At 58.7% G+C, this 69,913-nt stretch overlaps 1 protein-coding gene across 1 annotated transcript; it reads right to left on the bottom strand.

Moving 5' to 3' along the window:
* Positions 1-10,844: 10,844 nt before the first annotated feature.
* UMODL1 (uromodulin like 1) lies at positions 10,845-68,889 on the bottom strand. Its single transcript, XM_038581154.1, has 22 exons — positions 68,804-68,889; positions 67,331-67,677; positions 61,370-61,531; positions 60,207-60,328; positions 57,129-57,315; positions 55,047-55,187; positions 46,108-46,362; positions 43,904-44,016; positions 42,627-42,846; positions 39,098-39,235; positions 38,037-38,609; positions 36,684-36,941; positions 34,846-34,958; positions 32,410-32,623; positions 30,165-30,302; positions 28,439-28,761; positions 23,171-23,316; positions 22,427-22,663; positions 22,070-22,229; positions 20,235-20,319; positions 13,314-13,516; positions 10,845-11,279 (listed from the first exon to the last, which is right to left on the bottom strand). The coding sequence occupies exons 1-21, from the start codon at positions 68,887-68,889 to the stop codon at positions 13,335-13,337; spliced, it is 4,200 nt and encodes a 1,399-aa protein (XP_038437082.1). The 3' UTR covers positions 10,845-11,279; positions 13,314-13,334.
* Between the last annotated feature and the right edge of the window lie 1,024 nt (positions 68,890-69,913).

Below are 69,913 nucleotides of genomic sequence, written 5' to 3'. Positions count from 1 at the left end.
TCTCCTCTGGGTCCCATCTGGTCCCCCCGCCCCGCCACCCACAGCCCCAGCATGACCCCGGGCCGGGCTGCACTGCCTCCCGTGAGCGCCTCCCACCATTTGCCCCGCAGCCCCCTGAGGGTGGCGGACACCTCCACACCTGGGCTGACAGCCAGGGGCGCCCCTGGGAGCTGCGTCCCTAGGAGCTACCTCGCCCTCGTGCCTGTGTATCCTTGAGCACAGCTGGCAGGATCTCAGTGCCCAGGGTCCCCCCGGGGGAGGCAGCTAATCCGCCCTAGGTCCTGGGCACCCTGTCGCCCGCAGAGCCGCATAATGAAACCCCATGTCAGGGACGGCAGGCACTGAAGGAGGTGGCCGGCGTCGTCCCTCCAGACGCCCCCAGCCCCCGCCAGGCCCCCAGAAGACCCGCCTGCTGGGAGCCCAGGCTGTCTTCAGAACTGTGTCTACAGCCTGGTCTTCCCTCCTGTTCCTTCTGTCCCGGGTGAGACAGGACGGCCTCCTGAGCCGGGAACAGGCCCAGCTCCCCACGTGAGGATCTACCGGTTCTGCGCAGTGACTTCTCCTGAGCACCTGCGTGTAGGGCTTGCCCCGGGCTCTGTGCCTAGCAGTGAGGACACGCAACCCCCCGAGGCCAGGACAGCCTCCCGGGGAGCATGGCTCCTGGGCTACGCCCAAGGGACCAGCAGGATCTGCTGGGCGATGCTCTGGCGGGGTGGGGTGGGTCACGCACATGGAACAAACAGCACGTGTTCAAGCAAGGAAGCTTCTGGAAAGCATGAGTGGTTGAGAGGGTGAGCCCACAGCACACAGGTGCTGGGAGGGGAGGCCGAGGGAGGGGAGCAGCAGTGTGCTGGTGAGGGTTTCACAACCAGCCCTCTGCAAAAACAAACAAAAAACCCAACCATCTGTTGGTGTGAAGCGAGGGTAGCACGTGGTTTGCACATAATAATAACATAGACGGTACTTTTTACTGTAAATTCCATGGAGCCAATGAGTTGACATGGAACGCGTTTGATCATTTTGCCAAGTCCTTGCACTGGTAGCCAACCTACGGTTGCGGTTCAATTGCGATTTGGCGATCTTTTGTGCTTTTCGCCCCGCAGCCGCTACACAAGCAAGTCCATCTGCACGATTCATAATTCCTCCGTCGCTTTCTTAAGACTAAAATAGTCAACACAAAACGTCAGGCCGGCCCCGACAGGACGTGTCTCCTCATGTCCGTGGTCCTCATCGTCCAGGTGTGGCCAGCTGCAGGCTGCCGCCGTGACGTCACTAAACACATGATGGGGACAAGACGGGCGGTGAGGCCCGTGTCAGGATTTCTGCCACTGGGGTCCAAGAGTCGCAAATAGCCACAGGACGCAGGTGACGGTAACTAGTAATAAAATAATCACAGAGCGATGAGTTCCGAGCATTGGTTATCTTTGCTTTAATATATTTGATGGGCGGCCCAGGTGGCTCCACGGTTTAGCGCCGCCTTCAGCCCAGGGCGTGATCCTGAGTCCTGGGATCGAGTCCCACGTCCGGCTCCCTGCATGGAGCCTGCTTCTCCCTCGGCCTGTGTCTCTGCTTCTCTCTCTCTCTCTCTGTCTCATGAATAAATAAACAAAATCTTAAAATATATATATATATATATATATATTTGATTGTACATTTGACTAATACCGGCTGACCCTTGGCTCCCAAAGCCAGAATGAGCCAGTGCCGGCGCAGCCCGCAGGGGGACGTGGACCTCGCGGGGCAGGGATGGCCAGGCCAAGGTACATGCAAAGGGCATGCAGAGAGGGCATGGATGCGAATGTGCTCCCCCAACCCGCCGAACGCATTCCCAGGCCCCAATCCCAGACCCTGTGAATGAACGTGTCATCCTATATGGCAAAGGGATTGAGGCAACAGATGGAACTGAGCTGTTAATCGGCTGGCCTTAAAATAGGGAGATTATTCCAGATTATCCAGGGAGGGCCCATCGGAGTCACCAGGACCCTTCGGGGTGGCAGAGGGAGGGAGCTCGGAGCGATGGGAGCACGGAGACGGCCCCACCAATCTGCCTTTGGGGTGGAGGAAGGGCCAGGAGCCAGGAAGCGGGGTGGCCTCCGGAAGCTGGAGGTCTCCCCTAGAGCCTCCGGGGGAGCCGGCCCCCCGCACTGCCGCCGACGCCTCCATTCAGCCCCGTGAGCCCTGTGTCAGCCTTCCAGCCTCCAGAAGCCGAGGTGGTCAGTTCGTGTTGTTGCACAAAGTTCACGGGGAAGCGTCACAGCTGCCGCAGGAGCCGAGTGCACACACCTGCTGTGTTTCCACGCCCTCTCCTTGCACCACCGTGAACGGGCCGTGGGGGGCGACCAGCGGGGGCGGGGGGAGTTTGGGGGGGCCTTGGGCAGTCACCGAGCTTCACTCAAGAGGAAGGAGGGCAGCAGTATTGATCTCATCGGGTCTCTATGAGGATTAATTCGGATCCTGAATGCGAAGGGCTTAGGCCGGTGTCCCCCGCATGACCACCCCTGACCACGGCAGCGACGGGAAGCCGAGGAGGGCCGGGTCCTCATCCGAGCAGCTTCTCTGGGGGGTCCGGGGTTCTCTTTTCCCAGAAGCAGCCACGGGCGGAACGTGAACCCACGTGCTCAGGACAAGGACCGCTGTGCATTGTCCCCCCCAGATGCAGCTGCAGCACATGCTGATTCCCGACGCCGCGTGGCCCCGGGCCAGCACGGCCAGTGGTGCTTTTGTTTGCCTTTGTCCCTTGGTGCCTTGGGAAAGAGCCATCTTCGCGCTGTGTCCTTCAGGCAGATCAGAATATGCCTCTTTTCTCGGGCGCAGCTGGGTTGGGGGAGCGGGCCCCTGGCTCCCCGTCTCCAGAGTGCAGGGGTGTCTCACCTGAGGACAGGGAGGCAGGGAGGCAGGCAGGTGCCGCCAGAAGCCGGGACATGGACGAGCGGGTGGCTTTTTTCCCAAAGCAGCTGCTGGCAGGAGGGGAACGGGTCAGGCTCTGGGACCGCTCCCTGTCGCAGAGGTTCCCCTGGCGCCCCAGGGCTCAGCAGAACTAGGCCTCCACTGTCTCATCCTGGACGAGCCACAGGTCCCTGAGCCCTTCCAGATTTAAGGGTGTTGGTCCCCAAGTCTGGAAAAATCCACAAGATGGACTCGTTGCCTGGGGAGCAGAGCAAGAGCACGGTGAGGAGCGAGGGTGCCATTGGGGTGCCAGCCCCCCCTTTCTGTTGGGGCCCCCAGCCGTCCTCCTCCCTCCGTGGCCTGGGGTCCCCTGCTGCTATCTCTCCCTGTCCCCTCAGCATCCCCGATCGGGGCGAGGGAGGAAAAACCTTGAGACCTGAGGGCCTGAAAAACCTTGAGGGGCTGAGGGCCTGCGCCCAGGGAGGGTTGGGCTGTGTGATGGCTCCCATGGAAGCCAGGCCCTGGTGGCCAAGGACCTGGTGGCGCCACCAGAGGGCTGCACTGTGTGCCACTGAGGTCAGGGTGTGAGGTGCACTCACGGGACCCCACGCAGCGCCCAAGTCCTCCAGGATCACGGCGACACCAGCGGCTGCTCGTGTCTCCAGCCCTGCCGAGGGCACAGGAGCTCAGTGCCAGAGAGAAGAGATGGGGTCCCCGTCGCCCCTCCACGGAGAAGGTGGCGTCCACTGCTGCGGGACCGGAGTCACGGGCAGTGGGGGAGGCCTGAAGCTGCTGCCTCTCAGGGGGCCTTGCGTGCGTGGGGGCCGTGGGGGGAGGCGGTCCAGGGGCTCGAGGGCTCCAGGGTCAGGTGGCCGGGGACGGTCTGGCCAAGCAGAGGGGCAGCTGTCAGGGGAGCCCGGCCTACGGCAGGAGGAGGGCGAGCTGAAGCTTTGTGAAAACAGGCACGAGAGATGAGGCTACCTCCGGGTTACTGAGTCAGAGCCCCCGCCGCGGGGCCTGGGAACCCGCAGGACGGACCCCCACTCCCAGGTGCTGGCGCTTGCAGGACTGTGGGAAAGCCTTCTGGGGTCAGGGTGTGCTCTGAGAGCTCGGAAGTGTGATGGCACATTGCAGCCGCCTTTCAGGGGACCAAGGCTGGCCCCAAGGGGCCCCTGGACACCCGCCCAGACCCAGACCCAGACCCAGACCCAGACCCTGCAAAGTCTTCCTGCCCAGGGCCTGCTGGGCACTGAGGAGCCTGTGAGCAGGCTTCACAGTGGCAGGGGACACCACTGCCCTGGGATTTCTCTCCAGGCCTGTAGCCCTCAGGCCCGCCCTCGTCCCAGCCCCCCGTGACCAGCACAGGGCTGGTCCACCACCAGGAGCACCCACCAGTCTGGCCCCAGTGCATTTGCATCCAGCCTCCGGATGCCTTCACCTCCCATCTCGGTCTCATGTGTCCATCAGAGGCCACAGAACCTTCTGGATTCCAGTGAACGAGGAGGGAAGAGCCACAGGAAGGAAGCTACAGGGTCTTTTCTGAATTTTCTAAATATTCTATTATGGTTTTCACCAAACACTTCCAATGCTGCCCACCCCAGAGGAGCCCACAGCAGCAACGCGTGCACGCAGGGCCCGGAACCCTGGGACCAGCCCCTGGCCGCGCCCTGACCACCTCTCCTCCCAGGATGCGGGATACGAGGTCTCTGGACCGCTAGGGGTCAGGAGGCTCCTCCCAGCCCCCGTCCGGGTGCCTGTCCCATGGCTTCTCTACAGCCCCTTCCCCCCAAGTTGGAAAACTCCAACTTGCCTCTTTTTCCCTCACATCTGATTATAGATACGGCCCCACACTTGGAGTAGCTCCACGGGAGGGTCTCTTGCCCGAACTCTCGTGGATGCCATGAGGCAGGATCTATTCATAACACTCACAGGTGGTTGTAAACACAGCTCCAAACCTGAGATGTGTGTTGTTGGTGGTTTGAGGATCATTTTCTTCTTTTTTAAAAGAATATTTTATTCATTTATTCATGAGAGACACAGAGAGAGAGAGAGGCAGAGACATAGGCAGCGGGAGAAGCAGGCCCCACGCAGGGAAGCCCGACGCGGGACTGGATCCCAGGACTCCAGGATCACGCCCTGGGCCGAAGGCAGGTGCTAAACCGCTGAGCCACCCAGGGATCCCGAGGATCATTTTCCACTAAAAACTCCACAAGCTCATTATGTTTTGTCTCACGTTTGGTTCCTCGGGGTTTTGCTTGGGGTTTTGTTTCTCTCTCTCTCTCTCTCTCTCTCTATCCTTTAATCACAAAATCCACAGAGATAAGCCTGGAGTTCACCGGTGAATTTCGCAATACTCGTGCTTCTTGGCACCAGCTTCGTGAGAAACCCAACCCCGGGTGGGTCCAGGCCACGGGGCGGGGAGCCGGGAGCACTATTTGTGGGGCCCCGGCCCCGTGCCCCGGGTGCAGGTGAAAGCCCGCAAGCCCAGGGCGCCACGTGGGGCATCAGGAGCCAGGCCTGGCCTCCGGCAGCTCCGATGAGCTCCGAAGACTCCGAAAGGGAGACGGACACCCACAGGAAGGGGGGAAAACACTGGGCCCCGGAGACCGAAGGTTTTCAGTGGGGTCGATGCCGCCCTGAATCAAATCACACCGCGCGTGCGGCCGCCCCGCGTCCTTTCTGCCGCTGCGGGAGTCCTCCCATCGCCGTGGTTACCCACAGGTTTATTTTGCTGAGCTGATGGCAACTTGTGCTACTGCCCAGAGAGGATCCATAGACACTTCCGGGGACGTGTAAAGCACGAGGCAGCCAAAACGCCCGAGGGAAGCTCTTCCCGACTCCTCAGCCGGCGCCGGCTATCTTCCGCGGCTGGGCAGGGGTCCCCGGGGCCGAGCCCCACACTCACCCCCGTGGTCCAGCTCTACCCGGGTTTGGGGCGATCCCCCCCCCCCCGACTCTGGTCTCTCCCGGACGCCTCCCTGGGCCTCCTCTTTGCCGATTGCCCTCTGCATCCTTGTGTTATGAGATGTTAAACCTCTTTAGTCTTTCTAATAGCTCACTGAGCCTAAAGATGGTCTTGGGGGCCCCGGCACATCCTCCTCCCCCCAGAAATGTCCCCAACTAGAGCTTCCACTGAAACAGGATTGAGACGATTCCTGCCCTTTATGGGAGAAAGGGATTTGCCTTTCAGCCTTCCCACAACAGGGCCGGGATGGGTGGGAGGGGAATGACCCACAGGGTCCCGTCTCCCTGACCTCCCTGTTGCGGTGCACAGGAGCCCCCCGATGGGGACTGGTCCCTGCAGGCAGGCGCAGACTGGAAAGCCCTGGGAGCTGAGGGCCAAGACGCTGCACAGAGCAGGACAGTGGACATGTCCCGGGACAGTGACCTTCAGCATCACCTCCTTCCAGGCGTGGGGCAGCAAGTGGGGGAGCTCTGTGCAAACCTGAAAAGCTGGGCCACCCCAGCACCCGGGGCTGCCCAGAGAGAGTCCTGGTCCTGCTGCCCCGAGGAGGACACAGAGGGACCAGCTTATGGATCAGCAGCCTCTGTGAAGGGACAGGCTGCTGAGAAGGCTCCTGCAGGGTGTGGGTCCTGCCCTTGAGAGGCTGAGGAATCACACCAGGCTCCCCGGGAAGGACAAAGGGTGCCGGGGGGCTGTCCCCCTGTAAAAAGCAGCCAGGCCCCTGGAGAGGCCAGTTTATGTGGGTCTGAGCATGGGCGGCAGGCGCAGGGACCTACTGGGGACATCAGGTCACCGTGGCCCTGCTCAAGTGCAGGTGGGAGCGTGAGGGAGGCCGCCTTGGGCAAGGAGCTGACGGCTCCGAGTGAGGCCCTCACGCTCGTGGGTGTTGGGTGAGCCAATTCCTCCCCAAGGGGAGGCCGAGCCGGCCAGTCCATGGGGGTGGGAGGCCACACGGGCCACGGGGACACAGCTTCCTGCACGGCGTGAGCAGCGAAGTGCCCCCTTCACCTGTCCCCAGGGCTCCACGGCCAGGTTCCTCGCCGGGCGCCCCCTTCCCAGACCAGGGCTCCCCACCGTGGCCAGGTGACGGGGCAAGGGGGCCAGAAGGATGAAGTCTCATGGGCCCGGCTCAGAGGGAGACCGGGGATTGTTGTTTTGTGGGTCCTGCCCCCCAGTCCCAGCCCCTGTGGGTCATGCCAGGTAGTGAGCCTCCCACTCTCCCCAGGTGCCCCTAAGGGAGGAAGGTTCTGGAACAAAGGGAGGTGTGGGGTGGGGCTGATGTTTATACCCAACCCCTCCTGGGGGGACAGGCTCTTGTGCTCACCCCTGCATCATCTTAAATATTCTCCTCTGCTGGACGGAGAGTGAAGGTCAAGGTCAGGGCCTGGCCAGGGCTGATGGAGACCGCGGCCCCCATGCGCTCAGGCAGCTAAGAGATCCTGCCCCAAACCGGCAGCGTGGCCTCGTGCAGCCAGGCTTCCCGATGTTTATTGGAACATAAACCCTCCTCCCTCCTTCCGAGGGTGCTCCTGGGCGCTGACCCTGGGACCCTGGGTCCTGGGTGGGACCCATGTGTGGCGGTCCACGCTCTGGGAGGTCTGGCCCAGCTCCTGCACCTGCTGCTTGATCGGGGGCAAGTCACCGATGCCTTGGGGCCGCCTCTGTTCTCTTCCTACAGCTTCGGGGTGCTAGCGCTGGCCTCCCAAGTTAGCAGCAGCAAGAAACGGGCCGTGTGTGTGTCCAGCGCCAGCCATCGGTGCCTCTCGGTGAGTGTTCTGGAGTCATCATTGCCCAGAGCCCCTCTTGGCCTGAGTGACTGGCTCAGGGTTGGGGACACGATCCAGGATGTTTCAACCAAGACATAACTTCAGCCCCTTCGATCAGTAGTTGGGGGAGACACCGTCTTTCTTTGGCCACCCGTGAACGAAGGCGCACCTAGTCCTGATCACTTCTCATAGTTATCGGGGGCCTAAGAGGGAACCATTGGTTGAGGTTGAAGCCATGGAAGGAGAGCAAAAAAGGTCTGTCCTTGAGGGCTGCAGGAGCGAACCTCACCTGAAGCCCACCCTGCCCTGGACTTTTAATCTGCAGGAGGCCTTGGATCATCTTTATCATTAAAGCCTGTTGGGTAGAGGTCTCCACTGCCTGTAGCCCAAAGCTCCCTGACCCTTGCTACCACCATCCCCAGTTCTCAGGTGAAGAAGCAGGCTCAGAGAGGTTAGGTGACATGTGGGAGAGTCAGTGCCCGTAGCCCCCACGCCACCCTGACTCCCACAATTCCACGCTACCCTGTGGGGTGCCAATTCTCAGGAACTCCCCCGCTAAGTCCTTACCATCAATTTCTTTCCATCAGAATCACTGTGGCTCCCGGGCCTCAACAAGCAAGACTGTCCAGTCCCTGGTGCCGGGAAAGATCCCTCCCTACGGGGCCGAGACGCAGCGTCCTGAGCGCTGGGACCAGCCCGGGGCGCCCTGGTTTCCCTCCACGCTGGGCACCCCCCTGCCCTGCCTGACCATAACCCACACCCCCCCCCCCCCCAGGGAACTTAAACCCAGAAAGATGCCCACACAGCGTCCAGGCTGGAAGCACTTCTACCCTGTGGCACACACGCTGTCCTCCTCCAGCCCGCCGGCTCTCAGGCTTTGCTGGAGGCCCCAGGTCCCCGGGGCAAGCGGGCATCGGAGGTCCCCCCTGGGGGGTCCCCCTTCAGGGACGCAGGACGCTGGCTCATCCCCAGCGGCACATAGAGACTGTCTCCCGGTGGGGCTGCCCTTCCCGCCCCAGACACGGGGTGAGAGGAAGGGGTGAGGAGGCGTCCCCCTCCCTTGGGCAGTCCTGGCGGGAAGGCAGGGTCCACTCGGGTCACCGCATGGAAATAACTCACTTCTCCAGGCGCCACAGCCACCCTGGAAGACGGGCATCCTTTCCTGAGCTGTTTCCAGGACCCCTAGGGCCGCACCCCAGCAGACTCGTGCCCTAGGACCGCAAAGCCCTGAGGGACGATTCCAGATTCCCCTCGTTTGCAGGCAAATGGCTCAAAGGGAGCAAAAAAAGAACCAACCGGAGAAGCAGGGCTGTGGCTGCTGCGGGAGCGAGGACCTCCAGCCCTGGTCTGCATCGCCATCTACTGGCCGAGCGACCCAGTGCAGTCCGGGGGGAGGGCACACCCGGAGCGGGACGACTCTCGCCTCCTCCTTCACCTCCACTGGACCCTCCAGCTCAGAGGGAATCAGCCCGAAAAATCCTGGGCCAGGAAGGACGCTGGGCTCCCGGTGGCGTCTGGACGTGAGAACCGCTAGCGACCCAGAGCCTCAACCAATCGAAGCCCACCACCTGGCGGAGACCTCCTGGGTGGCCTCTCCACAGCTCCGGGGGACTCTGGGTTCTCCTTAGAGCCCTGGAAGGCTCCCATTCCTCACCAGTGAGCCAATCAGGTCTTCTCCGGAATCGCAGGAAGAGCCTGCACTAGGAGGGACAAGATCCAGGGTGTCCGTGGTGAGCTGCCGACTGCAGTAACTTAGAGTTTTAGCCTCAAGTTTGCTCATCTGTGAAATGGGACCAGTGACTTCTAACTCATAGGGCTGTTGTAACAGTTAGATGAGCACCGGGAGGACGTTCGCGGTCGTGCTCACGTCCCACCCCAGCCTGCTGCGGGAGCACGGACCTTACAACCAGCCAGGCTTGGGTCTAAGTCCAGCTCTGTCCACTGATTCGTTGTCCCCCTGTGGGAACGTTGCACGGTATCTCCATTCCTGCGGCGGTAAAGTGAGAATAATCATGTGGGACCCACACGGTCATGGGTCTTGAAACCTGGATTTGCTGAACATGTTGCCTTCTTTCAAGAAAGGTGAGTGACAGGTACTGAGCCAATTATCAGAACAGATGGATGCAAAACACACACACACACAAAAAATAATAATAATAAAGCAAACAAATAAACAAATGGATGCAGCTCATGAAGAGCCAGAAACACATGTTACCTGCCCTCCGTGGACGCAGGTAAGCATGGGATGTGCCTGAACCAAACAGAGCAGCCAGCCCAGTCACATTTCAGCATCACATGAGATTTATTCTACTTGCCCAAAACCAGTTTAACCACACGCGTTACATATTGTAATTCCTTACTGACTCTGAGAATATCCGCTAAATCAAAATAGTCACATTCTCCAACTGTCCTGTATTCAAGGCAGTTAGTTACATTCAACAAAATTAATCTCATTAATTAAAAGCTATGACCGCGTTCCAATTCTAAGTTCGTCAAGGAAAAACACTATACTCTCAGGCGTTTGCTATCAGATACAATTCAACTTACTTTAAATAAAGTAAAAAGCACTACTTGTCAGTAGGGTGTCATGGAAAACATTTTAAAATAGAAGTTTAGATTCTACACCCGATTCCTCTTTAATTCATTTTGTGACCTTATGCAAGTGACTCACCTATTTCTTCTCTGGTTTCCCATTGTGTAATGGGTAAATAGTACCTTCCCTGGGGTAAAATTGTATTTTTAAATGGCTTTGAAAATACTTGGAAAAATATTAAAATAATGAGTATATATATATATATGTTGTTTCTACTTTTTTCATATTAATAGAGTATCTTTTGAGTCACTGTTGTGTAAAAATGATATCCTGGTAATGCAGGAGAAAAGGTAAAGAGCATATATGCCCGCTAGAAATAATATTAGCAATATATTTATGATGGATCTATTATTAAAAGAACTTCAAGGATATAGTCAAATATATTTATAAATGTGAAATATTAAATATTTAACAGTGTTGGATGAGTGGATAGAAAGATGGATGGATTGGTAGGTAAATGTAAGGATGAATAGAAAGGTGAAGGATGGATGGATGGATGAGTGGACAGTTGGATGGAATGGATGGATTATGGATGGATGGATGGATGGATGGATGGATGGATGGATGGATGGACAAGTGAGTGGATGGTTGGTTGGATGGATGGATGGATGGGTAACAGGATGGATGGATGGATGGATGGATGGATGGATGGATGGATGGATGGATGGACAAGTGAGTGGATGGTTGGTTGGATGGGTGGATGGGTAACAGGTGACAGATGTCAGGTGAGCAAAACCAAAAAGGGCCACTTGGACCAGTTAGGATGGTAAAAAAGAGTCTGGGAACTGGGGGCCTGTGGGAGTGATCTATGTGATGGCAGATCTGCATTCATGCTTGGTTTGAATATCCCCGTGTCTGGGCATCCCCCTCACCCTGCCTCCCTCTCCAACAGCTCCCCTCAGCCTCCTGGAGGGCACTGCTTATCTGGGACCTATACAGATGACGGGTCTCCTGGGTCAGTCAGAGGCTGTGTTTTCACCTCTGGGACTCATCCAAGCTCTGGACGTGGGACAGAGCAGGCTTCCATCAATGCTCGATGAATTAAGAACTGAGTTGGAATCACAGCTACCTGCATGGAGAAGGAGGAGGTCACCAGGGTCAGTGTGTATGCAGGAAAGGAGAGGTTCGTGCAGGAATACTCCCAGAGCGTGGGTAGTGAAGGGGTCCCATCACCCCAAGGACAGGACTTCTATGCTTCCTGGACAGAGAAAGACTGGGCCCAAACAAAAGGGCTCCCAGGAGGCACAGAGGAATAGGAACCACGGTGGCTGAGGCCCGGTCTCCAGTGAATGAAGCTCTAGCTTCCCACCAGCATACAGGTGTGTCTGGCTCGGACACCTGAGCCAGGTGACCACACCCTGGGGGCCTTGGCCTTGTACTATCTGCAGAGAACAGACCGAGACACGGGGCTTGCAGGGCAGCAGGGCTGAGCCGAGTGCCACCCTGGTGGGGATGGTGTGGTGTTTGCCAAAGAACAGATTTTTGCAGGAACTTGAGAACCAGTTGCAGATGTTTTTCACTTTGGAAATGGAAGCCACTGGAGAAGATGAAAAAGATGAGAGGCCAATTTTGCCCCCCCCCCCCCCAGTGTTTTCATTTTCAGGAGGGAGGACACTCAGGGTGACCTTGGCACCAACATACCAGATTTCCTCAGAAAGTTAGCAGGACATGCATTGACATCATCGTTGGGGTTCATGTTGCAAGTATTAAGTAAAATTCACTAAATTCCTCCTTGGAACTCTGTCCAGGGCGGTGACTGGCCTTCAGTGCTGGCCCTCTCCTAGTCTTTTCCATCTGAACTGTGACAGTTCTAAGAACCCAGGGAATGGGTACCTAAGCTATCAGGTGTCCCCGGAGCCAAGGGGGCTGAGACAAAGCAAAGGCATGGCCCCCCGGTGTCTGCAGAACCAGCTCCTGGAGCTTCTCTAATGACGAGAAGTCACGGGGAAAAGGACATCGCCTTGAGGACAAGTGTGCTGATCTGGCCTCTGCTGTGTGACTCGGAGGATTCACTTGAGCTCTCTGGGCCCCATTTCCTCATTTAAGGATGGGACTTATATCGACCACACTTTGCTGGGTTGTTTCGAAGCTCTGTTATCTCAAGAAAATAAAGAGCTGAATGTGGGGAAGGCAGCCTTGACTAGGGGAAGACCCTGAGACGGAGGCCTGTCTACAGGACAGTGTCCCCTCCTGGGCAATAGGATGCAACAGGTCGGTAAATAGGAAGGCCTCCATGACTCAGACCTCATGGGCCCCAAACCAGAGACCAGAAGGCACCACGCTCAGGAGTCTTATTTATAGTTAGTGTTAAGGTGAACGGGAACTTACTGCCAGTCCCCCACCTGTCTGGGGCCCTCAGGCTGGCAGAGAACCCTGAGCAGTGGGAACAGCACCTGCCTCCCCAGGGGCTTCAGGGTCCCAGGAGGGGCCTCACTTCTGACCCAGGAGCTGCTGCCCGCACTGCTGGGTGCCTGTGCCCCACCGAGAGAATTGTGGGTTTCTTAGATCATTGCTAACATGCAACTTCTCCGGGTCTCCAGTGAAAGGAAGAGCCCGGGAGCCTCGTTCTAAATGCCTGCCAGTCAGGCGCACGCTGGTCTAGGGAGGGCCAGCCGGTCGCGTCCAGTCTAAGGCACTGTGGCTCAGCAGCTAGGACAACGGACGCCAGACCTGAATCCCAGCTCTGGCCCTTCCTAGCTGCGTTCCAGGGCACCCCTTCACCTCCCCGCCCCAGGTCCTCATCTGAAGAAGTGGTAGTAACACAACCCCACACGGTTGTGGGGAACCTGGATGAGTTAACCCGTGCACAGTGGATGAGTTAACTCATATGCAGCAGATGAGTTAACTCATGCTCAGTGGGTGAGTTAACCCGTGCACAGTGGATGAGTTAAGCTGTGCACAGTGGATGAGTCACCTCATCGTCCCTAACGACTGATGGTCCATTTCCCCTCCTGCGACTGCTCCTGTGGCTCCCCACTGACGGACGTCAAACCTGACAGCCCCCACCTACCCTCTCCCAAAGCCACCAGGACACACTGTCAGGTCTCCACCAGTGGCGAGGGTAGGACGCGCGCGCGCCGGAGGCATCTTATTCCTCACCCACCTTCGTGCCAGCTGCGACCTCCTACTCAGAGAACACCTGGTAGCTGAAGTCATCCGGGCGGGCTCTGAAGTCGTATTTGCCCGTCATTCTCTGGTACTGCACGATGACAAGCGCAGCTGCCCCTGCCACCGAGGCAAAGACGGCCACCGCGATGAGGACGAGGTAGCCGGCCGCCAGGCCTGCCTGGGCACCTGGATGCTCACCTGCAGGGAATGAGACGGGCACAGGTGGGAGGCCCGCCCGAACCAGGAGGGACACGTCTCCTGTGACCCCAGCACTCCGACCTTGCCGGTGCGGGTGGAGCGAAGGGCTTAGGACGGAAGGGGACCAAGCTGTCCACCGGTGTCCACTGCCTTGTGACATTATTATCTGTATCTGATGGGCCTGGAGTACATGTGGGTTCCCAAAGGTGACCGAGCGGGTGTCCCGACCCCGAGAGAGCAGCGCATCAGCCTGCCCCACGTTCTAGATTATCACTAGCCAGGGGGTCAGGCCGTGTGGGAGCAGCAGGGGCCGCCGGGGCCTCGGCTGGGCTCTGCACGTGGCCACGAGGCCTTCCCCAGACCCAGAGGCCCAGTGACCATCCAGGAAAGCACAGACCCAAACAAGCTGGAAATTGGGACTCGAACACCCAGACGCCCACGTTCATAGTATCCCAACAGCCCAAGTGTTCACCAAAGGATGCTCAGATGGGCAAGTTGTGTTCCGTCCACACAGCGGAATGTCGTCGGGCCGCGAAAAGGAGCAGAGTCCTGCTGCGTGCTACAGCACGGAGGAACCTCCAGAACATCCGGCCCAGTGAGAGCGCCCGGTCTCAAAGGACCACACGCAGTATGACCCTGCTTGTAGAACTATCCAGAACGGGCAAAACCAGAGGCAGAAAGCACACTGGTGTCAGGTTCTGAGGGAAGGGGGCCGGGAGGGACCCCCAACTGGTGCAGAGCCACCTTTGGGGGCGATGAAAACATTTCGTAACCGGGGAGAGGTGGTGGTTGTACGTCGTGGTGAGTGTGTGAAGGGCCCCTTGGGTTGTTGATTGGTTCCCTGTTTGGTGTGTGAATTTCCCCTGGTTTCACGGCAGGAGAAAACCAAAGGGCCAGAGAAGGAAGCAGGCCCCCCACCCCAAGGAGAGAGACCCACCCCCCTGTGAGGAAGTCGGGGTGCCCTGAAGCACAGTGCGAGTGGCTGTGAGCCCTGATGGGGCGTCTGCAGCAGGTGCCAGAGCCACCCCAGCATCACGCTCACCTCCATCCATCCTCCTACATTGTGGGGTGTCCACCCGGGTGACGGGGAGCATACCTGCTCCAAGTAGACCCTGCGCCAGGTCTCCCAGGGCATGGCACAGGTGTGCACAGTCGGCAAAGTGGTCCGACAACAGCACTAGGAACACCACCACCACCATCCCTCCCCTCGGCTGCCTGGAACACTGGTCATCCCCTCCTCCAGAGGGAGGAAAGCCCTGGGGACAGTTGCTCGAGCAGCTAATCCTCCCAAGTCATCCAGACTCTGGGCAGCCTGCTTCCCGCCAACATTGGCATTGCTGGTCCCTAGACCCAGCCTCTGGGGGGTGGGGGTGCAATAATGGGCCGCTGCCCTCCTCCCGGGGCTCAGGTGCAGGCCATCTTGCTAGGACAAGCAGGGTGGACCACCCCGGGGACATAGGGTCCACAGTGGAGCCCAGTGCCAGCCCCATACTGCCAGCTCCGGGGACAAATGAGCTGGTTTTGTTGCTGCCTTCCCCGCTGTGTTTCTGTTACCTGCTGCCAAATGCTCCTAACTGAACCCCTGACCCAGAGCGGCTCCAGGTGGGGTCCACAAGCCCTCACTGTCCACTGGTTTCTGTGGCCCAGGATGGTTACCAGTCCACGTGAGATAGCTAGGAATGGGGAGAATGGGGAGTGAGTGCGTCCTGCAGCATGACCTTCACCATCGGGGAGCGGGGAGGTGACCACCCGTCCAGGTGAGACCAGTCATGTGGCGTGAGCTCCATGAGGGTCACACAGTTGGACCACCTGCCTGTCTTTTAATTAAAAAAACAAAAACTGGTCCTCCACCCGGATAGCTCAAGCAGCCCACACCCGTGTGCAGGACGGTCACCATGGTCACTGGGCGTAGCTCACACAATCAGTCATTTTGCAAAGACACTGAGTTGTCAGAGCTTTGGTAAAGGAGACACACGCCCTGTGACGGATGTGACGGAGAATCTTCTAGCACAGGTACGACCCCCGGGAAACAGCCCCTTCCAAAGGTCTGCGTTCCAGCTCAGCCAATTGGGGACCCCCGTCTCCTCACTTCGGAGTAGCCTCAATGACGGCTCCAGATCCTTCCTGCTGGGACATGTGAGCCTCTGGCAGACATCACCTAAACATTCCCTTCCTCTTGGTACGAAGAAACTCTAGTGAGTGAGAAGTCACGAGTCATCTAGTGAAGCAAATGGCCATGGAAGAGTTCCAAAAATTAAATCAGAAAATTGTGATGCTGATATAAGATATGTTGGCAGCACACATTCAGGGATGATGCCCAAATGGATTCTCCCTTAATATTGCACGACGTGCGGGACGCCCGGGTGGCTCAGCGGTTAAGCATCTGCCTTCAGCTCAGATCGTGATCCTGGAGTCCTGGAATCGAGTCCCACATCAGACTCCCTGCATGGGGCCTGCTTCTCCCTCTGCCTGTGTCTCTACCCCTCTCTGTGTCTCTCATGAAGAGATAAACGAAATCTTTAAATATATATATATATATATATATATATATATATATATATTGCACGACGTGCAACATGCGGTGCTGTGTGTGTCCTCCATAGAGATGTGTTGGGGTCCCAGCCCCTAGTACCACAGCATGTGATGTTATTTGGAGCCAGGGTCACTGCAGATGTAATAGAGTCGGTGCAGGTTCAGATGCGGTCACGCTCAGGAGACGCCCCTGATCCAGTATGGCCCACGCCCTTAGAAGAAGACGGCCGTTTGAAGACACAGAGGACAGGGACAACGCCATGTGAGGACAGAGGCAGAGATCCGGTGATGAGATCCCACAAGGCAAGGGGAGCCAGAGCAGCAAATGCCAGAAGCTGGGAGAGCCTGGAATGATTCTCCTTCACTGCCCTGGTGGGAATCAGCCCGGCTGACACGTTGCTCTTGAATTTCTGGCCTCCTGAATGGTGAGAGAATATTTTCTCCCGTTTTAAGCACCTCCTCAGTCTGTGCAGTTAGTTTCCTGGAGCAACAGCCCCAGAAAACTAACACAGGTGGTGTGAGGGCTGGAGCGCGGGAGGGGAATGTGGAGAAGGAAGCCCCAGGAAAGGAAGGCAAGGGGTCTAGAGAAGCCAGGAACCGCTCTGAGAGGCCTCACCTGTGCAGCTACCAGCCTGTGAGCTTGGCCACATTCCCTGAAATCTCCAAATACTCTCATTCTTCCCAACAGTGGAAGTGATGGTGATTGCAGAGCCAGAGCATGGGCGCGCATTGAGGGGGCAGACTATGGGTGCACGTGGCGGGGGCAGAGCATGGACACACATGGGAGGCAGGGCGTGGGTGAACATGGGAACAGAGTGTGGGTGCAGGGTGGGAGGGGGGCAATCCTGAAGGGATGTGTCTGACAGTCTATCTCACCCCTGCACTCTCCAGCAATATTTCTGTTCACGTACACAATCAAAACATCAAGTTTCCCCCAACTGGGAGATGCCATGTTTCTAAATGCTTTTTCTGCATATCTGTGTGGCACAGTCATGGAGCAAAGAAAAGCTAAGAAAACCCTGAGAAAGAATGATGAACAAAATGAATAATTATAATCCTTGGTTTTGAACCCAACAATTTATACCCTTATTACACTTGGTGTTGTCTGGAATGGTTGTTAGTGTGTGTTCTAGTGATTTCAAATGATGACAACTAACTCTTATTCAGTAATTTCTATGGACTAGGCACTGTATGAACTAGAAGTTATTATTGTTCCCATTTTGTAGATGAAGGAAATGAGACACAGTGTAGTCACCCATGTTGCAGAGATAAAGGAGAGTGCTGGACACTTAGTAGAGATGTAAGTCTACCATGTAGACAGATGAAATAATGAATGAGTGGGTGGGTGAATGGAGAGATGGATGGAAGCTGAGTAGATGGATGGATGGATGGATGGATAGATGGATGGATGAAGGAATGCTGCATCAGTGGATGGATGGATGAAGGTATGATGGATGAGTGATGGATGGATAGATAGATGAATGGATGGGTGGATGGATGGGTGGATGGATAGAGGAATAATGGATGGGTTGGTGGAAAGGTAAGTGGATAGATGGATGGATAGATGAATGGATGGATGGATAGATGGATGGATGGATAAAGGAATGCTGGATGGGTGAATGGATGGGTAGATAGATAAATGATTGGATGGGTGGATGGAGGAATGATGGATGAGTGAATGGATGGATGGATAGATGAATGGATGGGTGGATAGAGGAATGATGCATGGGTGGGTGGAAGGGTAGGTGGATAGATGAATGGATAGATGGATAGAGGAATGATGGATGAGTTGGTGGAAGGGTAACTGGATAGATGGATGGATAAATGAATGGATGGATGGATAGATGGATGGATGGATGGATAAAGGAATGCTGGATGGGTGAATGGATGGGTGGATAGATAGATAAATGATTGGATGGGTGGATGGAGGAATGATGGATGGGTGAATGGAAGGGTAGGTGGATATATAGATGGATAGATGAATGGATGGATGGATGGATGGATGGATGGATGGATGGATAGATGGATAAAGGAATGATGGATGGGTTGGTGGAAGGGTAAGTGGGTGGATGGATGGATAGATGGATGGGTGAATAGATGGATGGATAGACAGATGAATGGATGGGTGGATGGAGGAATGATGCATGGGTGGATGGAAGTGTGTGGATGAATAGATAAATAAGTGAATGGATGGGTGCATGGGTGGATGGATAGAGGAATGATGGAAGGACAGATTGAATCCAGAAGACTCAGCAATTTTCCCAAGACCATGCAACTAGAAGCATGAGAGTCTATATTCAAATTCAGGCCCCCACTTAAAGCCTAGTGCTTTTTCCACTCTAGTAGTTTTGACATTACCTGGAATATCCATAAATAAATATAAGTTCTATTTCTATAAATGAAAATGCATATTAGGGCCCCTGGTCAGCCAGTTCTCCTAAGCAGTCTGAGAAAGTGAAAAAAAGTAGGAGAAGTGGGTGGGTCCTGCAACTGCCTGATGACCAGTGCAGACACCGGAGCCTGGAGCCCAGCTGGGGTGCACCCCCCAAACCTGGAACTTTTTAAACTTCACAAGCACATTGGATGAGAACCAGCAGTTGAGAATCACAGGGCAGGAGGCCCTCCCTCCTCCTCCTGCTCCCTCAGCTTCCTTCCCAAGCCCTGATCAGCACTCAGACCCTGGCTCACACCCCACAACCAAAACCCCAAAGTTCTTGTGCAGGAAGATACAGAGAGGCCAAGAGGGCCCTCAAAGTTGGGGGAAAAAAAACAACAAAAAAGGAAAACTAACTAGGATTACGTTTAGCTACAGAAGGAGAAAAAGCCAAAATAGCAGTGACCAAGAAACGTGGAAGTTTCTTTCTTTCTGGCACAAAACTCAGAGGTCAGAGGCCAAGCCTGGCCTGGCACACTCGCTCCGCGGTGTCCTTGGGAATGGGACTCCCTCCAGCTCCTGTCCTCAAGGCCCGCAGGGTCCACCAGGCAGCTGGCCGCACCCCCCAACCCCACCTGCCAGGCAACCGGAAGAGACATGATCAAGAAGAGAGGGACGCATGATGGGCACCCCTTCGGGAGCTGTCACTCGACCTCCCATTTGCATCTCATTGGCCAGAACTTACTCCTATGGCCACACGTAGCTGCCAGGTCGGCTGGAAATCACAGTTTTTATTCCCAAGAGCCACGTGCCAGCAAAACACTGGGGATTCTACAACTATGAAGGGTAAGAGAACAGCTATTGGGGGACAGCTAGCGATTTCTGTCTTTTCAAATTTATTTATTTTAGAGAGAGAGGGAGAGAGAGCATGAGTGCACGCGAGGGTGGGGAGGGGCAGAGGGAACCTCCAGCAGACTCTCCGCACAGTGTGGAGCCCGACGTGGGGCTCGATCTCCTGACCCCGAGATCATGACCCGAGCCGAGACCACGAGTCAGATGCTCAACCCATGAGCCACCCAGGCGCCCCGAGGTTTCTGTCTTAATACCCAAATCACACAATTTCCCCCAACCAATTTAAAAACAACAACAACAATAATAAAATCGATCTCAAAAGGAATAAAATGTTTTTCTGGAGAAGTGACTGCGGCCTTTGAAATCACATGGAATGTAATCAGCTGGTGGAATATTATACCATGGAGGAAGCCATGCCTTTTTTCTTTTTTTTTTTTTTTTTTTTTTTGTATCTTCTAGTTTAGCCAAGCCCAGAATAAACAGCATTCTCGTGTGTGCACACACGAACACACGCATGCACACATGTGTGCCTACACGGACTCCGACCTGGCGTAGCCTGAGTTCCTCCCTCCCAGCAACCAACCCATGTGGTATATTTATTCCAGGTCAGGAAACTTGACTGGTTTCGGTGACACAGCCCAACATCCTGCTTTATCTAACTAAGCGTGTGCTGACTTCCCGAAGCCCCAGGCTTCTCTTCTGCAGCGTGGGGACGGCAGGGCTCCTACCCCCAGGCCTGCCGGGTAGGGTGGGGGGCAGCCCCACTCTGCACCAGAAGGATTTAACTGCAGGCTGGAATCAGGGGTCTCCACGCTCGCCAGCTGCTGCGTCCCCTGTGGCGAGGCTGCAGGATCGTCCCGGGTCCCCCAGTTCCCGGTAGCAGCACCCTGGTTCACGCACTGGGGAGACGGAACCAGCGGCATCTGTTCCTTAGCTGACTAATCCAAGTCACCAACTCACCTTCAGACCGAATGAGGGGTCCCCAGGACGTCTGGTGTGTCGCAGATGCTTCACCGCTCCTCGGGGACCGGATGCCATCGCAATTCTGTTGTTTTCGGAATGAAAGAAACATTCAGATGAGTTGGACGGAAACTAATCAGAGCCGGGAAGTGGGGTCACTGTCGCCGTGAGACTCTGATCCGTACGTTGCAAACCGGCTGGAGGCAGCCAGTCGCAGGTGGATGAGCTGAGACGGGAGCGGGACGAGGGAATGACCACCTGGGCCTCGGGGCTTTGCCAGGGTGACAGGAGGGAGGGGGAGAAGGGGTTCGAGAGAGGACCTGCTGAGCCGTCTCCAAGCCCTGGCCCCTCGGCCCCTGGGCCCCTCTGTTGGCTCTGAGTCGCCTTGGCGGTTCTCTACGGCCGGCGGCAGCGGCCACTCATTCCTTTCCATGCCTCCGCCTTGCGGAAAGGCTTGGGGACGAGGTGGGAACTGCTCGCTATGTACCTGCCACCAGCTGCATTATTCCCCCTAAGAGATGTTGACACCCTAGCCCCTCAGGGCCTGTGGATGGGACCTTATCTACAGACAGGGTCTTTGCGGATGAAGGTAAGGGGAGGTCACTCAGGTGCATCCTACATGACTGTGTCCTTATGAAAAGGGGACGTTGGACACAGATAGGCACAGGGGAGAGCAGTGAAGACACCGAGAGAAGCCGTGTCTACAGGCCAAGGACAGAGCCTGGATGCGTCTCTCGCACAGCCCCAGGGGGAGCTCAGGGGAGCCCTGAGCGTGGACATCCAGCCTTCAGCCCCTCAGAGGATGCGTGCCTGCTCTCTCGGGTGCCCTGTGGTCCTTACAGCCACAGGACACCAAAACAACACCGGCCCTAAGAGAACCTGGAGAGGAATCTGTAAAGCCATATTATAAAGAATCCGGGAATTGGCAGCTCCTTGCCGAGGTGGTTGGGGCTACAAATACTCTGTATTTCTGAGGGGCTTTTGGAACAGGTGCAGGCGCATGTGCACCCTTAGCTTCCAGTCATCGGGCAGGGGGGTGGAGGGGAGGCTGTGCTCCTCTCAATCCTTTTTTTTTTTCCCCTGGAAGATCTACTGTGTGAGAAAAAGTGCCATCAACAAAATGAGTTCATCTCCTATGCACGTTCTTGGGGGTGCCGGGGGCGGGTCACCCAGGGAGCCCACAGGTCTGTGAGCAGCGCAGAGGAGCGACAAACACGCAGGAGCTGGGCCCGAGGCCAGCAGAGCTCTGTACACCGTCCTCGGCGCAGACAGCGCGTGACAGCTCCCGCACCTGTCTGGTATGAAGAACAGCTTTCAAACCTAGGACTGCAAAGCATATCTCACATTCAAAGGTCTCAGGAAATGAGAATGTAAAATTATTCAAGATCCCAACACGAAGGATGAACATGGGGGGGGGAACCCCGTCTTATTAAATATCACAGTGGTGGGATTCAGGAGCGTTCCATCAATGTTGCTAAAAATAACACGAAATTCAAGTAATGTTTTTACACCTGAATATGCATTAAAGCACCTGGAGGAGCACCGCAGTGTCGCGGCCAGGGATGGGATGCGATGAGACGGCCAGCAGACGGCGCGGCCTCCAGAAGGACGCAGCTTAGCCATCCGACCACAAGGATCGCCCACCCCGTGGGCTGCCACCGTCCACACCTCACGTTGCCCCTTTTTGGGGGCTCAGTGTGTGGGGCCCCGTGTCTCCTCCAGGAGTCGGGCCCCCAGAGCCGCCCAAGCCCTGGGCTTCAGACAACGGAGCAACCCTCCTCAGAGCAATAAGGTGCGCGAGTCCAGACACACGTTCAGAAAAGCGAAACACCTACTATTTTGCACGTGGTTCCGGGGGAGTCCATGCAAATGCGAAGTCTGCAGTGCAGATAGACGATGGAGTTGTTGATGAAAGAGAAGATTTTCAGCTTGAACTGGGCCTTGCTGGAATCCCCGTTCTCGATCACGTTCGTGTGCGTGTTGGGGATGGGGCAGCTGGGAAGGAAGGGACGGTGACTCATTAGTCGGGAGCCCGACGTGCACACACCACGTCCACCTGCTGCCGTGGGACGCTAGGCCCGCCAGCTCTCCCATTCCTCAGAGACTCGGGCGTTTCTGCAAACCCAAGCCCGTAGATCCGTAGCGTCTGGGAACCCAGAGGCCCCGCCGAGCGGGCTACCCGCGAGCCCTACCTGTTGTTGATGAAGCCGAACGTGACCGGGTCCCTGGCGTTGCTGGACGGCGTCGCCCAGCACTCGGTCAGCACCACCTTGAGGTTGCTCTTCTGTTTATAGAGCCCCACTTCAATCTTGACGTCGTCACTGGCAGACACGCTATAATTTCGAGGTATTGGGGAGTCCCCGATAAATAACTGCATTTCGGTGACAAAATTGCCAGCGCCGTGGAGGTCCTCGATGATGGTGTAGACCCTGCAAGAGTGAGTGGTTTCGGGGGCTGCGCTTCTGTGACCCACCCCCTGCCCGTTCCTCCCCGAGAAGCAACTCCAAAGAAGTATAGAAGTAAAGGAAGACCACTCGAAGGAGAAGAGGCAAAGAAAGTCCACCTATTCTGAGCTGGCTGGAGTGGTGTGTTAGCGCCACCACTGGGGTTTGGAGGGGACTCAGGGACAGGCGGGGGCGGGGGTCAGCTTCACAGTGGGACTGGGCGGCCCCAGGCAGCCCCGATGGAGGCCTCGTCATGGGGAAGCCAAGGCATCCTCTGTGGTTGGCTAGGGGTGCATATCTGGCTTTCTTTGGTTGCTCCTATTTTGGAAGGGAAGACAAAAATTAGGGGAGCCGGCAGTTACCAACCAAGCCCTGGCCACTGTGCACCTCACAAAAGGGTCCTCGAGTGGTCGAACCCTCAAGAAATCCAATGTGAAGGCACGAGAGAGGAGAGTGAGCTGGGGAGGGATGGGCAGAGACGGCTCCACTCACCCCCACTCTGGGGTGTAGCCCGACGACGTCAAGAGGTCATTTTGGAAGGCACAGTGGATGGGGCTCAGGATCTTCAGGTGGTGGATGATGCCCTCGGGGGACAGGTCATTCCTCAGCGTGGTCCTCACCACGGTATTTGTCACATTCTGGACACAAACAGGGCGTCAGCGTGCTCCCGGGCCCCTGGACACACGTGCGGACCGTGCTTCTGGGTGCCCGGGGTGGGCTCTTCTCTAAAGCTTGTCCCCCAAATACCAAAACCCTGATGAGCTTTTCCTAACATGAAATGCCAAAGAGAGCGTGAAGTCCTGACCCCTGGTTTATGTAGCCTGTGTTGTCTGCCCATTTTCCTCATTGGAAGAGATCATCGGCTGACACCCCCCAGATAATAGATCAATTCCTCCCCAAATCATCCCCCAGAACGTTTTTGAAAACGAGAGATGACTGGGAAATGAACTAGGGGTGGTGGAAGGGGAGGAAGGCGGGGGTGGGGTGACTGGTGACGGGCATGAGGGGGGCACTTGACAGGATGAGCACTGGGGGTTATTCTGTATGTTGGCAAATTGAACCCCAATAAAAAATAAATTTATTATAAAAAAAAATGAGAGAACGAGAGCACAAGACCCTCCTACAAAGAAATCGAGCTAAAATCAATTGATTGAAGTCTACACTAGACCACCAGCATTCTCTCCAGGCGCCATCGTCTTGGGGGGCAAAGCAGGAGCCCAGGGACCCAGAGGACAACCTCCAGAGAGCGGAGGTCATCGTGACCTTCACCTGAGCCCCCAGGGAACAATGCTGAGCCTGCCCCTGTCATGGAGTGAAGCCCCCTAGACCCAGGGGCAGAGCAGGCTGGTTTGGACCTACAGAAACCATGTTAGAGTCAACCGGGATTGAGGACTGGCTGCTTGCGGTGTGAACGTTTAGCAGAAGGAGAGGCTCTCCAGACAGCTGTGCAGGATGATGCTCCTTCCGAAGCGCACGAAGGTTCTGGAATTTCTCCAGAGCCCACCACGGGGACGGAGAGCCCGAGGTGGGCAGTTGCACGATGTGCTTCAGTGGCGAGCATATAGGAGGAGACGGATATTTCTGTGAAAATCTCCATCGTCATACTGGAGCCGAACCAAGTCTTCTGTTTGACAAGATGCCTGAAGTTTCATTCGTTTGCGGTGCTCGTGGCTTGGAGTCTGATCATCATGGGGGTGGGCTTCCCAAGACCAGCGCCCCTTTACGGACACCTGCTACGCTGTCACCAGAACAGGGCACAGCGCCAGCCAAGGACGCCTGCAGATTGTTGGTGGACGCCTAGTGACGAGCGTGGCAACTCTTCGGCCGAAGTCACGGCCTAACCGGCTTAGGAGTCGACTCGAGGCAGGGGAAACTGTGAGAGGTGGACGACCCAGACCACCGACGAGGAGGAAGCCGGGGCCTGGCTGAAAAGTAAGCCGATGGGGACCCATCGGGAGCGTCCACGGAAACTCAACCACCGAAGCAGGACGTGATGGGCAGCAGGGTGGCGCCCACGACGGCGGCACAGCGGAGGGCCTGGTCGCGGTGAGCCTGCCAGGCAGCGATGGCTGAAACTAGACATCTGGAGACCAGCAGCCCTGATGGCACCCCGAGTCTGATAGAGACGCGGAAGCCAACCAGGTTCTGGCACGAATGGGTCACAGGTGGTGCAACGCTTGCAGGAGCGTGACGGGGAGCGGCTGCTTTTGGACGGTTCTGGACCGAAGAGTCGCCGCGGGGAAGACGTTTTGAATGCTCCTCTGCCTCTCCAGCTCCCACACCTACTCCTTACTGGCCACTCGCTTATGAGAAATTACGACAAGTGTATTTTCTCCCGGTGCGCCCGTGAAACAGACCCGGTAAGCACGGGTGAGTTGACTACATCAGAGAGTCATTAGCTTATATCGGAAGCTACTGGATTTGACCGGGGCGGGCGGGGGGGGGGGGGTCTCTAGGTTTTTATATACATAGTGAAATTCGGATTTTGGAAAACCCGGTTAATTCTTGGAATTCGTTTGCCTTACTAGAGACTGGTGATGCTTTAGTTTCTGGGAACACACCTGCCCAGGTTCCTCACCGAATTATCCGAAAATGGAAGCCCTGAAACACTTCTGAACGTGCACCTGTCTCTGCGTCTGCTTGTATCGGCATCTCCCTACATTGCAATACTTATCTACGTGATGTTTGGGGGTCCGGTGGCTTCTTCCAGCTGAGGAGCAGAGGTTCCCGTACACGTAGGGTCATAACAGACAGGGCGTCAAGTCTCTGATGCCCCCCCCTCCGTCCAGAGCACATGCTCACCATGGTGCACATTCGGTGCCTTTGAAAATCGCTTTGAAAAGTGTCTCAGACAAACTGGACGGACCCCTGCCCCCCCCCACAAGAATTTTGGAAGTGTTTGTGAAGATGATTCCGTACGCTGGCGAATCTCCTGGGGTGTGTGCATCACTTTGGGTTTCTTAGAGCATCCTCTGCACAATCTGTATGCGGCCTATCCGACTTATGGGGGAGCCTTAAAGCCTTAGATTTAACATCTAAAACATTAAGGGGTCAGTAACTCTGAAAGTGCTGAACCAAAAAAGGAAAAAAGAAAGAAAAGAAAAGGAGGAAGCAGATCCTGCTAACTCTATCTATTCCGTTGTATTTGTATAAATAGTCTTTGGGAAATCTTAGGTTTTGGCAAATGTCAAAAAAGATCAAGAACTTCCGGGATGCCTGGGTGGCTCAGGGGCTGAGCATCTGCCTGTGGCTCAGGGCGTGGTCCCAGGGTCCTGGGATCGAGTCCCGCATCGATCTCCCTGCAGGGAGCCTGCTTCTCCCTCTGCCTGTGTTTCTGCCTCTCTCTCTGTCTCTCATGAATAAATAAATAAAATCCTTAAAAAAAGAAACTAAAAAAAAAAAAAAAAAGATGGAGAACTTCTGTGGATTCCAGGGCTGGGATGGCTCGTTAGAGACGCATTTCCCTCTGCTATGAACGGGCTCTGAACCCTACTGAACGTGACAGCTGTACCAGGTGTGTGTGTGGCTCAGGGAAACAAAGGCAGCGAGCCAGTGCGCCGGCTGGCCCTTGGGGCCCCCCCACCCATACGAGGCTCCCCCTGAACAGCTGCCCACATCATCTCCTGCATCGTTCAGTTCGCTTCTGCAAGCCTGCAGGCTGCTACCTTGGACCTGAGACCCTCGGGGGCAGCTCTGCCCGGGCCCACCCTCCAGCCCTGGCCCGTGGGCCCTGGGGCTCAGAACCGCGGCTGCTGAGAAGCTGCTACCACCCCCAACCCACCCACCCACCCCACCCCCAGTCAGTGCGGCCCGCCTCCAGGGAGCCCGAGGAATCCTTAAGAAAGAGAAGCAAGCCCCCAGGGTCATGTTTAAGCTGTGCTGGTTGGACGGTGGGAGGGGGGCTGATGAAGGCTCTGGGTCCCTGGGGACATCCTGGTGGCTCCCCCCACCCACAGCCCCAGAGGAGGCTGGAGTCACACTGGAGAGAGGCAAGCAGGCCGACTGTGCAAGTGCACTGCTCGGCCATGGTCCCCTGCACGCCCACGTGCACGCGCAGACCCCGCAGCGGCCTGCCCCCCCACGTCCTCTTGCACCTGACCCTGCAGCGCAGCGCCTGGCCCCCAGCACGCCTGCACCTGAGGGCCATCTTTGCCCCCACGTCCCATCTCTCCTCTTCCCCAGAAGCCTCCCACCAAGTCCCTCGCCAGCCTTTGGAGCCCCTGCCTCCTCTTGGCGGGGCTGCTCCCTGCGTGGGCTCACTGTCCACGTCCAGGCCTCCTGCTCGGGGCGCCCACCCAACTCTGCTCCTCTCAACCCCTGATCTTTCCTCCCTGTGCCTGTGGCCCCTGCATCACCTGTTGGCTGAGCCCAGGCCGTGCCCGGGGCCCATGCGTCCCCACTGGGGAGCACGGACTGGCCCCAATCAGAAGCCTCTGAGTACGAGGCCTTTGCCCCCCTTGTACCTCTGAGGCCCCTGGAAAGGCAGTCACAGGGGCCTTAGGGCTGGTCCTTGCAGGCAGGGCAACCTTGCCCCATTGACCGCCAGGTCGCACTGAAACCTAGACACGGGGACCTAACCATCACCATGCAGGTAGGGCACCCAGCCCGCGGCCCCATGGGCCACCCTTCCCCACCCTGTTCTGGGAAACAAGGCCTCGGATTGCCCTCAGGAGGTTCTTAGCGGCAGAAGTCCAGGCCCCTGGGCCCCTGCCATGTGGACCAACCTCCCGACTGAGGACAACCTCCCCGTCTCCACTGCCACGCGGCCCCCGGCTGAGACCATCTCCTGGGCACGGCCACCACCAGACCTTCCATGCACACCCTCAACCCAGGGCCCAGCTGCCCTGCCTCCCAGACGCGCTCCTTCCAGCACCTTCCACCTGGTCACTCCCGCCCACCACCCCCTGCTCTCCACCCCCCTCACCCAGCCTCTGCCACATGTCCCCTGGCTGCACACACAGGCCTCCCCGCACGCATCTGGGGACCGTGTCAGTGTCCACAGGTCCTGTCCCAGGGTAGCACATTTCCCTGTCCCCCTGTGGCCAGTGAGGGGGGCCTCACGGAGGACGCTGGTGGCCTCGAGACTGCTCAGTGTGGGGAGGAGGGAGGCAAGAGGAACACGGGAGCCTTAACTGTGACCCAGAGCCAACCCGGGAAGAACCAGGGCCGGAGTCGGTCAGCCCGGCACCCGGGGTGCAGGGGTGCTGCCCCCAGAGGAGCTCCCGTGGGCCGGGCTCCCGTCTGTGCCACCCGTCACCCTGTCAGCGACTCTGCAGTGATGCAGACCTCAGTCCCTCTGGCCGGGTCCTTGTGATCACACCAGCCCCTTGCCCAGCGTGCACAAACGTGTGCACACTCACGCAGTCACACACGTCTACAATCACACAAACTCACCTACACGCATGCATGTTCTCACACGTGTGCACGTCTGGACGCTCACGGTAACACACCGAGCTCTCCTCCCTGTTTCCTCGCTAGCCGCCGCCCATCCTGCCTATGCTTCAGAATCCCTGGAAGTATCTTTAAACCCCGAGGCGACCCCAGGCCCTTTGCACAGGATCCCACAGGGCAGAGCCTGAAACTCCCTCCTGAATCTAGGACGCAGTCTGGTCCCTGGTGAGAACCTGCCCTAACGTGTCCCCCTTTCTTGGGTCCCCCACTTCAAGTCGGAGACCTTGGGGTGCAGTCTTCCCCAGTCCCCCTCCGCACCCCACCCCTCCCTCCCTGTGTGCCTCCCGCGTCTGGCCCCCCAGCCCTTACACTTTGCACGACGGTTCCGCACTCGCTCCACCCGGCCACCAGGAGAACGTGGGTGCTGTTGTGGTAGCTCACGTTGCAGGAGGGCTGTCCCAGGTACAGGGAAGACTCGGGGATGGACTCCTGCCGCAGGAAGCGCCTCTGGATGGCGATGGCCACCTTCTCGATCTCGCAGAGCACCCTGACCGCCTCGGTCAGGCTCAGCCGCGGGGGCGGGTCCTGGGGCCCCTGGCTGGCCGCTGGCACCGAGGCAGCCCTGGTTCCTGCAGGGGTGGGGAGGCCCCCAGGGGCCCCGGGAGCCTGGGCCGCGTGGCCAGGAGGGTCACCTGCAAGGCACAAGGAGATGAAACCAAGACTGGGTCTGTGTTTCGGGAGGGTCCCCTGAGCCTGGCCTGCGAGACCGCGTGGAGGGGGCAGGGGCTGAGTTCCGGCACACACCCGGGCTGCACATTCTGGCCACGACCACACACACGCACCTGTTGCATGTTCCTGCCCAACGGCGGGGCCTGGCCTGGTGGGCCGGGGGCTCCCGTGGGCCAGGGGACCATGGTGCCCTCTGCCCCCCACCCCCCAGACTCTCCCGGGCTGACGCTGGGTGCGGGCTGAGCCCAAGGGCTGGCTGTGACACCCCCCTAATCTCTAAGGTGGGCTGCGCTAAGGTGGGTGTTTAGTCTCAGCATCCTGAGTCCCCAGCTCCTCCCCCCGCTTCCCGCTTCCCCCAAAGCACGGCCTCAACCTCCACGGGGACACGGAGGCTCTGCAGAGACGTCCAGGTCCCCCCAGGGCTCCAGGCCTCGTCTGCGCCAACCCGACCCAGGACACGTGTCAGCCCGCTCCCTGGGCCCGGCTCCATCACCCGCCACCCCAGCACCCGTCTTCTCTTCTGTCAGGGTGGGGCTCGCCCGCCGCTCCGACCCCTCACCTAGCTCCCAAGATGCAGCCCAAACCCCGCTCGTGGCGCTCACCGCCTTCTCCACTGGCCTCCCCCGCTCGCTCCCGCCCCCCTCCACATCTCAGCCGGGCCCAACTGCACAGGCACCGTGCGCCCGTCAGGAGCTCTGTGCTCACTGCTGCACCGACCCGGGGCACCTGCTCCACTGGAGCCCCTCTGCCCAGTGCTGTCCTAGCGGGCCTTTAAGACCTCCTCTTCCAGGAAGCCCTCCTTGACCCCGCTCCTGGGGCTGCCACAGCCTAGCCCCTCTGAGCCTCCTGCTTCTACTGCAAGAACACACTCCATACTCCCGGTGACAAGTGTTTACTTGCATAAGTGTCCGTCTCACTCCACCTGACCACAGATCCCTGCATGGCAGGGGTCACCTCAGGGCCAACGCTGAATCCCCTGAGGCCCCATTTAATGGTTAAAGTATGGGGTGGAAGGAGGGGCCGAGCAGAAACATCTCCCGCGTGCTGCTTGTCACACGGGCTGTAGGCTCCGGAGGTCACTTCTAGAATCCGAGAGGACGCCGCAGACCTTACGTGCGTAGTCTCTCATTGGGGGCACTTGGAGACGCGAAGTGCCCCCAGGAGGCTGGAGATGCATGGCACAGTGTGAAGGGGCACGTACGTGTGCACAGACACGCACACACACGTGCACACACACGTAGGAAAACGCGTCCAGGACATAAAAATATGCTGACCCCGTTTGGAAAAGAAGGACTTTGTGAACGGACGTCCTTAAAAGAACAGATGACCTGATGGTATCTCAGAGAAGGGATTAGGGAAATCTCACCTTCACAGGGTCTTCCAGAATATTCCAGAGGGACGTGGGGGGCGCCGCCCACGCAGCTGCAGGTGAAGGAGCCCAGGGTGTTGCGGCAGGATGCGCCCGGCTCGCAGTCGTGCTCCTGGCTCTCACACTCGTCGTAATCTGCGCGACATCGGAAACAAGACGGGACACGGTCACGGTCACCGGGCCCCCGAGGGCTGCGGGCGAGAGGCGCTCCCACGCCGGCTGTTCACACGGCCTTGTGGGGCGGGGCGGGGGTGGGCAGGCGTGCGTCTCAGGCCGCGGAGTTGAATACGGAGGGACGACAAAACTGGCCAGTTCTGGGGAGTTGAGGGGACAGGGAGGCACCTGCTTCTCGGCCGGGATGGGGGCAAGAGCTGGTGTCCGGACGTCTGCGGGGGCTGCTAGGGGGGAGGGCTCCTGGTCCCGGGGGCGCTGGGGGGGAGCAGCTCATCGGGGCGCCAACAGGACCCCGGCCCCGGCCCTTGGCCTCAGGCCTATGCACCCCACAAGCCTGTCCCCGTAGAAGGTCCTCGGCGCACTTGCCTGCCTTGGTCTCTGCGCCCAGTCACTAACTCACAGGAAGGGGGTTTACTGCAGGAAATGGGTAAAAATCAGGCCATCTGAGCAGAGAGCATGTCCACACCTAAGGCCGCCTCCCGCATAGCACAGTTTGCTCAGTGACATGTCCCCCTGGTCCTTTCAAACACGGATGGCGGGACGCCTGGGGGTGGCTCCATCCGTTGGGCGTCTGCCTTTGGCTCAGGTCATGATCCCGGGGTCCTGGGATCGAGTCCCGCATCGGGCTCCCCGCTCAGTGAGAAGCCTGCTTCTCCCTCTGCCTCTGCCTGCCGCTCCCCCCGCTTGTACTCACTCTCTCTCTCTCACTCTCTCCCTCTCAAATAAATAAATAAAACCTTTTTTTAAAAGATGATTGAAACTATGTTTTGGGGTGTTGCCTTCTTCAGCAGGGTGCCTTTATTTTGTTTAATATAAAAAAGCTTACACTTTTATAGAGTCAAATACTTCAGCCTTTGCCTCTGGGGGCTCCTTTGACTTCAATTTTAAAGTTAGAAAAGCCTCCTCTTTCCAAAAACCGGAAAAATGCTTGTATGGCCTCTGAGTGACGTCATACATGAAATTTTTGCATCATTTATTTTCAAGTACGACATACGCTGTGAACCGAAATGTGCCCCCAAAATACATACGTTGAAGCCCCAACCCCTTGTGGGACTGTGTTTGCAGAGGGGGCGTTTAGGAGGTAATTAAGGCTAATGGAGCCCATAAAGGTGGGACTGTCACCCAAGAGGGTTGGCGTCCTTATAAGAAGTGGCGCCAGAGCTCGGCACACACACGGGGAAAGAAAGGCCTTGGAAGCTCTGTCCACACGGCGGGGAGAGGGTCCGCCCCAGAAAACGAACCAGCGGGCCCCCGGATCTGGGCCGTCCAGCCTCCAGAACTGTGAGAACGTGCAGTTGTGTTGTGAAGCCGCCCCGTCCGTGGTATTTGGTTACGACAGCTCGCGAAGACAAATGGGACTTGAAAGAGGAATCTAAATGGCTTTGTCTCCCTGCTTTTCTTTTCAATTATTTTTACCAGGATCTCCCTGGAAACCATGCTTGGGAGGAAGCGTGGGCTGCAGAGAGGGGCAGGTGCACCCCCGGCCCGGTTCCGTGGGTGGCAGAGGAGGCCCAGGGCGGGACGTGGACCCCGGAAAGGGAGCAGCATCTCTGGGCATCTGCGCAGCTTCACACCAGGATGGTTCTGGCCCCTAAACCTTCAGAAACCAACACAGTAGCAATAAGAGAGATGGGGCGCCGGCGGGCGGAGGGGGGGCTCAGTCGGTGAAGCGTCTGCCTTCGGCTCAGGTCATGATCCCAGGGTCCTGGGATCGAGTCCCGCATCGGGCTCCCCGCTCAGCGAGGAGTCTGCTTCTCCCTCTCCCTCTGCCCCTGCTTGTGTTCTCTCTCATGTTCTCTCTCTCTCTCTTTCAAATAAATAAATAAAATCTTTTTAAAAAAAAAAAGAAAGAAAAAGAAATAAATTAAATTAAAAAAATAATGATAAAATAAAAAATAAAAAAAGATGAGGGTCCTATCTGTTCCCCATGTTGACCTCCTGCCTGGGAGCCCCTAGGAGGAGACACATGGGGTGACGTCTTCCAAACAAGGGCAGAAGCTGGGGTCTCCCCACCTCTCTTGCAGACACAGTGAGCCTCTGGGGGGCGGGGGGGCCGGCCTCCACCTACCCTGGATGACGGTGTCCTCTCCGACCACCTCCAGCAGAGACGCATTCTGAAAGGCCACGAGGAACGCAGCGGACACCTCGTGGACACCCACATCTGCGGTGATCAGCAGGTTAAACTCCACCACGACGCTGCCGTTGGCGATGCGGGTCACCTCCACCTGGACCCCACCGGAGTCCACGAGCCGAAGCATGGAGGCTGGCAAGGAACCCCGCACCTTTGGAGAGATGGCACGTGAAAAGAACGAGAGGAAGCAGGGTATCCGACCAAGGGGGCACCTCCTGGGATTCGGGCCAGCAGCAAAAAGGACAAGGTCCCGTGTGCCGTGTCCCAACCCCAAGTCCCAGGAAGAGCCCTGTTCCCCCAGAGCACGTCCGCGGGCCGGTGTGGGTGACATGCAAGGGCCCTGCCTGGGCGGGGGGGGGGGGGGGGACACATCACCCAAAGGGGCACACGTGATGGCATTTAGAACCTACTGCTCTCGGCGCAGAGCTGTGGAGGGTGGGGGCTGGATGGGTGGACATGGGGGGGTCATCTCTCTCTCATTGTGCATTTTCTAGAACACTCCCTCTACTGCTGCTGCAGACCAGCTCCCCTGCCATTCTTCCCGCCTTCCCCAAAACCGCTTCCCTCCAAGCCTTCCCACCAGGACACGCAGCTCCTGCCTCGCTTTTCCCTCTACCACCTTGGAGGGAATCCTTCCCCGCAGGCCATCCTCGCGCCTCACAGCCAAAACGCCACTGGGTAGTGGCTCTAAGCGGTCCATACAGCACTAGACTTCTATGGGAACGTGTGCTTCTGGGGTCTGGCCTCCCAGAAAACCTCGTCTTCATCTGGACCCCGTGAAGGGTGGTGGCTCAAGGCACAGGCTCATGGATTCACTTCTCAGCGTTGGGACATCCAAGGTGACAAATCTGCTGTCACCTCCGGTCACCGGGCCACCATCACTACCACTGGAAGAGCTAGCTCTTGTCTCTTTCTCTCTCTCTCTCATCTGGGACTTCCAGAGATGCGGTTGGATTAAAGGCCCTCGGGGCTGCCTTTCAAATCCGTCTCAAAGCAAAGTTCCAGCCTCCACGCTAGGGAGTGACGGGAACAAGGTGCCACGTTAACCCACAACCTCCCAAAAGCTGTCCTACATGAGTGACAAGCTGCACAATCATCTGCTATCCTGAAACTCTAGACAAATCAACAACGGTGCCCAGAAAGAGGCGAGCGAAGACATGGTTGGGGGAGGAAGGATGCGTGCAGACATGTGTGCGGATCTGGGGCTGCCGCACGTGGCCGCCGGGGCCCTGTGGCCCGATGGTCAGCGCTGCTGCTTAGTATTACGTGCAAACATCACGGAACCTACAGGAGACCATTGACAACTCTTGAATCCACGCACAGGGGCACTGGGCCGGGTGCTGGGGACCCAGGACAAATAAGGCAGGATCCCAGATCCCCGAGGAGCCCCAGCGGGACCCATTTCCTCCACCCTGGAGGGGAGAACAGAACCAAGTCATCGGGCTACGGGGCGAGCACCCTCCGCCTCGAGGTGGCGCTTCCAAACCCTCTCTCCTGGGTCTTAAACCCGGCGGGGAGGGAAAGCTAACGGGGACCCGGACGTGCACTGCGTCCAGGAGACCGCGGGATCGGGACCAGCGCATCCTCTCTTCGTCAAAGGGGAATCAAGCCGCAGCAAATCCCGGCCACCACTGTCCCTGGGAGTGTGAATGGGGCGGCGGGGGAGGTGCCGGCGAGATTAGGAAAAAGGAGCAGCAGCTTCATTCACGCTCGCCAGAAAGTGCAAGCACCGCCACGCGCATCAGCGGATGAAGGGGTGCACGGACCGTGGTCTCTCCGTGTGGCCGCCCGGGGCTCCGGGGAGCAAGCCAGACGCCGCAGGCCACGCGTGTAATGATTCTGTGCACGCGCGACACCCGGGGCAGGCAGACGGCAGGTTAGTGGGTGGCAGGGGTGGCAGGGCCGGGGCGCGGGGGGAGTCACTGCAAATGGGCACAGGTGTGGCCTCTTTCGGGGTGATGACGGGAATGTTCTGGAACTGGCGGTGACTGTTGCGCAGTTTCGCAGAAAAAGCCCAGAGCGCTGCACGGAGCCCTTGTAAAGTATGGATTTTAGGGACCGTGAAATTAGATCTCAATTTCTTATAAAAGGTTTTCTTCGCCGGGCTTCCTGCTCCACGGGGTCCCACCGCCGTAAAGGAGCTGGCCCAACAGCGAACAGCGCCGAGCGAGGATGCAGCAGGGGCCCAGGTGTGTCCCCCACCTGCCGATGGGTCTAGCGGCGGGGACGCCGGGCACCACGCCGGACGGAGCTTCCCTCGGAGGTGGGGGGTCCCGGCACCTACACGTCCGCGTCCCGCGTGGCTGTGCCTGGGCTTCTGTCCGCACCCCCGTGCACGTCCCGAAAAGGAAGGGACGGTCCCCCCCAACTCACCATCGTAAGGAACCGCTCCCGGAGGTCCTGATACTCCTCGCTGCTCGCATTGCCGAAGGACTCTACGTACCTGACATTGGCTATTCTGACTTTGCCTCTGAGTTTCTGGGCCGCTGTGGACAGAGAACAAACCCGTCTGGAGCATTGGGAACGGTGACAGCGGCAGCTCGGTGGCTTCACGTCGGCCAGAAAGAACGGCACCGGAGGCTGGTGGTGCCCCGCACGCGCACGCACAGCCCAGCCACCCCAGAGGACGCCGGCATGCAGCCGGGGCACAGACGGAGAAGCTTCTGGGCCCCCTGCCCCCCTCTTCCCCGCCCCCATGTGGCTCTCCACGCACACGCTGCCCAGGTGGTTTACCAGCAGGGACAACTTCGAGAAGGAAAGGAGGCTCTCTCATGCCCAGGCCGCAGGGGCCCACCTGGATGTCCTGGGCAAATCAAGTCGTGGGGCGGCCTTGCCCCGCCCCTGCCAGAGCCCGCAGCCCACGGCACAGCGCCCAGGGGTCTTGACCCTCTTCTCCCTCCCCCTAGAGCACCGTCTCTCCGTGGCTTAAGGGTGGTCCCTGCTTTTGCATCAGGTCTGTTCCATGGGAATCTGTTCCGTCCACGTGGGGCTTCCAGGAGGCCTTGGTACAAAAATGCGGTCCAGCAACATCGCCTGGCCACACCATGGTGTCTGGCAGGTGGCATCCAGCACGGCAGCCACCTCGTTTGGTCCTTCACCAGACATCTGTGATGCACCTGCCAGGTGCCTGCTGTTCCGGGCGCTGGAGGCAAGGCCAAGTTTCTCCCGGCGGGGCTGAGAGTGCTGCCCCCACAGCTTACTGCCCAGGCCTAGCACAAACCACAAAGCCATCCCAGGACGCATGGCCTGATGACCCCACACCCATGTCCTTGGGGTCATGGCTATCGCTGCACCGGAGGACCACGGGTCCAGACGCCACAAGTGGGGTGTGCAGCTTGATCTAAAAGCCTCAGGAGCAGGACAGGTGCACAGGTGAGAAGGGACAGGGACCCGCCCCGACACAGGTCACATGCCCGTGGTGGGGGCTCCTCCTTCCAGCAGGTGAGGCCTTCCGGCAGTGACCGCCCCTCCTCCAGCCCACCATGAACCTGCCGGAGGACGCCCTCACACACCGACTTCCCTCTGATTTCCCGGTCCACAGCTCATCGGTACCCTAAAGGACGCACACAGAAGCTGAAAGCTCCTCTTACTGGCACCCCCAAGGGCTGTGCACCCCACCTTGGAGCACTCTGCGTCAGCCCTTACACAGCTGCCCAAGACCTGAGGACCCATCTGCAACGTCAGCCAGCCCTTGGCTGTTTGAGCAACTTAGGCATTCAGGGAAGTATCTGGACGATGGGTGCAAAGGGGGAGAAACAAGATTTGTCCGAACACATAACTATCACCAGCACCAACGCCACCTCACCAGGCCCCGGCCGGGAGGGGACAGACAAGCTGTCCAACTGTCTCATGTCCCCTGTCTATCCGTCCTTCTTAGAAGCCAAGTCCAGGTCCGCCGAGAGCGGGAGCAATCAGAGGGAGGGCGTGACGCTCAGCACACCAGCACCACGCGTGTTTTCCTGCCACGTACCCTCGAGGACACGGGGCAGCCAGCGGCCACCACCTCCGCGGGCAGAGTCCTGAGCACTTTGCGCCTCCGCGTGGCCCGCGGTCTGCCCCCTGCTGCATTCCTTGGCCCCGGAGAGGCAGAAACCCAGCCGCTCGCAAATGACTGGCTCTTTTGAACCTGAACGCGCTGAAAATCTCTCACGTACTTGTTCCCTCCCTTTGAGAACAAGTGGCCACGAGCGTCCCTGAAGCCCATTCATTACCTGTCCTCACTCTGAGGCGGGCCCTGGCACCTCCTTCCCCGCACGCTCCGGCCACTATCTCCACCAGGTGCAGGACGCCGGGCTCCAGGCCCGACAGCGTCAGGCTCGCGTTCCGGGTCTCCAGGTGCACCGCGGGGCTCCGCGTGGAGGTGACGGTGAGCTGGAAGGTGGGGTGCCGGGCGAGGTCCGCCGCCCACGCCACATGGAAGCTGGTGCTGGTCACATTGGAGATGGTGACCCTCTCGATGGGGACGGGATCTGGCAAGTGGACATAAGCATCGAGCAAATGAAAAGCAATCCAATGATTGAAGGAGAGAGGACCGGAGAAGCCTCACCAAACCCTAAAATCGAATACACGGCTTGGGGACAGGAGAGGGCATCGGCAGACACCAGCCCAAGGAAGTCATATGAACCCGCCGCTAGCCCTGCATGTGGTACAGTGTCCCTGGATGGCCCCCTGAGCCCCAGGCTCCCTCGGACAGCCCTCCCGCCCCTTCCGGTTTGGTTTTCTCTCTGCCACTGAGGTCCCTGGTCTTCCCCAAAGCAAACCTCTTGAGCAGATGCTGGGTGGCTCTTCCAGAGGGGGTACCCCACCACCCCTGAGCAGACTCATAGAGGGGCCAGCACAGGTGGCCATGGCTGGCTTCGGAGCCATTCCCGCAGGGTGATCCCGGGGGGGCTCGACGGTACTGACTTACGGGGCCTGCCGTGTAGTCTTGGAACGTGCAACACTCAGCAGAGGAGATGCACCGATGGAGCTACGTTTAGGTTCTATTTGGCGGCAAGCCGGGGTCGGGCTAGCACCGTGAGCTCACAGGGATGCCGCGTGGGAGCTTCACGGCCGGGGCTGCCGCCCATCTACGGTGCTGCCCCAGGACCTTGGCAATGGCCAAGCCCTCTGTGTGCTGTCAGTAGAACTGCCAGGGGGTCTGCACGGTGCAGGGGACTGCGCTAGGGCTCAGGGCTTCTGCACTGCTGGGGAGGCGTGGAAATGCTCCTGGGTGGGGGGGGCTCTGCAGTGCTTAAGGGGACACATGCACCCCACAGGCTCCTCCTGGGCCCGACCTCCTGCTCCTGATGGGCGACCAGAAGGCTTGGGGACAGGCAGGGGAGGACTGGAGAAAGCACAGGGACCAGGTTTCAGTCCTAACAAGACAGAGGCCACCCCCAGGGACAGGGCTGTGCTGTGCCCCACTTGGCGCAGCCATACGATGAGCAAGACACCTGACTTTTCTCAAAGGTCTTTGATTCAATGACCGTGTGAGCCTTTACCAACTGGAACGCAAGGGTTCCCCGGTGTGCCCGGGGTCTCGGGGCACAGGCCCCCTAGCACACGCCATCCGAGGCACTCACCACAGGACGGAAGCTTCAGAGACTCAGGGGTGAGGGCTGAAGGCAGGTCCGGGGAGCTGGAGGGCCCAGGGTGCATGTTCTGTGGCCCTGTGGGGTCCAGGGGCGCTGGTGGTGTTCTCCAAGTGGGGAGACCGGCGTGCCACTCGATGTGGTCTGCGGGGCCCTCAGTAGGTGTGGGCCAGACGGGTGGCTCTGTGCTGGAGTTTCTTGACAACCATCCAGGGGTGTCCAGCAAGACATTCATGGCCCCAGGAGGGGAGCCATGGGAGTTCCCGGGAGCCCCGCTGGCTGTCGGTGGGCCTGTCACCAAGCCTGGGGCCATGCTGGGCACCTCCTCCTCCATGCCCTGGCCTGTGCCATTCCCGTCCTGCTTCACCACGTCGCTGCCCCCTCTCCTGGGTGGCAGGCCTGGGGTCTGGGCCTGGCCTGCTGCGGGTGTGCCCCCTGGGTACCCAGGGCTGGGCCACAAGGCGGGAGTCTCCCGGTCAAGGGCTGTTGTTTCTGTGCCGAGAACTGGGGCTGTTACTCCTGTTGCCGGAGCCAGGACACCTCCCGTGGGGCTCACCGTGTCACCTACTGAGACACACATCCACTCTCAGAGGGGACACCTGGTCCAAAGACGCTAAGCAAAACCTACCAGATGCCACCCATGAGCGAGAGCCTCCCGGGGGGGCCCCAAAAGTGGGGACAAAGGCTGTCTCATTGGGGGTGATGGGATCACGAATGTCTAGTGGGGCTCGTGTCTGCAGCTCTCCGAGGGGGCGGCAGGGCCTCTCCACTGGATAAATGGGAGCTCTCAGGTGCCACGAGCGGGACTCCAGCTGGGGGGCTGCAGAGCCAGGACATAAGCACGGGGCCCCGTTCTTGCAGCTGAATCCACCCGGCCCTTGAGGAAATGGGGCAACTTCTCTAGATCTGGGCTCAGCGCAGGGCTCGGTGCAGATGACCGGCATCGGTGTGCCCTACGTTACACGAATAAGGGAAGGATGCGGGACAGTGGCCCGTGGGTGCTAGAGAGGCTATGGGATAGGAGGTCCCGGGGGTGGGGGTGGGGGGCGCACCCTCACAGGCCCGGCCCGCTCGGGCGGGGTTGGTGTCCCTGGCCGTCCGGCACCGACAGGTGTAGGAGCCCTCGAGGTTGATGCACTGGGCAGCGGGGGAGCAGTCGTGCCCCAGACTGTCTGCACACTCGTCCCAGTCTGCGGGGCGGGAGAGAAACGGGACGAGCTGCTGAGTAACGGCCGGAGGCTGCTCACAAGGCAAAACAGCAACGGAGCTGAGTTCTCCGCAAGCACCTCCGCAGCCAGCAGTCGAGGGGCAAAGGCCGGGGTCGGTGGTGGGCTCCCCGCCCCCCGGAAGCCTGTCTGTGACCTAGACCGCAGGCCCCGCATCTCCCTGCGACAACCTTCACCGCCGGCTGGCTGCTTTGGGGGCAAAGATTAGCGACTGTCCATTCCCTTTGGAGCCCTTGGCACCCACTGGTGTGAATATATTCTTCTCCTGTGTATTCTGTTTCCAGACCCCAAAACCAGGATGCTTCCCCTCTTCACCAATGGGCCAACATCCCCCTAATATTTAGCTCTTCAGCAAAGAAAACTAGCCAAGCCTGGAGGCATCTGGGTAAATCTAACCGGAACTCTTAGAGACGCACGGAGGAACGGTCCTGAACACTAAGAAGCCCAAAGAGCCCATGTCACTGGGAAGCGCTGACCCTTGTGGGCCGAAGGAAGAGCGTCAGGTAAGGGGCCCCCAGCACCTGCTCACCCACCACACCCAACACAGCCGGCACTTTCCAGCCAGCGGCAGCCTGGACCCGCACTAGCCAACCCGTGAAGCAAGGCTCCTGGGGCCCCCTCTGCTCTCCAACCCCCTCTTCCCGCCCCCCCGGGGGAACTGCCACCCCCACTCTCGCAGGGAAACATCTGATGGTCTCGTGCACTTTGACATGTGACTGATAAAGTGCTACATGTGACACGCATGATAAACCTGAAGGAGTAAATATCTCAAGCTGCATCCCAGGCGAGGAGGAGCCGGGCTAGGGGAGGGGGACAGCTTTCCCCACACCCCGAATCCATCTTTCAGATCACTGCCTGCCTGTCCCTCCCGCCCCAGGGGAGAAGGTGGCTCAGAACGGAGTGGCCTCTGCTGGGGGACCGAGCCGGGGGCCCACCTGGGGGTGCTGGGCTGGGCTGGGCTTGGCGACACCCTGTGCCCCGGCCCGTCACAGGCTCCCCTGGCTCCACCATGCTCGCTGGGCCAGAGGAGCCCAGACTCGCCCATATTTAAGTCATGACACAGGACGCACACTCGGTTTTATGCGGAGAAAACTCTGCAGCCAAGGGCTGTTCTCGTCCTGTGGTTTTCAATTTTGCTTCATGTGATCTTCACGGAAGCTCATGGAACAGCTCCCTGAGACCCGAGGGCTCATCAGCTGATGCAACAGTCACCTCCCACCGCCCCCTCTCCTCCCCGCCCCCCCAGACAGGGCCCTGTGTCCCCGCCCCCGGGCCTTCCTGGAGCCCTGCCCCACTTCCTCCACAGCCTGCAGGCAGCTCCAGGGGTTTTGGGGGGTGGAGGGGGCTGGGACCTGGGATGAGCGAGCAGAGCCCCGCAGTCCAGAACGGGCTCCCACCCCTGAACACCTGGCGGCTATTTTTAGCCACGGTGATTCACCGGCCTCCCCGCCGGAGCAGCTGGCCAGCAAGCCCGAGTGAGGCAGGACGCTTTGTCTCGTCTTGCGTTAGAGCCCCAGGCCAGGTGGTTCTCCAGTCCAGAGGGAGGAGGCAGGTCTGGAGTGAGAGTGCCCAGGGGGCCTCGGCACCTTCTGGATCCACCAGACGCCTCGGGGTGCAGGGGGAGGGCTCGCTCCTGGGGGCCCTGCAGCTGCGGGAGGGCGAGCGGCCCCGGAGGGCGCGGCTCGGAGCAACAGGGTGCTGCTCAGCGGGGGGCACGCCCTCCTGGAGGCAGACCAAGGACACGTGGCCAGCCACTGACCCCCCCACGACAGATGGGCCTCAGGGGGAAGCTGAGGTCATGACAACGTGACCCCCCGCGCTGCTGGGACATGTTGACTCACGGAGGCGAGAGCCCCCGAGCCACCCAGGAATGCTCCGAGGGCGCCAACAATAGCATTTCTGTGCAGCCGCGAGCAGAGCAGCCCTCCGTGCTGCGGTTTGTTGGCGTTCCGCAGGACGGCCACGCGTGCGCTTCTCGGTGCCCCGCCCGGGGCCTGGGCTGCCTGCCCGAGGGGGGCTGGGCCCGGGGCTCTGGTGACACAAGCAGCAGTCGCTGGGTCACAAGACCCTGCACGGGGCCGGGCGCCCCCACCCCAGTCACCAGGCAGGAAGGGGGTGCCAGCACCGGGAGGCCTCCAGGAGCCTGCAGGGCGACCTCATGGGACCTCATGGGGACGCTTGACGGGACCTGCTGACACCCTGAGAACATGAGCGACGAAGGCGCCTCTTCTTCCTCTGCCTCTTCTTCCCCTCCCAGATCCTCACGAGCCCCCAAGCTGGCTCGAAACAACAGGGTTCATTCTCACACTTGCACAGGCCGAAGTCCAGGATCCAGGGGCGGCGGGGCCCCATCTGGGGCTCGGGGCAGAAGGGGGAGCATCCTCCCTGCCTCCTCCGGCCTCTGGGGCTCCCGGTGTTCCTGGGCTCGTGGCCCCCAGCCTCGGCCTCGGTCTCCCTGCGGCCGTCCTCCCTGTGTCTGGGTCTCTCCTCCTCTGCATCTTCTCCTGTAGGGCGCTCCCCCGATCCTGGGCGATCTCCGATCCTGACCTTAATTTTGTCTACAAAGACGCTTCCTCCAAACTAAATCTGCAGTTCTAGGTGGACATTTCTTGGGGGGGTGCGGGGAGGCCACCCCTTCAACCCGCGGGCAAGGAGCAAGAGTAACCCAACGCCTGGTGCACAGGGCCGGGCCGGGAAGCAGCACTCGGGGCTGCTGGCTCCCCTGAGGGATGCTCGGGTCTGGCCTTGGGTGGAACTGAGGGAGCAACTGAGGACCCCCCGCTGGGGAACGTCATCCCTGCCTCACACATCAGCCTGTTCTCTGCTCTCTCCCTATCTCTGTCTCTGTCTATCTCTGTCTCTCCCTACGTCTGTATCCCCGTTTCTGTATCTCTGTGTCTCTGTCTCTCTCTTCTCTACCCCTACATCTGACTGTCTCTCTCCTCTCCGTCTCCCCACCACCCTCCTCTGTCTGTCCCAAGGTGTCTCCCCCTCCCCTGATCTAAGACTTCCTGCCTCAAGGCAACATGAAGTGAAATTACATAACATTCAGGCCAAGGAACTAGAGGCCGGTTGGCAGGTGGCGCAGGGGACGGCGGCCCCCAAGGCCCTTCCCCTCCCGGGTCCTCCAGCTCCGTCCCACCTCGTGTTCTGGGCCCCAGGCTCTGGGGTCCCTCTCCCACCGGAGCAAGAAGCGTGGGATGCAGGTGGGCCCCCACGCAGGAACACAGAATAAGGATTCGAATTTCATGCACTTGATCGATCTTTCACGATAAATACGCATGGACCTGAAATCGCGTGGCCGGGCCTCTGAGGGGCCTGGCGGCAGTGGGCTCGGGTATAGAGGAGAACCGACCTTGCACGCGTGTGCCCCGCGGGTCGATCTGGAACACCCGGCTCGCCCACAGAGGCGGGAGCATGGGCGCCAGCGTGGAGAGTCCCACTGGGAACTCAGGGTCCTGAAGCAGCAGCCTGAGCGTCACCACCACGCTTCCGGCCTGGAGAGACACGATGCGCACCTTCAGCTTGCCTCTCCTGTACAGGTCGGACAGCGCTGGCGGGAAGGCGTTTGCAACCTAGTGGAGAAGAGGCAACAGCCACTCAGAGCAGATGCTTCCACCAGCGTCTCCAAAACCATTGGGCAGGGCCCGTGTGACCCCCCAAAATGGTGCACAGAATGTGTCCCCTTGGTGACCAAGAGGAGGTGTCCGGTGACCAGCCTCTAGGGGCCAAGAAGAGACAGGAGCACCTGGCCCCCCGCACCTCCCCCAGGGCCTCCCCAGGGACAGCCGCGGTCCCCACTACGATTGTGAGAATCCCAGTCACCACGACAGTTGGGCTTCCTGTCACGGAGCACAAGACGCACAAACCACTGTGCGCCCTGGAAATCGGTGTGCAGGCGACGTGTGTGTGAGACAGATGGAGAGATGTAGTGGCTACTTGCAGCTGCGCCCCTCATGGGCTGTATCCCCCCCAGAAACACCGGGGCCACCAGTGTGCGGGGCCAGCATGCCGAGCGAGGGAGGCCAGCCTTGCCCCCCACACACACCATGCCCCGCACACACGCGAGACACTCCCACTGACAGGAACAGGCTAACTTATCAGTTTGAGGGCAGGATAAAATCTTAGGCCATTCATGGTTCTCGGTGGTTTAGCAAGTCACTTGGGTCCCAGGTTCATCTGTCACCCAAGGGGAGACAGCCCTGGCCGCTGGCCTGGTTCCCCTGGGCTGCATACTGCTGCCCCCTCATTAGCCACGGGGAGGGTGGATGCCGTGACCCCTGGTAAACGCCCCCCCCCCCCCAGTGAAGCCCCAGCACTAAAGCAGGGAGACAGATGCCCCGGGCTACCTGGATGGAAGGTTCCGCAGAAAACCCAGCTGCACCATCGGGGGCGCACTTGAACCAGAGCTTTTCACAGACCGTTTGGCCCCGTATCCAGATTTAAGGGGAGCCCCCCTAAGGGGCAGCACTTGGGTAATCAGTGCCCAGGATCTGGGCTGGGGTGACGCGTGCTCGTGCGCAGTCACAGAGAAGGGGCTGGCACAGCACGCACGGTTGTCTGGCTCAGTCGCCCCTCCACCCCCCACCCCCACCCCCCACCCCCAGCACCGTGTCTGCACTTTGGCTTTACCTCATGGAGCAGCAGTCGGGAAAAGTCCCGGTACTCGGGGCTGCCGGGGTTGAGCAGCTCCTCCGTCACGTTGTGGTCCAGGACCCTGACGGTGACTCGGAACACGCGGGCGTCTGCAACAGCGACAACGCAAATTGGCCAAAATCGGTGATGAACCGTCACACACGCCTTGCTGTCACTGTTCCCCAGAAAGTCTCCTCTTCTGAGGGGACATTTGTTTGCTGATAGATGGAGGGAGGAGTCCTGGATCAGCTGGCACACGTACGGTCCGCAGGCCCCTCTTGCCATCCTCACCCCGCGTGGCTGCGGCTTTCCCGCGTCGTCCACGCACACAGCCGGCCGGGTCCTCATGCCGGATGCCACCAGGCCCCGGTACCCAATGCATCCTGTCCACCCAGGACTTTCCAAGCGTGTGCACCCAGAGTCCCATCCCAGGAACCGACTGTCCCCGGCAAACCGGGGTGGGGGGGTCGCCCGGCAAGGGAGGCACCCCTTCTCTTTGGCCATAAGCAAAGCCGGGAGAAGTAGGATGGGACGGGGAGCGCGTGTCTCTTTCATCGCCGAGAGTAAAACCAACATCCAAGCAGGTCCTGCTGCATCTCCGTGTGCTTCTCTGACGACCTAACGGCCGTGGGCCGGATGCGCCCTTTATCCCTGCTGGGTGCACGCGCCACGAGGGCCGCGGAACTGTCACCGGGTTGTACCCCGTGCGTTTCTAGATCAGGGCCTCTCTGGCCCTTCTCCCGTCCTCGGGGCACCAAGTGTCCCTGTGATGTCAGCCTCGACCCTGCCCACAACGAGAGCCTCCTGGGAAAGGGGGGGTCAGTGTCCACCTGAGCCCCCGAAATCCAGACTCTCTGTGAGGCTCTGCAGCCACTGTGACCGGAACGCCCACCGCCTCCTAACGCCGAATTACCTCGATAGAGCCTTTAACGTGAACCAAGCTCCTTAAGAGAGCAGCGTGCACGCAACAGACATTTTTACAACACGGAGAAGGAGAGAAGAGGCTGGCGGTTCAGGAGTCTTCTGGAACTTTCCTGAGGGCACGGGTTGCTGAGCCCCCCCCCCCCCTGCACATCTAGACATGCTCAGAATGTCCCATGGGAGAGGAGTTGGGGAGGGAGCAGAGGGAGGGTCAGCAGAAGCAGGGGATGGGGAGAGCTGGGGTCTGCCCTCACTCCCCGACGACCTAGGGAACCGAGTGCTCCCTCATTTACTCCCGGCAGTACTTGGACCCTAGACTGAGAAGATGACGTGGGTCCTGCTCTGAAGTCGGAAGCCTCGTGTGCCAAGGTGTGCCCATTTCGTGGCTGGGGCTCTGGGGGTGGGGGGGCCGCTGCGTGCCCATTCTATGTGTTGTGACAATTCAGCAAGGGCCGGCCCCAAATCGGCTCCCAAAGGCTGCAGGACGGTGTCCTCAAAGGCCTGCTCATTCCATCCCTCATTCGTCCCTGGACAAGGCCTCCCACGCAGAGATTTCTGTGCTCTGTCCCCAGACCGGCCTGGGAGCTCCTCTGTCCCCGCCCAGGTACGCCCAGGCCAGGCAGGGAGGAGATGCAGTCATGGGGAGGGGCGGTGAGGTCAGCCACCTGCGGAGCCCTATCCCCATCCCCCCCACCGCCCGGGCCACACCAGCCACCCTCTCCAGAGCTGAATCCCTGGTTCACACCTACAACCTGTTTGGGTGAAAGAAAGTATCTTCACGGGCCGATCTAGGGGGCACCGTGTTAGCTTTTTAAGGGCCTCATGCGGGAAATGAAGCAGGTCCGGGAGGATGCCCCGTGATGCTCGGCTCCGGTTCCGGGAACGCATAGACGCAGCCCTGTGAAGTCGGTGCTGCAAAAAGGCCTTTCAGGGCGCCCATCGCTGCCGTTTTTGCTTAATCACACTGTTTGCTCCGCCCTCTCGGACTGCGAAGGCCTTCAAACCGGGAAGGTGGGCTCCTCACCTCATCACCTCAGGTGTGAGCATGGGCCCCCGCACCACCCGCGGAACAGGACGAGATGTAGCGGCGTGAGAGGAGCCGTGGAGACCACAGACGGCCACCGTGGCACCGCTCAAAGGACACGGAGCCCCCACAGCCCCTCCGGGAAGGACTGCCCCTGCCCTGAGAAGATGACGAAAGAGGATGGGAATCTTGGGGCCAACAGAGGTGGAGCCGCAGACCCTCAGGTAAGACGCAGGGCGCGTGTGGGTGCCCTTACCTGTTCTGACGGTCAACGTGGCGGTGACATTGCCCCCGCACGCCTGGTAGCTGGTCTTCACCCCATACAGCTCTCCGGCCTCCAGCCCCGCCACCTCCAGGGTCCTCCCCGCGGTGCTGGCGCTCTGCAGGAGCTCCTCCCCCTTGTAGACCTGCACGTGGAAAGTGCGGTGCAGGGAAGAATTCAAACGCCAGGACACCTGAAAGCTGCTGCTGGTGACGTTGAGGGTCACGTAGTCCCGGATGGGAGGGCAGTCTGTGGAGGCAGAGGGTGAATGAGGTCGGAGACACCAGAGACAACCAAAGCAACATCCCTCTGTGGGCCCACAGCAAACTCAAACAAAAACACTTCGGCGTCGAGGGAAACCATCTGCGAAAGGAAAGGACAAGCTGCAGAACGGGAGAAAATAGTCACAAATCAAATACCTGGTAAGGGGCTAATATCCAAGATGTGTAAAGAGCTCATCCGACTCCATAGCGATCACACGCGTGCACACACACACTCGATCCAATTAGAATATGGGCAAAGGATCTGAACAGACATTTCTCTGAAGAAGACATCCAGGTGGCCAGCAGACACACGAAAAGGCGCTCGCCGTCACTGGTCATCAGGGAGGTGCCCCGCACACCTGTCGGAACGGCTGACATCAACACCACGGGAGATAACGCGCTGGTGGGAATGTGGAGCAGCCGCTCTCGAAACAGCGTGGAGGCTCCTCCAAATGTTAAAACTAGGGTGACCGTCGCATCCAGCAATCCCACCACTGGATGTGTATCCACGGGAATCGAGACCACACCGTCAAGGATGCGCCTGCGCGACACGGATTCCCCCGGGACCTCCGGAGGGACACCTGCCGCCGCCTCCGTGGGCCCGGGACCCCTCACTCCGGATGTGTGCCCTGCAGAGCTGTGACAGGGTCAGGTGCTGTGCTTCTCGGCACCTGGTCTGCGCTCCGGGAACTGGGCCCTTCTCCAACTAGTTTTCGGGGCAGCTACTTGCGGGACGGTGCCGCCTGTCGCGAGGTCTTTCCGATGCTGCCCGTCAGCCGCCCTCTAACGTTCGAAGGCAGATCCACCTCTGCGGGACAGGCCTGGAGATGTTTTCAATGCAAATCGTCCTTCTACTCCTTCCCTCTGTCCTCCTGTGACACGGATTTGCGTCCTCCAGGTGCAGGATGCCTTCTCGTTGCCCGCTAGGACACTCCTCTTAAAATGTGGTCCCGGAAAAGAATGTTCAGGATGCAGGATGCCTGCATGATCTGAGGGCACCTGAGGCCTTCCCCCATCCTGCAGCCGTGAACCAGATCCAGGACCTGACATTGGTCTGGGTGACACACATCACATTCCCTGCGTCCACGGGTCTGGGCCCTCGTTTGCTCCGGGCAACCCTGACCCGTCGCTGGCAAAGCAGTTCGGGTGCTCCTGGGGGGTCCTGCCTCTCCCATGATCTCTCAGCTCAGCCTCTGCTCCGGACCCGTCAGCGTGGCACCTGAACCTTATAAAGGTAGAGATGCCGGGGACTCCCGCCATCGATCCGGAGCACCCCGTGTTCAGAAGCCTGACGGCGGGTGAGGAGCACCAGCACGGGCGAAGCTGCACGGCCGCGTCTCACCAGCCCCGACCACCCCGACCGCCCACGGCCCTGCCCTCGCCCACCCCCAGGTTCGGGAGACGAGGCCAGTGGCTATTAGGTCCCAGCTGGGAGGGAGACCGCGTCGGAGGGAGAGAGGGCGACCTCGAATACAGTTCCACCTGATGCTAAAAGCAGACCGTGTTCCTGGAAGAGCAAGCGGGAACCGTGAGGTATTTCTGACGGCTTTTGTTTTGTGCAAGAATCCAGCTGCCCTGCATGTCGCTAAGCGGATGACTAATTTCACAAGAAAAGCATCTGAAACTTGCGCTGTATTTTCCACGGGGTCTGTACCTCTCAACCATTCCAGCAGATTGCTCATGTACATTAGCCTCTAAATGTAAAACACATGCTGCTCCCCTTAGCGCTGCGCTGCTGGGATTCACTCTGACATTCTGATCTGGAAAATTCCCTGGTCTTTTCTGCCTAAGAGAAGTGAGGGCGGCGGGGGGGAGGGGAGGGGACAGGGTGCAGCTTTTCCTAGTGATGTTTCGCCCTCGAGAGACCCTTTATCTTGAAGGAAACTTGCAACTCGTGACTTCGAGTAGCATGGCGCAGTGTGGCTGGCAACGTCCCTAACTGTAAATAGAGCCTGATCGCCTATCAGATTGCTCGCCAGAGTATTCTCAAGTACTGTATTCCCACCTTCCACGCTCGCTGATGGGACAGGACTCTCCCCCGGAGGCCACGGGACAGGAGAGGTAGGATGGTTGGCGGGGGGTTCTCTGCGAAGCCCTGTGGGCACATTTGTGCGTGGAGGGTGGTGCTGGTGTCTGGTCCGACTCCAGTGTCATGAAGCACAGCAGAGGAGTGTTTTGTTGCCAGAAGTGGGGCTGGCAGGTGCATTTCTTCAACATCCAGGGACCCTCAAACATGCCTTTTCATGCATTGACAATAAATACCGTTTTGAGTGCCTGCTGTTTGCCAAGTACAGAGACTCATTGGCAGAGACCGGGAGACAAGACTCCTCCCTCCAAGGAGCTTCATCTGCTGTGAGATGGAAGATTCCAGTGGGAGAGGACGGACCCTGGACACCTCCCATTCCTCGAGGGACGCTGGGGACCAGCCCGCAGGTCCCAGCATCAGCTCACAGCCTCCACCCCATCAGCGGGAAGAGGCAGCGAATAAGAACCTGATATCGTCACCCCCGTCACGCTCTGCACCAGCAAAGAAAAGGCCCCACTGCTCCAGAGCGCTGGTCAACCCCCAGCCCGGCACTCGGATATGGGAAAGAAGGGGCATGGCCATGGGGGAGTCCCCGCAGGAGGCCTCGCGCCGGCTCTGGATCAGGAACAGATAATCCAGAATCGGAGGCGCCCTCCAGCCAGAGGAGGCTGGGAAAGGTCGCCTCCGGTGATGGACAGGGACCGGGCTGTCTCATAGAATCAGCTTGGGGACCTCGTACCGACCGGTGACCTTCCTTTACCTGGACTTCCTCTTTTGAAAATGAGTACAGTAAGGGCAGATGCCTCCTGGGGGCGTTTGTTTTTTGTTTTTTTGTTTTTTTCTTTTTTTGAGATTTTGATATTTTATTTATTATTCACAGGCAGAGACACAGGCCGAGGGAGAAGCAAGCTCCCTGCGGGGAGCCCGATGCGGGTGGGACCCTGGGATCACGACCTGAGCCGAAGGCAGACGCTCAGCCACTGAGCCCCCCAGGGGCTCCCCGTTCTGGGGGTGTTCTAAGGGTTAAATAAGGTAAGACTGTAAACTGCTCATTCAAAGCCCAGGAGAGTTAAGTGCTGAGCGGCTCTTGGCTGTGTTATTGTTATGAACAAAGGGAGGGTCCTCGCCCTTCTGTCCCCTTATAAACATCTAGTTCGCACTCAGTGATAACTATAAGCTCTATAGGGATCCCTGGGTGGCTCAGCGGTTTAGCGCCTGCCTTTGGCCCAGGGCGTGATCCTGGAGACCCGGAATCGCATCCCACGTCAGGCTCCCGGCATGGAGCCTGCTTCTCCCTCCTCCTGTGTCTCTGCCTCTCTCTCTCTCTCTGTGTCTATCATGAATAAATTTTTTAAAAAATTAAAAAAAAACAATAAGCTCTATAACCACTTCACAATGTTAGTGAAAGTTCTAGTTTTCATGGCAAAATGTTGGGAGCAAGCTAACTGCCCCCATCCCTTGAGAAAAGTACCTAAGAGCATCGTATCATTGCCATAGCTGGTCATGACAGAGGTCGCCCTTACCCGTGGGGGGATACATCGCAAGGCCCCCAGCAGATGCCCGAGCCACGGAGAGCACCGCACCCTCATACATCATGTGTTTCCCCACATAGATTCCTAAGATAAAAATTTAACTTCTAAACCAGGCACAGTAAGAGATTAGCAACGGCCACTGATAATAAAAGAACAATTCTAACAATATACTGTAATGCAAGTTACGTGAATGTGGTCTCTCTCTCTCTCCCTCTCTCTCTCTCTCAAAATATCTTATTGCGCTGTCCTCACCCTTCTTATGATGACAGGAGATAACAAAAATACCGATGTGACAAGGTGAGGCGCCGCTGTGACACAGCGTTAGGCTACTGTCGACATCCGGACCGCACATCAGAAGCAGGATCATCTGCTTCCAGGACGCGGTTGACCGCAGGTGAGTGACCCCACGGAAAGCAAGCCTGCCTCTGAGGGGGACCACTCTATGACTTAACCATCGGAAATCCTTATCATGAAGCCCAATTCGCTCCCACGGAAAACTTTATGTGACATAATGGCGAGTAAAGAAAGCAGGATGCAAAGTTGTATCGGTAGCAGGATTTAAATAACATTTAAAAACCTAGCATAAATAAATAAATAAATAAATAAATAAATAAATAAATAGATAGATAGATAGATAGATAGATAAATAAATAATATAAAAAATAAATAGCAAAAATAAAAATAATAAAAATAAAATAATAAATATAAATAAAATAATAAATATAAATAATAAAAATAAAAACAGTCTTCTGGGGGCACCAGGACGGGCATTCACCTTCCTCTGTCGGTAGAAGTTGTTAGAGTAATAAACCAGGTTCCAGAATGACGAGACCAAGTTTTCGTGGCCACAAGGAGTGGGCTGTCTCTGATCTCGGCCGGGCCATTGGAGAGCAGGTGCCGAGGCCACCCACGCCTCCTCTCCTGCCCAACCTGTTCATGCCCTGCTGTCCTGCCGGTGCCTGTCCCCACCACGCCCACTGTCCCATCACCAGCCACTGCTCCGGGCACCCTGCCTGAACTGTTGCATCCCTGCTTTGTGCCCTGCCCCAACTCAGAGTGGGATCGGCTGCTGCACATGGAGCAGGCCGGACCCCACAGGTGAACCCCTCACGTGGAGAACGTCTATGGCACCCGGGGCCCAGCTCCTTCTCTGCTCTGTCTTTGCTCCTCCATCCCTAGGGTCTAACCTCAAGGCCACCATGGGGCTCAGATGGTGATCGGGGCCTTGGCCATCGTAGCGCCGTGCCCACCCTGATCTCAGCAGGGCCAGCACCCTCACGCAGTCTTCTCACCTCCCATGGAAGCGTCCACTATATCTCACCAGCTAAGGTGAGTCCTACCTGCAAAGAGGGAGAGAAACATAACCTTTGCAGCTGGGCTCATCTTCACAGAAAACTCCACATTCCATCACCAAGGAAGGAGAGATGGGATTTGGTCCTCTGGTCCCTTCTCCACCCAGCAGCAGAGCGCACCTGAGCACAGGTGCGTCGGGTCATCCTGTGTGCTCTCCAGAGCCCTGTCTTACTCAGAGGGCAGTCCCAGCAAAGCCCTGCTTGCTCATCTCCTGCCACGAAGGCCGCAGGAGCAGAGACAACACCGTATTGTGGAAAAATAGGACGTGCAACCTATGGCGTATGAAGGAGCCTTGCCAAAAAAAGGCCAAATCTGAATCTGAATCTGAATCTGAATCTGAAGGTGCCTCTACGTTAGGGGTTATTAACCTGGATGGAGACCAGAGGCAGACGTCAGGGGTCCACGCATATAGATGAGAAGAAGAATCTTTATTTTCATGCGCATCTAATATAATGTAACCTTTGCTTCATTCGTGACCCGGGTACCGGCGGAAACCACAGAAGTCCCATATCACAGGACGATGTGGCACCCCTCTGAGCATCATCTGTGCTCACCACTGCTGAACTGCATGATTTAATCAATGCGTGAAGATGTGCATGGTGTACAAACTCAGGTTGGGCTCTCCAGAAACAGGCCCTGAGACGAGGACTTGCAAGCAGGTACTCTGGGAAATTGGGGCCATTAAGGGGAGGCGCACAGGGAAAGGAAGGTGACAGGGAAAGGCCTCTATGAAGATGATGCCAGAGTAGGCAACTGGACCCGGTTGCAGCAGGAGTCTCTGGGACATGATGCCACCTGCATGCCCTTCTCTGAAGGCTTCTGACAGGCAGACAGAGCAGCCACGTCAGCAATGGACAGTTGACCGAAGGGATGGAAGGGGACAGTGTGGCTTTGGACAGTTGTGTCACCATTTGGGGCCGTGAGATTTTGATAACTGTGTCTTGATATGGTCAAATTGCTCTGTCGTCCCATATGCTTGATGCACTTGGGAACATTTTGTGAAGGGATCCATTGGCTTCATCAGATGCGTAGGATCCAGCACCATTAAAGGAAGAGCTAACTGTGGGTTAGAAAATCCAGAGAATGGGGACAGGTATTAGGGCCCCTGGATGCAGGTATTAGGGCCCCTGGATGCCCATCGGCAGATCCCAGCTTATGGGAAACCCCACTGGGTGAAGGGGCACCGACTCCTCCAGCCATTACAAGGAGAACCAGAGAGGTGTAGGGAAACCCCAGATTTCAACTCAAACAAACTGTCAAAAACTTAGGATGATGATGGGAAATGAGAGATTTCAACAGACTGGATGTTTGATGAGTTTAAGGAACTGTGGTTTGGGGTTTTTAAGGGATGATATGATCTGATACTTGGGTTTTTTAAAATCTCTCTCTCTCATCTCCTAGAGTCACATCCTGGAGTGTGACAGACGGGGTGATACATTGAAGGGGGTTCAGAAGGATGGGGCAGGGGGCAGGCAGCAGATGGGGACAGAGATGGAGCAAAAGGGGTCCCCAGGGGGTCAGCGGACCTTCATCACACTCCTCTCTAGGCTTCGATCTGTCTACAAGTTTCCAGAATAAAGACTTAAGAATCCCCGTGGCCTTATCACCTCTGTGCGGGTGGGTTGTGCCTGGCCCTGCCCCCTGTCCCCAACCCCCAACCCCCTCCTCGCCACGCTGTCCCCACCGCCTCCTGGCTTCTGGACTCCATCACGCACGCACCTCTGCTGGGGCCTGACCTCATTCTGTGTGGGAGTTTTCCGAAGTTTCTGTAACCAATGACCCCAAAATAAGAGAAATTCACTCTTAGGGCTCTGGACGTGAGAGGTTGAAGACGCAGGTGTGGGAAGGCCTGTGCTCCTTCTGGAGACTTCTGGGGAGAATTCAGGCCCTGCCCTGCACAGTCTCCGTGGCCGGTGGTCCCTTCACCATCAAAGCCCCGCCCAGAGCCTGTGCCCCCTCTGCTCCCCTCAAATAAGCCACCACTGTACCCCCAGCTCAAGCCCCTTGGCTAATCCCATCCGCAAAGTGCCTTCTGCCTCGTGAGGGACAACCACAGGCCCTGGGTTAGCAGGTGGGCCGCTGCGGGGCGTGTTATTCAGACCAGACTGTACTCTGGTCTCCACCCAAAGGTCACCATGTCCCAGGGCCTCCCCTAGTCACCACCTCTGAGGCCACACCCCCAGCCCCCAGACCCAGCCCATCACTCTCCTTTGTCTTGCACCTGAACCGCTGCCCCACATTTGGTGTTCGCCCACATGTGCGTCCTCTTCCTCACTGAAATGGGAACCAAGGGAGCAAGGGCTCCTGGACGCCGAGGAACATAGCAGATACTCATTAAAGTGTGTTGTATATGGGAATGGATGCACGAATGAATGAATGAATGAAGGCTAACCTGACCCTCACTGCTCCCTCCATCAACTGCTCGTCTTCCACTCAGCATCCCAGCTGCACCCGCGGCCCGGCTGCCTACAGACAGGTAGCCCTGCAGGCTGAGCTGTTCACCCCAACAACTGCAGGTGACCGTCATCCCCAGCTGGGGTGGGGGGACGTGGGGAGGCGGAGAAGACTTTCCAAGGGCAGCCTCTCGGAGGACCGCCAGCACACAAATGTGCTTTGGCAACTCCCGTCTTTGCAAAAGGCCCTCCCGGGGGTCCAGGCCTCCTGGGGCTCAGCCTCATTCCCCTGAGCCTCCTTGGGGTTCGCGTCTGAGAAGGATGGTTCCTCCTTGACCACTGGATGCTCTTTCCTGCCATGCTTCCTGCCTCCCCCGGCAATTTGTCAGCACCCCAACCTGCACGGAGTCCCAGCCAAGGCCCCCTCCCTTCTCCCAGTCATGCCCGTAGTCCAAGTGCGACCCCGGGATGCAGACACCCCCCGAGTTAGGCGTGTAGCGCAGCCCTCTCGGGGCTCCAGCACCAAATGTCCAACTTGGTCTGCACCTGGCACGGACCCTCAATTCCACCTCCATCTCAGTTTAAACTATCATCCAAGACGAGGCTAACAACCCTCGCCAGCCCCGACTCACCCGCGAATCACCACGTATTCGCGGTTCAACCAGGACGGGGTGAGCTGCCCCTTCCCCCTCTTCCTCTCCTGCATCGAATTGATCAGTAAGTCCCCAGGGCTCTCATCTCCAACGGATGCCTTGATTCCACCCCTCCACACCACCCTCCGGCCCCCAGACTCCAGCCCCCCGCGGACCCACGCTGCAGCACTTTCACAACGCAGCCACTGCTCAGTAGAAGCCCATCACACGCACACCCCACACCTGGTATACACCTGTCACCTCCCCTGACCCACCTGGGCCAGAGCCAGGCACTTGCTCGTCGGTGTCGTCTAGGTTGACTGCGGGATCACAGGGACAGACCAGGTCACTACTGTGGTCCCGGTGTAAGTATTGATCACATCCCCTTCACTCTCGGAAGGGTCCAGACGCAAGCAGTGAGCTATACAGGCATCTTCCTTGCACGTCACGCCTGGCAAGCGTCTGTTGTGTTCTCTACTGAGTTTCCCAAGAGCAAAAGTTGCAACCTATTTGCACGTGTTTCTATTACCAGCATCCAGCACGGTGGACGGCACATAAACATTCACTAACCCCAAGGACGAACCCACTAGGGGATCCAGGATGCTGGAAGTGACTCTCCTCTGAACATGAGCCAGTCACACCCTCTTTGCAAGACACGATGGCCTGTGGACCATTTAGGCTGAGAAGGTTCCCTCAGCCATGCCTCCCCCACCAGGGGGGCCCCGATCACTCACCTCCACACATGCGGTTCAGCCTCTGGGGAGCTGAGGCCAGGGGATCAGGGTGGCAGGTGCACTGGGATGAGCCCTCCATGTGCAAACACTGCTCCCCTCCGGAGCAGGCACTGAGATCATCGAGGAAGCATTCGCCAACATCTATTGACAAGAGGAGTGGGTGAGACACTCGTCACAGCCCTAAGCACCTGGTCATTCCCATTAACCTCCAGGCTGGTGTCCCAAGGGCTGAAGAAGTGGCTTGGGCAGTGATCCCAGGGTAACTTCTGTCTCAGAGAGCCCCTGGGCCGGCCGGGCGCCTTCATCCACGCGGATGGCCCATGTCCCAGACACGCGGCGCGCTCACCTTGCAGCGCCATGGGCACCCGGCGGCAGTGGCAGGGGTTGGCTGCTGCCACCAGCAAGAACTGCTTAGGGGCTGTGTCGAGTCTGAAGGGTCATGAAATGAGGAGGTCCGAAGCTCCTGCCTAAGAATAGAGCCTGTGGACGGGCAGTCTTCTGGACCAGAAAGAGAATGGAGCTGCCCCTTGGCGTTCAGAAGAGACCTGTCCCTCTCCCGCCAGCCGGACGGCCTAGCAGAACCCCAGCCCAGACAAGGCTGCTCCGCAACCGGGATGAAGGGGGACAAAGCAAGGCCACGTCACAAACCTATCCAGGCCAGGCAGGAAACACAGACACCGGGTCACCTGCAAAGCAGCACCCCCCGTCCTGGCTGAAATGAGAGACTTAGCTCTTCACCAGCTATGGCTTCTCGTCGTGCTAGCCTCCCCCTCCTTCTAGACGAGATTACCGAGACACCCAGTCTCAGCATTGCACATGCTCACTGGGGTGTCTAACCTGGAATAGAGATAGAGGCCCCCTTCCTTAGACTCTCCCCATACGGTCCTGCAGTAAGACTCTCCAACACCCCCCACCAGATGGCCCGGGCTCCCCTGCTGGTCCATTCTCTCTCTCTCTCTCTCTCTCACGACCTTGAGTCATAAACTGGACTTGCTCACTACTGGTGCATTCTCATGGTCTCTGACCGGGGTGGCGGGGGTGGGGAGCCTCATCAGAACAGACAGGACAGCCCCTTCGGCACGGCTCAGTCTGGTCTTCAGGAACAGCTGCGGATTTGAAGGCAGTGGCATGCAATCCCCGGAGCTTTCGCTGGTCTCCAGACCCTGGCACATCCTTTTTTATGCATGACCTTTGGGGTCACAGACTCTCCAGCAGCAAGAGAGACCGACTGTCCCTCAGCCCAGGAGGCAACAGGTGCCTCCCGCCATGAGCAAGAACGTTCCACGGATGGAGCCCAGCCTTCCGCTTCCTGCTCTCAGGCCACAAGGGCACAGCCGAGCTGTTGAGACAGAGGCCGTGCAGCCCGCAGCCAAAAATATTTACTGTGTGGCCCATTTCAGAAAACGTTTGCTGACCCCTGGCAAAGACCCCCCCACTCCCACCCCAAAGAAGAAGACCAGGTGATTTCTTCCAGAAACAAGACTACTTCTGTGTGTTTAGCACAATTTTGTGGCTGTGCTACTAACCGGGCCTCCTAGGGCCAAGGGTGTCCTTGGCAAAGGTGGGAAATGGCAAGAGGGAAGGTTAGGGAGCCAAGAACTGAAGAAACAGGCTGCGGTTCAGTTGTTCTGGGACCTGCTCACCAGCACTTGGGTGGAAGGGGAATCCGGGGTGGAAGGGTGTGGAGGAGACACGAGGGGGCCAGCGAAGGGAAGGGCGATGTCGGTGCAAACCCTTCTGGGGGCGCCTGGGGTCACGTAAGCATCCGACTCTTGGTTTCAGCTCAGGTCATGATCTTGGGGTCGTGAGATCGAGCCCCAGGTCAGGCTGCACGCTCAGCGGGGAGTCGGCCTAAAGAATCTCTCCTCTGCCCTTCCCCCCACTTGTGCACCTGCTTGCTTTAAGATAAATAGATAAATCTCTTTAAAAAAAAATCCTTCACCTTGGAGCTCAGAGTTTAAACTTGGTTTGGGCCAGAAAGAGCTAAAGACAGGTCAGGCCTCCCCTCACCCGCTGGACCGTCCATCCTGCAGCCCCCCCCATGCCCCCCACCCAGGGGAGGACGGAGGGAAGGAGCAGTACCTTGCACCTGGATGTTGATCACTTCATAGACGCGCTTCACGACCTCGTCCAGCATGACGGAGACGGTGGCCACGGGCACCGGCCGCGGCAGGCCCAGCAGCAGCCATGACACGGTGGTGGCGGCGTCCCCGCTGGCTGACTGCACGGGGTGGACGGCGGGGCGCAGCGGCTGCAAGGCGCTGGTGACCTGCGAAGCCAGAGTCAGAGCGTCCCTCGGTGGACGGGCACCCGTCACACGGACGGGGAGACTGCAGTCCAGAGAAGTAAAGACTGTGCGCACACGCGCGTGCACACACACACCGCCCCGCCCCGCTCCGCAGAAAAGACCTTCTGCAATGGTTCTCTATCTGTCATCATCCCAGTAAGAGCCCTGCCAACCAGATCCTAAATACTTTTGCAGACAGGTGTCGGGTGTTAAACGAGGGTCCCTCCAAAAAAAAAACCCGTGTCGAAGTCCTAATCCCCAGAACGCCGGAATGTGACCTTTTTTGGACATAGGGTCGTTGTAGACGTCGTTAGTTATGATACGGTCATTGGGGTGGGCCCGGGACCGGGACGACCGGTGTCCTTCCACAAAGAACTCTGGACACACAGACACGACAGGCCCGAGACAGGGGCCTGGGACGGACCCTTCCCTTGCGGCCGTCGGCTGGGGTGGCCCTGCCCGCACCTCGCGTCCAGACTCGCGGCCTCCAGAAGGGGCGGTGCGAGCCTCCCGCCTGCGGGGCTGCGTCAGGGCCGCCCCAGGACCCCGGGTCCCCCTCCCCCGGAGGTAGACGTAGATGGGGTCAGGCACCGTCTCCTATTGGGTATGCCCGGGTTTGCTTCCCATTGTGCTTTTGAGGCTTAAAGATCCCTTTTCTCATTTCCTGCACATTTGCTTTCCCGGTCCTCTGGCCTCCAGACCCCGGGACCACGTTGGTCGCACGATCGCCGGGAAGATGGGCGGCACGGGGGCAGGCCCTGCCAGCCAAGCCTCCCTGGGGGCGCCCCAGCAGCCCCGACACGCCCTCACGGGGGACACAGGGCTCATCAGGCGGGAGCCAGAACAGGGCACTGCATGGGGATCCCTGAGTCACCCATGGGAGACAGGGCCCCTGTGGGTGGTAACAGTCTGCCTGGAGCACCCAACGGGGAAAGGGGTGACCCGGGACAGTAATATTTAAAACACCAACGACCGCCTCTGGGAACCTGCATTGTCAGCACGGCCGTAAGCTCGCGACGTGAACTGCCGAGCCCTCAAAGCCCTGTCCCAGGTGGGAGGTAACTGAGGCACAGAGAGGTAACTCGCCCAAGGTCACACGGGGATGAGTGGCAGTGTCGGGATTTGCCAGGCAACCTGGCTTCCCCTGGCCAACTGGGCCGCTCCAGCCCCCCAAGAAGCCACAAAGAGACAAAAATCACTTGCAGTTGGGACAGTTAAGGAGGCTTCCTGGTGGAGGTGACGCCTTGGAATAGCTGTCTAGGTGGGTGGTGACGCCTTGGAATAGCTGTCTAGGTAGGTGGCTTCCTGGTGGAGGTGACGCCTTGGAATAGCTGTCTAGGTGGGTGGTGACGCCTTGGAATAGCTGTCTAGGTAGGTGGGTGCTCTGCAGCCCAGAGCAAGGTGAGTGGGAGTGCCATCCGTCCTGGGGCTGCCCCTGCCGGCTGGTCCAAACGCCAGCAAGGGACCCCATTCGGTGACCGACACCGTGAGCCCCAGCTACAGATGGGGCATGTCGATGGGCCCTAAAGGTCAGGTGGGACCGGCCATGTCATGGGCCTGGCTCCATGCGGAAGGGAGACGTGGGGCCCCTTGTTCAAAAATTATTGCAGGTTTCAAGAGGCAGCAGCTGAGCATTAAGCCGAGGGTGAGGCCCTTGTATCCATGGGGCGGCTGCACGGGTCGCTCGCCCAGGAAGTGACCCTGACCTGGGACTGTCACCCTGGGAAAGCCGCCCTGCGGTGACCAGGAGCCATGCCCGGGCCATCCCAAGGCTCCCAGGACGGTGGTGCCAGCAGCTGCGGGCAAGGACTCCCGGTGAGGAGGCTCCGCAGGTGGCAGCAAGGACGAGCTGTGCCCCCCACGGGGGCCTCTTCACCAGGACCCGAGTCGCCCCTCAGGGTACGCGCGGCCACATCTAGACACATTTTTGGTTATCACAGCGGGGAGTGTTCCTGGCTTCGTGTGCGTGGAAGGCAGGACCCTGGGGGAACCCTGTGATGACACGTGAATCTTGCGGAGGCCGAGGACCCTCATCGACGCGTCCCCGCCCAGCGCTTACCAGGATGCCTGCAGAGCGAGGACCTCAGCCACCTTGAGTGAGGTTAGTGAGGGCACAGCTCTGGAGCTGAGGCGTCTACACTGGGGCACGCTTTGATTTAAGCTAAAAGATCGAGGGTTCCGTGCTCTAAGCGGTGAGGGGGTAGCTGACATCGCTTCTGCCTCAGAACAGCTGCATACTGCCGGGTGTGCGTTTTATTGCACATAAATCACACCTCTTTAGAGCTGTCTTTTTTTTTTTAATTAAGAATTCACATTTGGGGGACACCAGTGGCTTGGTGGTTGAGTGTCTGACTTTGGCTCAGTCTGTGACCCCGGGATCCTGGGATCGAGTCCCACATCGGGCTCCCTGCATGGAGCCTGCTTCTCCCTCTGCCTGTGTCTCTGCCTCTCTCTGTGTCTCTCATGAATAAATAAAAATCATTAAAAAAAAAAAAAAAGGGGATCCCTGGGTGGCATAGCGGTTTAGCGCCTGCCTTTGGCCCAGGGTGCGATCCTGAGGACCCGGGATCGAATCACACGTCAGGCTCCTGGTGCATGGAGCCTGCTTCTCCCTCTGCCTGTGTCTCTGCCTCTCTCTCTCTGTGACTATCATAAAAAAAAAAAAAAAAAGTAAAGAAAAAGAAAAAGAAAAAAAATAAAAAAAAAAAAGAATTCACATTTGGTTCAGAGTCAGGCATTTTGGGGTCACTCGTGGAACTTCCCCCACCCTGGATCCCCACCCAGGGTCTGCACCTGTACCAGCCCTGGGGGACCTGCCCTGGAAAGGAGGCTGGACCAGGCTCCCCACATCCTCCACCCCCCGCCTCACCTACCATGGAGTGCAGAAGCCGCATGTGATCCAGGAGTCGGGGGTCCACTTCCTTGAGCAACTTGAAGTCCATTTTCACCAGGACAGTCACATTGTACCAGAAGGTCACCGGGTTCCTCTCTGGAGCTGCACGAGGGCACATCCTGATGAGCTACAGGCCCGGGACAGGCTGGGGCCCACGGAAGCCCACATAAATCTGCCACCAGGGACAGCGTGGGACACCCCTCACTTCTCTTACACCCCGAAGTATATAACCCTACACACACTGTAGAGCATATTACCGTGTATAATGTCCCTAGATAATACTGGATACGTCATAAATAACTTAGACGATAATGTATATAGTGTAGGAGTATAATTGATTCATGTTATACATAATGTGATATTTTGCACCGTGTATCCTGTTACTTCATCCTGTATTAATACCATATATACTATACGGATGCTGTAACATTGTGACATAGATCCCATATGATATATATACATTATTTATCATAATTTCCCTACTTCTGAACCTTGACCGACCCGTTCTCCTGGGGGCAGCCCACGGTCAAGACAGAACTTTTCAGGGGCACCCGGTGGTTCAGTGGTTGAGCATCTGCCTTTGGCCCAGGGTGTGACCCCGGGGTCCCGGGACGGAGTCCCACATCGGCTCCCTGCATGGAGCCTGCTTCTCCCTCTGCCTGGGTCTCTGCCTCTCTCTCTGTCTCTCATGAATAAATAAATAAAATCTTTAAAAAAAAAAAAAGAGCAGAACTTTTCAGACCTATCAGGTATGTCGTGAGGGCCAGGCCACAGACCTGCCAAACCTGTGCCCTGAGAATGGCCTTGGTCCCTGTGGTCCTGCAGGGCCACCAGTCACCAACTTCACATCTCCCTGCTGTGACGCAGTTCAGCTTCCAACCAGCACCAGCCGGAGCCCCCGGGCTTCCCCGGGCACACTTGGGAGGTTGGAGTCCCTGCTCTTCCAAGACTCTCTTCCTTCCTCGGGGCACCTGGGAGCTCTCCGCCCCCCTGAGATTTCAGGGGCCAGATTCGGACAAAGACATTGCCCAGGAGTGGAACGCGCCCATGCACACGGCTGCAGGCTCTGTGAGACGGAGCTGCTGCTGCTTCTGGAAACCCACTCCACCCCAACCTTCACTCAGACCGAGGCTTCAACCCTACCTCGGGGAGCAGGAGCCACGCAGTGGTGGCCCCGGGATGAGGGGCAGCACTTCCGAAGCCCGGGGCAGTCGGTGTCCAGCATGCATGGTGACACAGGTGCTTCTGACCCCACCTCCGGGCAGACCCCAGGTCTCGAGGCAAACTCCCTGGACCGATTCAGGGCTGGGGGGAAAGGGATCAGCGGTCAGTGATGCCAGCCACAAGCACTGCTTCGGGCACTCCCGACGCTGGATGCCATCTGTGGTTCCTGGAGACACGCAGCATGACCTGCCCAAGGGCCGTGTCCGGGCTGGGCATCGCCTCACCACGTCCTGCAGAGCAACCATCCAGAGCCATTTGCTCTGACTTTAATATAATATAGTCTGACCATCTTTCCTGGGAGGAGACAGTGTGAGCTGGGGGGCTGGGTGTCCCCTCTTTCTAGGCCAGGTGCAGGGGCTTCACCCCCCAGAGACCCCCTTGCTGCTCCGTGTCCCACTCATTCACTCACTCACTCATTCAATATTTACAGAGAACCTACTATGCATCAGGCATGTGCCAGGCGCCCAGGATTCAGCGGCAGGCCAGAGGCAAAGTCCCTGCCTTCAGGACACTTAGATTCCAGGGGCAGAGCCAGTATGCACATAGACCTAAGAACTAGCCCCAGGAGTGGGAGAGACATGGGGGGCTTTTGAAGAAAAGGGCTTTTGGAGACTGAGATGCAGCAAAGCTACCAGAAGAATCCATGCCCTCAAGGGGACCTGGCCAGGAGTCTCGGTGCTGGCGCTTAGGGTGATGGAAAGCTCGAAAGCAGGGAGAACTTGACCCTGGGGAGGCCAGGATGCCGCCCTCAAGGCGGGGGCGCTCTGCTGGGGGTGCTTCTGTGGCAGGACCTGCGGCAGCCTGAGCGGTTGCACGCCCAGAGGTGCAGCTGGGCTCAGGGCAGCCGGGGACGAAGGGACCCTGGCAGCTGAGAGCTCGAGGCAGCTGGGGGGCAGCAGGGAGGGGCCCAAGGAAGGTGAGGCCCCAGCGCAGGCGTCCGAGGAAGGGCCTGTGCCATCCCCAGCCTTCCTGTCACCCACCCTGGAGACGAGCACTCCAGCTACCTTGGGTGTCAGGCAAGCCCGGGCGCAGCTCCGTCTAGATTCATCTAAAGCCCCACACCCCCCGGGACCTCTGGAAGTGCAGTTCCGGGCCCTCCAGACTCCAGGGAACGCAGAAGAGGCCAGCAGGTGACCACCCTCTGCAAACGTCCCTCGAGGGTGGGGAGGGAGATGCGTGGCGTCCCATGTGGAAGGGAAGTGGAGGGGCTGCAGTCCTGGGGACAGTCTGGGTCCCCCCACGGTCTCCACAGAATGCTCCACAGACAGAAAGAAGGGGGGGGGAGGTCCTTGTGCGGGAGCACATCACCCAGGGTAGCTGTGCCAGCCAAGGAGGGGAAGAGAAAGCCGGAAGTGCCCTGAGGGAGAAAGTCTGCATCGCTCTTCTGGGGGAGCCAGGCCACCAACGGCTCGCTGCCTGACCCACGCTGCTGAGCGAGGGCCTGAAAGTCCCCCTGGGTACCGCTGTCCTTTCCACGCTGTCTGTGGTTCCCCCGCCACGTCCCAGACATGCAGGTGCCCATTCTGGAGTCTGAGGTCCCAGGGACGTTGCCACGCTGGGCCTGGCTCTGGGGACATGGAGCATGGGCCTGTGGTGCAGCCTGAGACTGTCGCTGGGGTGCAGACACCAGCATCCCTGCAGGGCCACCGCTCAACGACCTCCGGCTCGCTGCCTTCCCTCCCATCCTAAAAACCAACGGTCCCGAGGCTAAGGAGACATGAGACCAGATGTCACCTGGGCTCCCAGGACGGAACAAAATGACACTTGGGGGGAAAAAAATAGTGAACTCTAAATGAAGCGTGAAGTCGGTTCCTCCGTGGGGACCAAGGCGCCAGGGTAACCGAAGGCGCTCCCCTCGGGGGAGCCGGGGAGGGAGAATGGGAACCACCTCTCTACAAATCTACAGCCAGGCCAAACCCAGAGGTTCACTTAGATGCGAAGCAAAACCAGGCCACGGAGAAAAAGCGGCTCCTCGAGAAACGATTGCTCGATTGCTCGATTGCAACGGGTCACGTTTCAAGGTCACGTTCACCTGAGTGCGGCTGCTGCCCGCGCTCCTCCTCCGTCCTCACCCCGCTACCTACTCTCTGAGGGCCCAGGGGAGCAGTCAACAGTTCCAACCGGGTGGAAAGTCAAAAAGCCGCTTCTCCTTCCACGAACTCGGCACCGACAGTGCAACAGGCCTGCCCAGTGCCTGGCAACCCACGATTGGTCACAGGCCAACCAGACAGCAGGGAGGTTTCCATCGCGACAGTGGCACCGAAGTGTCCCCGGGGCTGGGAATCTGACGGGGGCCCTGGAATAATCGTTTCCACCCTGCATCCTTCCCCCCATAGGGGTCCTGGTCATCCGTAGGGGGGGAGGGGGGAGGGGGGAGCCTCCCGGCCCCGTGGGGTCTCGTGCTCGCCCAGAATGATGAGCCCGCAGAAACCAGGGGTGTCACCCCTGCGGGTGGGCATCGGCCAAGACTCTCCCCACCCAGAGAATCCATCGCCAGTGAATCATCCAACCATGCACAGCCGTGTTTGTGCCACCCGAGACGTCGGGAGCAACTAGATGCACGGGGCGGGGGTGAGGTGGGGGGGGGGCTTGCTTCATGAATGCCGCTACCTCCATGCCCACGACACGGCGCCACGTGGCCGCTAAGTCACATCTATTGACGGGAAGGATGTTCCAGGGGAATTGCTAAGTGGTAAGAGAATTGCTAAGTGGTAAGAGGGTACAAAGAATCCCAGCCGGGGCGACCGGGCTTTTCTAGAATGCCTGCCCTGAGCAGGGGCCACGGGAAAATATGGACCACGGGTATACGCGGGCAGCGGGCGACCGGCTAATTTCTCTTCGTTCTCTTCTAGGTTTCCAGCTGTTCGGCAAGGCTCGCGCGTTCACTTCTGTGATTGTGTTGAAGACACATTTAAATAAAGTCGTGGGTGATTTATCATTGTTTCCCCAACGCTGGACTTGAAAAAAAATAAATGGAAAAAGTCATCTAGAGCGCAGAGGACATCACATGGGTACCCATAACTGCCTTCCCTTTTTCAGAAGGCCCGTTGCTGCGTGGGCGGGGACAGAAGCCAGCCCGTCTGAGGGGTTCGCGGTGGCCCCGGCCCAGAAAACCCGTCGCCGAGATGCAGGTCACCCCACACTCGGAGGGAAGGGAATCTGCTGCCCTCCTGCCGCCCCCCCCACATTCCTAGGCTTGTCCCCGCCGCTACTGCAGGGTCCCAGCCCTGCCTCGTTCTGCGCAAATCGACCCGCGGGTGTCGCGGGGCACCCCAGAGACTTCCCACTTCCCTTCCAGCCTGTCACCAGGCACCTCTGAACGGGTCTGATCATTCGCTCGAGCTTTGATCAAAGGAGGCGAGCAAGCGTGAAGAGGGCGGTGCTGCCATCCGCTCGGCCCGGTGGCAGCTGCATGTCACCCCTGCCCTGGCATCGGGCAGGGGCCCTCCTGGGGAAGAGGCCCAGGCTCTGTGCCCCTGTCGCTACACCGCTGCTCCTCCCCCCCGCCCCCATCCCCTTCCTCAGATGCCACAAACTGAATCCGGCCGGGGGCGGCAGAGACGCGGCCCAAGTCGGTGCCACGTTGGTCGAGGCACCTGACACCCCTGCCCCCCACTCCGCGCCGCCGTCTGTGACCCCATCTGCATTAGGGCGATGCTCCGGGCCGGCCGGCGGCGACCAGGCACCTACCCAGCTGGCCTGTCATAAAGGACACGGGCAATGAAGACCCACTGCCTCCTCTTCTCCTTCCTGCCGGGCTCCCACACAGCTGCTAGAACGACCCCCCAAGACCCAGGGGGAACCCCTGCCCTGCTCAGCCGCCTCGGAGGGGCCTCTGATGAGAGCTCCAGGGGACTCCTCCCTTTCTCGCTCCCAGTGTGTCCCCCTTCCACAGCCTCACCATTCCCTGTGGGTCCCCCAGAGAGCCCTGCCCATGGGACTCTCGGATCTAGAACATTCTGGGCCTCCCCACACCTGCTGAGTCCCTAATTAAAGGTGCCAACGCTTCAGAAGTGGGGCTGAGGTCCCACAGGAGGCACTTCCTGGGAGCTGGCTTGTGGAGGGCAAGAAAGATGAGGAGCGGGTGACAAGGAGGGGACGCCACGCCAGCCCTCCGTCTCCCGGGAGAATTAGCTTGTTGAGCCCCGCAGGGCAGCCGCCCGACAGAAAAGCACCAGTCAGCGCCGGTGGGGCTGGCGGGGCTCAGACCCTGTGGGGGGGCTCCTCGGACGCTCTGGACAGATGGCCTCCCTGGTCAAGTGATGTCACAGCAGCAGCGAGCAGGTGGGAAGAGAGGATGGATGGGACAGGGTGGCGCCCACCTCTGCCACCAAATCCTGAACCCCCAGACCGAGGTGCTACGGCCTGAGGCCTCCCTGACACGGGGACCCCCACACTCCCCAGGAAGAGACGTGCTGCTGCTGCCAGGCAGGACTTCCTGTGCACATGTGGCCCTTAGAGACGGGGGGACCAGTGTCAGCACAGGAAGGGGCTCCCCAGACCTAGCCCCTGGCATGGCCCCACCCTGAAAGAGCCCCCAAGGGCACCAGTGGGGACCCCCCCACCCCGAGCTGAGACCAGGCCCTGAGGTCAGCCAGAGCCACCTGGTTTTTGGCGGCGATGGCCTTGGCGATAGTGGTGTCATTTCACCCGTCATCTCCATGTGTGGCCGTCCCAACAGGGTCAATGGGAAGGGTCAGCCATCCCTGTCCCCTGTGAGGTGGCTTCGGGGCCCTGAGAAGGGCACGCTCAGGATGACTCTGTGTGCCAAGCCCACATGGCCCTTCTGCAGAGTCTGCACCAAACTCTGGGAGGGGTGGGCGCCGACCCCCCAGGTGTGCAGCATCCTGGCCGTGGGCCCCAGGGATGCCTCCCCCCCAGACCCCCAGAGTGCTGCTCTGTGCACTCTGGAGATAGCACCCTCCTGTCTAGGGGCGGCCCCTGGAAACTCAGGGGAGCCACACCCTCCCCACTTCCCCTGCACGGCAGGGTGGGGTCAGGGACACCTTCTGACAGCTCCGAAACTCATTTTAGATCTGGTGTTGACTCAACTTTAACCACCACCGCCCCACCCACACGCACACACATGCATCCTTTCCCCTGGAAGAGGTCTTCTGGAAAGTTCTCTCTAGGTCAAGAGGCTGAGCCCTGAATGTTCCAAAGCCCAGCCCCCCTGGCCTCTCACGCTTCCCCGGGCACAGCCACCCTGGCCGCCCGGGGAACTGCCTCAAGCATCCTCCAAACAGCCCCGAGGAAGGAAGGGGACCTGGGGGCCCCTGGGCAGTTAGGGGGTGCCGAGAGGAGGGTTTCCCTTCCTTTCACACAGTGGGGGCTCAGATTAGGATTTCGGGTGAAGGAAACACTCATTCCACTACAGCTTTAAAAGGAAACGGTCGGCTGCCAATATAGAAGAGGTTGCAATGCTGGTTCTCAACCTCAGCTACACGTTCAAATCACTCAAGAGCTTAAAAAAAAAAAAAAAAAAGTCCCAATGCCCCAGCTGTGCCCCAGACCAAATCTATCGCCTTCTCTGAGGATGGGATCCAGGCATTAGCATTTTTAAAGCTGCCCAGGGGCCTTGAGGGTGCAGGCAGGCCTGAGAGCGGCTGCTTGAGAGTGAAGGTTCTCAAAGGGGGGCCCCCAGAGCATCAGCAGCAGCGGGGAACTTGTACTCCTCCCGGACCCGCTGGTTCCGAGACCTGGGGGTGGGCCGGTGGCCTGTGCTTGGACAGGCCCTCCTGACCTTCCTCGCGCACGTTCTAGCCTCTTGCAGGAGGGCTAAGGGGTGCGAACAGGGCCTGTGCTGAGTCCCTTCAGGGGTCACAGGGAGAGGGCAGGGGAGGGGCCCCCCCACCTACCCGCCGGCCGCCCCAGACTCACGCAGGACACAGTAGAGGCCCAGCTGCTCGTAACCCGCACAGCAGTCGGTCACGTTCCTGGACACGGGGACCTCCACGGCCAGGTACTGGGTTCTGTACACCGTCTTGGGGCATCGCCTCCACGGGATCCACCCGCCGCAGGGAGCGTGGGTCACGTGCGACGTCTGGACAGCCTCCACCTTCTGGATGGTTCGGGTCACGCTGTAGTTGCACAGTTGGAAGCTCAGCAAGGAAAGGCCTTTTTCTACGGGGTGGTTGGGGGTGCGGGGAGGAGAGATGGAGGAAGCAACCAAGGAGAAAAAGCCGAAATCAAATGGATAGAAGGGGTTCTGGACCAGGCCTCCACTTCTGCAAGAGCAGGGGAGACAAGACCTCCTGCCCCTGCACCCCCTGCACCCCCTGCACCCCCTGCACCCCGGGAGTCTTCCACCAGCCCACAGAGAAGTCAGGCGATTGCGTGAACTCAGGCAAGTCAGGTGTAAACGGGGACCCTGCACGCTCAAAAGTGCTCTCCGCAGACACAGATGGTAGGGACCAGACATCTGGGGCTCAGGTCCCCGCTCCCTGACCCGTGTCCCCCAGTTCTGCAGGCTGGAAAATCCTGTGCTCGCCTCTGAATCTCCACGAGCCTCGAGGGCCTCACATGTGAAACGAGTTCGCCACCGTTCCCTCCATAAGGACTGCTGCGTGCCAGGCTCAGGTCCCAAGGGCGGCCTTTTTCGGAATAAGCAGCGGCCCAAGCACACAGGAGACGTTCCCAGGTGGTGAAGCTCAGCGTGTGACACCCACCTGCCCGCTCCGTCTCTGCGTCTCTCACCTGGAGCCCGGTTGCTGTGCACAGACGCCCACGGCCCCCATCCCTGGGTTCTCAGGACCCCCGGGCACCCCCTCCCTCTCCAGCCTGGGTCCTGGGGCGTCCCATCTGCCCGTGAAGCCTCTGTTGCCTCGTGTAGCAGGGACTGCTATGGGCCGAATCGTGTCCCCACCCACCCCTCCAAAATCCACGTGCTCAAGTCCTGGGAAGGGGTGTCTGCAGACCTAATCGGTTAAGATGGGGCTACGCCGCACTGGGTGGCTCCAATCCATCATGACACATGTCCTTACAAAAGGGGGAATCTGGACACAGAGACAGACACGCACACACGCGGAGGAGGTCACGGGAAGACGCAGGCGGACGTCGGAGAGATACGTCTACTAGCCAAGGAGCGCCGAGCCCGTCCGCAGACCCCCAGAAGCGGGGGCAGAGGATGGAGCAGATGCCCCGTCCCAGCGCGGGGGGAGCCAGCCCTGCTCACACCCTGACCTCCGGCTCCTGGCCCCAGAGCTGGGAGGAGGAAAATCTCCAGGGCTTGGAGCTTCGTCAAGGCAGCCCCAGGGAGCCAAGGCTCCACACCGGCCTGGGGCCCCGCGCTGTGGGCTCTCGGGGCAGGATGAAGGGACGGCCTGATGCCCTTTACGCTCTCAGATGCCTGACCTGTGAGCCGAGGCTTTAGGAAACTGTCCCGAGTGCGTACCCCTCGGGGACAGGAGCTTTGTGTCGGCAGCAGAAATCGTCAGCATCGCCAGCACCAGGGCGGCGCCCCCAGACTCCCTCCCTGGGCTTCACGGCATCCCACGAGGGTGCAGAAAGCGAGACTCTGGGGGCTGGCGACCCCCAGGGAGAAGCAGAGCCGAGCCAGCCCTCCAGCCCAGGTTGAGGAGGGGGCCCGCAGCCTTGCTCTGGGCAGAACCCGGGGCCGAACCCCAGCACCCAAAGCGAGCCCAGTCCAGAGCTACACCCACGGTGCTGACTGGGAGGCAGCCACGCAGCAGCCTGCTGCCCCCCCTCCCCAAAGGGGAGCCGGGGCGAGGAGTGGGGAGGCCCTCGTGCTTGGGGTGGGGCAGCAGAAACCAGCTTCCCAGCCCAGGGAAACGGCCTGGAGCTTGGATATCCCTTGGGTGAGGGACCGGAGATGTGACGGTGTGACAGTGTCCAACAGCCTTGTCCAAGCCGAGGCTTCCCGCACTGAGAATTTGGCAAGGTGGCTCCAGAGTTTGTTTTGTGTCGTATCCTAAGAGGAGATGCTAACCACTAGCGAAGGTACGTTTCCCAGGCTCTAGAGAGCCGCTGTCTCCAACCGATCATGACAAGGTCCCAGCGGAGCATCAGCAGAGCCCTCTTGCATCAAAAGTGCATGCACGCTACACACACACACACACACACACACACACACACACACACCCTCTGAAACTCTGGGATGTTTGCCTCATTTTGATTTTTGCGTTCCTCCAGAAGCCACCCCGGTCCTCTCCACACCTGGCTTCATAGCAGAGCCCAGAGGAGAAACCTTACAGCAGAACCTCCCATCCTGCAAATCCTTCCAAGAGCCATCAGCGCGGGAGCCGGGGCTCCTGGGTTCTGGTCTCAGACTCGGGAGAGAAAGCCCTGCAGTGAGCGTGGTCCTGGGTCCTGGTCCTGGTCAGAAGATCCTCATTCACACCAGCTTCCCCCAATCCCAGCTCTGTGACTCTGAGCATGTTTCATGCCCTCCCGGTGACCCCATTTTGTCATCTGTCTTTTTTTTTTTCTAAGATTTTATTTATT

This window comes from Canis lupus, chromosome 31, assembly GCF_011100685.1.
Source record: "Canis lupus familiaris isolate Mischka breed German Shepherd chromosome 31, alternate assembly UU_Cfam_GSD_1.0, whole genome shotgun sequence".
Lineage (NCBI taxonomy): Eukaryota > Metazoa > Chordata > Mammalia > Carnivora > Canidae > Canis > Canis lupus.
The sequence above is the reverse complement of the archived record's forward strand: the minus strand, read 5'-3'. Positions and strand labels throughout refer to the sequence as shown.

What these genes read in the sequence shown, in the direction of transcription:
- UMODL1 (XM_038581154.1), bottom strand. Translation starts at nt 68,889, where the DNA reads ATGCTGACGATTTCTGCTGCCGACACAAAGCTCCTGTCCCCGAGGGGT. An exon ending in TCTGAAGCTTCCGTCCTGTG is followed by an intron (nt 36,942 to 38,036) that starts GTGAGTGCCTCG and finishes TCCACTTGCCAG; the next exon opens with ATCCCGTCCCCATCGAGAGG. An exon ending in TTCGGCTTCATCAACAACAG is followed by an intron (nt 22,230 to 22,426) that starts GTAGGGCTCGCG and finishes CTTCCTTCCCAG; the next exon opens with CTGCCCCATCCCCAACACGC.